Genomic DNA, 72089 nt, shown 5'->3' on the forward strand with positions numbered 1-72089 from the left:
GGTGATGAGCAGGTCACCAGCGGAAGTAGAATGGAAAATGGCAACACATTACTTCTAATGGCTCATAATATTATCACTGAGGGTGTGGTAGGAGCTGAACCAATAACTTTGATGTCATAATAACATAATAACAGCGCCGGTAAAAATCTTTCCACATTATAATTTGTCCTAATATGTACTGATTGTGAACAAGTGCAATATTATTCGTACTAAACATATTAAAAATTGGGCACATTAGAAACGTTGTATTTCGTATATGAGGTAAAAAAAAATCAGTATTAACAAATCTATATATATATATGAGAAAGAGATTGTTTGGATGTTGGTCCGAGGTAGGAAGGCAGATGCCTGGGGGGATAGCCTTATTATCCTTAGCAGGATTAGATAACTTTTTATGAGGAGTGTCATAGTGGAAGGGTTTAGGCCTCTATGACAAGGGGTCGTGTCGTAGGGACCGACAGGTGTTTTAAAATCGTGTAAACTCGATTTTTAAAACGAGTTTACAAGTTTTAAAATCGTGCTTACGTAAAGAACTGTGATATAAGGAACTTTCTCTCTCTCTCTCTCTCTCTCTCTCTCTCTCTCTCTCTCTCTCTCTCTCTCTCTCTCTCTCTCTCTCTCTCTCTCTCTCTCTCGCAAAATAAAAATCAAAATTTTTATGTTATATACTGAATCATTTGACATTATCCTTCGCACATTACATTAAGTCCACGTTTACAATTACAATCCTTCAGCATAACACTCAAAGAAATGGAATTATAAAACAAAAATATATTATGGAACGAGATGATCGTGGTTAATATTCAAGAAATTTATAGAATTAACTTTATCATGCTTTAACGTATATAAAACGAATTCAGGAGTACTGCTTAGTTCTCGAATTGTTTTAAATTAAAAAAAAAAATTATTTGATATCTTCGATAGTTCAACCATACTTTATTATGAAATCGTGTGTATGTGTATGTATATATATATATATATATATATATATATATATATATATATATATATATATATATATATATATATATATATATATATATATATATATATATATATATATATATATATATTTTCTGATGGTCTCTAGAGCAAATAATAATATTCGTATTGCAATATTTATATTAGGACTTATTATGCATGATCCCAAACCGCGCAAATATGTTAGAAATTTATGTAGTTAATCCTATACAATACAAGAATACAACGTCACCAGAACAACGATATATTTGGATGCTCCCGGCCAAGCTTTATTAGCTCGTTCATTGGTAAAACTTTCAGTTTTATTATTTTAGAGTTATATAACATTTTTCTTCAACTTACTTGACAAGATCTCTTCAAGATATTTGAATGCTGGCTCGGCAGTGAAAATAAAAAAAAATCATTATTTTCTGAAAATTTTCATATTTTTGCTTGTTTGATTTCATTGCTATTCTAGGAAATGTTCGTTAAATGTGGGTTTATTTGTTTGAGACTCGTTGACATTTTCAGTTTTGGTATATCCATCTTCCCGAAATCCGTAATTCCAAATCGCATATGTTTTCTTTGTAATTTGTTTTTCTAAGTGAATTTTGAATAACATTTCGAACCAGAATAAAAGTAAACAAATTAAATAAAAATGAATTGTAATTTTCGTTGGTAATTTTTTTTGTTTTGACTCGCTGGCAGTTTTATTTATGCTATTAATAATTTGTACTCAAAGAAATGTGGATCCCCAAAATGTATCCTAACTGCTTACGCACAGTATTTGTAATCATAGTTTTGTCGTAATTCGGGATTAATTTATCTCCAAATTCCATTTTGCTGATAAAGATATAGGCTACATCTGTCCTATAAGGTCCCAATACTATCAAAAGTATTGGGACAGTAAATACTTTGCCTAAAGTATTTACTGTAAGACAAGCATATAATTCAGATGATATTGACTCCTATAACTGATCATATTCATTAGCTTATCATCTTCCATAGCTGATCAGCTCTAGCATCATAGGTGATTAGCTGATCCCGTACCTCGTCGTCTCCTATTCCATGACTTCATATACTCGTGTGGGTCATGTTTACCCTCCCCCAGTAATCTGCTCCTGCTCGACTACGCTGTTTACCTGCTCAGAGCTTTAACTCCTTGCTTCATTTTCCTCATCAATATTACATACTCAATTTAGTTTTTTTTTGCAAAGCGGTTTCCACTTTTAAATTAAAACTTTGCTAATTTCTCGGGTCAAAATGTTTTTATCTTCTGTTTCGTACTGTACAACACGGCTTAGCCTACTGGAGTAGCTCAGCATAGCGCAGCACCGTACAGCAGCATTAGTAACAACACAGTACTGCTCAGCAGCAATAACAGGAGCAACGTAGCACAGCACAGCAGCAAAAACAGATCGCTTCACAGCAGAAGCAACAGAGCACTGCACAACAGTATTACAAGAGCAGTACGCAACAGAAACAGCGTCAGAAGATTACTACACAACAGCAGCAGCAGCAACAGGTGAAACCAAGCACTGTCACAAGAGCAGCATCAATACAGCACTCCACAGCAACTGTAACATCAGCAGCAATAGCAGGCATCGTCAGCACACAGCAGACCAATAGCTATATTCCCCCCAGGCGCTTACATGTTTTTCCTCTCAATGGCTGTCCCTGGGAGCTATTGTTGAAACTAATGGGTTTTCCTCACCCCTCCACGACAAGGCAAATATCGAAACCTTACTCACTCACACTCTTCCATTTCCCTAATAAAGCACTCCTCTCTCTCTATGTTCTCTCAAGGCACTCACATCATTCTACCAAAAAGATGTTCCTAAAGAAATGTGAAAACGGTAGAAATTACGGCTCTGTATCACTGGCGCAGACTGTTTAATAACGCCTTTTGTGATCATTCAGTGACATGTCTTTTAGACTCCTAGTGACATGTGGAGTGTCACTTAGACGGTTTTCAGATACCATGTGGGAAGCTCCAGGTACTAGTTCACACTTTATTATGGTGTGAGCATGATGAAGAAACTTTATGAACCTAATCATAGCTAAAAAATGAAGGATCATTTGAATTTTGATCATGCGTTATATATTTTTTTCACAGCCATGGATTAACAGAGCTTTCTACCCACGTGTGTGTGTGTGTGTGTGTGTGTGTGTGTGTGTGTGTGTGTGTGTGTGTGTGTGTGTGTGTGTGTGTGTACTCACCTAGTTTATGCCTGCGGGTGTCGAGCTTCGGCTCTTTGGTCCCCTCCTCTCAACCACCAATCAACTGGTGTACAGATTCCTGAGCCTTCTGGGCTCTCTCATATCTATATTTGAAGCTGTGTATAGAGTCAGCCTCCACCACATCACTACCTAATGCATTCCACCTGTTAACAACCTGACACTGAACACATTCTTTCTAATATTTCTGTGGCTCATTTTCGTACTCAATTTCCACCTGTGTTCCCTTGTGCGTGTTCCACCCATACTAAATGTTTGGCTTTGTTCATTCTGTCAGTTCCTTTGAGAATTTTGTAGGTGGTGATCATGTCTCCCCTAACACTTGTGTCTTCCAAATACGTGAGGTTTAGTTTCCGTAGTCTTTCCTCGTACTTCATACCTCTCAGTTCTAGGACTACTCTGACGGCATGCCTCTGTATCTTCTCTTTGTATTGTGCTTACGTAGGTATTGACTTTAGGTTGGAGCTGCATTCTCCAGGATTGGTCTGACATTAGTGGAATACAAGGTTCTGTATGATTTCTTACACAAGTTTCTGAATGCAGTTCTCATGTTGGTCTATCTAGAGCCCTGGTTTGGAACATCTTAGACTCGTGCAGCTTCACTCCCCAAGACGGTTGTTATTGTTGTAGATTCAGCTACTGGGACCAAAAAGTTCCAAGTAGCACGGACTATGGTACTCTTCTGTCCCATCTTTTGTAGCATTCCCTCTTCTGGTGTCCCACCTCTCTCTCTCTCTCTCTCTCTCTCTCTCTCTCTCTCTCTCTCTCTCTCTCTCTCTCTCTCTCTCTCTCTCTCTCTCTCTCTCTCTCTCTCTCTCTCTCTCTCTCTCTCTCTCTCTCTCTCTCTCTCTCTCTCTCTCTCTCTCTCTTGCTCTCGCTCTCGTTCTCTCGCTCTCGTTCTCTCTCTCTCTCTCTCTCTCTCTCTCTCTCTCTCTCTCTCTCTCTCTCTCTCTCTCTCTCTCTCTCTCTCTCTCTCTCTCTCTCTCTCTCCCCCACCATCCGTTGTACTGGATACATGAAATTGTTACTGAATTCTGTTAATACACATAACCGTATTGCAAAATAAGATATAGAAACAACGCGACCTGTGATCCCACAGAACCCGTAGTGAAGTTTAGGTAAAAATATGAAAGCTGAGTTGGGGAAAGTGAACCGAAATATTAAACAATATTCGCACAATCGGTTTATATAGTAGGGAAGGGCATCCATCAGTCGTGGAAACAAGAAAAAACAAAGGTTTGAATGAAAACATTTTATTTTATCTGAATTGGAAGCAAGTTTTGAACAACGGAACCGAACATGGTAGATAGGCTGACAAACATATAAATAAAGTGGGTAGGAAGAAAGAAGGATACACAAAAATACAATATATATATATATGTATATATATATATATATATATATATATATATATATATATATACATATATATATATATATATATATGACACCACCAGGATTCGAACCAGACTGCAGGGATCACCCCGCAAGCTACATAGAACTAATGTCGCTCCATGTAACAAACTTTTGAAAAAAATTAAATTCTTATAGTAATATGCTCCATAAATCATTAATCTTAGGAAACTTGGCAGAAATTTCCATTCCCGCCTTAACACAATTACATTCGGGCTGTGTTAGACACAGACGGAATTAAATTTAACAACTTTAAATCATTTGTAATGTTGTGGAAATCTGTAAGCTTGAATAGTTTCAGAAGATTACAGAGTTTAGCTGCTGTACTGGGGCGGGCTGGCAGTAGCATATGTGATATTGTTCTAGCAGATGTCACTTTGAGGGTATGTTTGTAAGCTTTCCAGAACCGTTTAGGTTAACGTGAGTGTTGTCTCTGACTGTTGACGACAGTTGCTAATTGCTTTCCTTCAAAGGGAGTTGGGAACCTCTGCATATTGTCTCGCCGAAGATGTGTAAGCAAATATCTCCGTTAGATTCGTTTAGGGCAGTATTTATGTTACAAACTTTATATTAACCTCTAAGAGAAATATTTGTCGATGCAGATGTGGAGTCACAATAACGTGGCTGAAAAATTTTGACCAAACCACACACTAGAAAGGGAAGAGACGTCTCCTCACTTTCTTGTGTGTGGTTTGGTCAATATTTGTCGATGCTTCTAGGCTAGTGGAGTCCTGGCTGTCAACTAGGACCGCTTCTGTTTCAACACTAGTGTGAGGGTTAACTGAACATTGTCGTACAGTCGGGGGCGCGCCCACACGTGGGTCAATGGCAAGGTTGGTCGGGGTGTAGTGGGTGTGATGGAGGCCGGGCGGTGAGGGTAAGCTAGGGGGTGATTGGGTGGGCCGGGTGATTGGGTGGGCCGGGTGATTGGGTGGGCCGGGTGATTGGGATCATCTCTGGGCGGGAGGGACGGTTGGGGCGGTGATTGTATTGGCTGGGGGAAGCAAGAGTGACAGTATAGATTGTTCCTTTTGCCAGGGTGATACTCTGTGATATGTATGAGTGTATATATATAGCGAATTTGTTACCTCTGGGATGAGTATGACACACAACAAAGTAGGCAGGGCATAGGGTGCTAGCTCTAACATCACTGTATAGCCACTGATATGTATGCACTATATATATATCGAGGGCTTAAAAGATAAACAAAACAGAAAAAGCCAGTTTGCTATTAAACATTGGGCCTAGGAGCTGGTGTTTACAACCTAAGAGTATTGTTGTGAGTGGCAATATGAAATCTAAATGGCTGCAGCCATTACCCTGCCCTGTACCGTGGTGGTATGGCGGTACTATCCCTCGACAGATGGGTTCCCTTAACTCTTCTGAGGATCACTTTCCCCTCTGACCGAGCCCTTCCCGCCGTTATAGTCGTCGTGGAAGGCTCTCTCCGGAGCACTGCTGTGGACAATTGAAACAACGGAAAAGGTTCAGAAAATACCGTTGATTGGAGCCATGAAAGGATTACTAGTGCTGGCTGGTGTCTCCCACTTATGTTTCGGGAGATCTTGGCTGAAGTTTCACTTGATTGGTTTTGCCGTATAGTAGTAACAGAGCAAGCCATGAGGGCTACTTTATGTGATCTTCAGAAATATATATATATATATACATATATATATATATATATATATATATATATATATATATATATATATATATATATATATATATATATATATATATATATATATATATGCGAACAAGCCAGAATGGTCCCCTGGACAATATGCAACTGAAAACTCACACCCCAGAAGTGACTCGAACCCATACTCCCAGAAGCAACACAACTGGTATGTACAAGACGCCTTAATCCACTTGACCATCACGACCGGACATAATGAGGTGATAGCCGAGGCTATTTGAACCACCCCACCGCCGGCACTCGGATAGTTATCTTGGGCATAGCATTTTACCAAATCACCTCATTCTTAGGGGCACACGTGAGGAACACAAATGCGAACAAGCCAGAATGGTCCCCTGGACAATATGCAACTGAAAACTCACACCCCAGAAGTGACTCGAACCCATACTCCCAGAAGCAACACAACTGGTATGTACAAGACGCCTTAATCCACTTGACCATCACGACCGGACATAATGAGGTGATAGCCGAGGCTATTTGAACCACCCCACCGCCGGCACTCGGATAGTTATCTTGGGCATAGCATTTTACCAAATCACCTCATTCTTAGGGGCACACGTGAGGAACACAAATGCGAACAAGCCAGAATGGTCCCCTGGACAATATGCAACTGAAAACTCACACCCCAGAAGTGACTCGAACCCATACTCCCAGAAGCAACACAACTGGTATGTACAAGACGCCTTAATCCACTTGACCATCACGACCGGACATAATGAGGTGATAGCCGAGGCTATTTGAACCACCCCACCGCCGGCACTCGGATAGTTATCTTGGGCATAGCATTTTACCAAATCACCTCATTCTTAGGGGCACACGTGAGGAACACAAATGCGAACAAGCCAGAATGGTCCCCTGGACAATATGCAACTGAAAACTCACACCCCAGAAGTGACTCGAACCCATACTCCCAGAAGCAACACAACTGGTATGTACAAGACGCCTTAATCCACTTGACCATCACGACCGGACATAATGAGGTGATAGCCGAGGCTATTTGAACCACCCCACCGCCGGCACTCGGATAGTTATCTTGGGCATAGCATTTTACCAAATCACCTCATTCTTAGGGGCACACGTGAGGAACACAAATGCGAACAAGCCAGAATGGTCCCCTGGACAATATGCAACTGAAAACTCACACCCCAGAAGTGACTCGAACCCATACTCCCAGAAGCAACACAACTGGTATGTACAAGACGCCTTAATCCACTTAGACGCCCAAGATAACTATCCGAGTGCCGGCGGTGGGGTGGTTCAAATAGCCTCGGCTATCACCTCATTATGTCCGGTCGTGATGGTCAAGTGGATTAAGGCGTCTTGTACATACCAGTTGTGTTGCTTCTGGGAGTATGGGTTCGAGTCACTTCTGGGGTGTGAGTTTTCAGTTGCATATTGTCCAGGGGACCATTCTGGCTTGTTCGCATTTGTGTTCCTCACGTGTGCCCCTAAGAATGAGGTGATTTGGTAAAATGCTATGCCCAAGATAACTATCCGAGTGCCGGCGGTGGGGTGGTTCAAATAGCCTCGGCTATCACCTCATTATGTCCGGTCGTGATGGTCAAGTGGATTAAGGCGTCTTGTACATACCAGTTGTGTTGCTTCTGGGAGTATGGGTTCGAGTCACTTCTGGGGTGTGAGTTTTCAGTTGCATATTGTCCAGGGGACCATTCTGGCTTGTTCGCATTTGTGTTCCTCACGTGTGCCCCTAAGAATGAGGTGATTTGGTAAAATGCTATGCCCAAGATAACTATCCGAGTGCCGGCGGTGGGGTGGTTCAAATAGCCTCGGCTATCACCTCATTATGTCCGGTCGTGATGGTCAAGTGGATTAAGGCGTCTTGTACATACCAGTTGTGTTGCTTCTGGGAGTATGGGTTCGAGTCACTTCTGGGGTGTGAGTTTTCAGTTGCATATTGTCCAGGGGACCATTCTGGCTTGTTCGCATTTGTGTTCCTCACGTGTGCCCCTAAGAATGAGGTGATTTGGTAAAATGCTATGCCCAAGATAACTATCCGAGTGCCGGCGGTGGGGTGGTTCAAATAGCCTCGGCTATCACCTCATTATGTCCGGTCGTGATGGTCAAGTGGATTAAGGCGTCTTGTACATACCAGTTGTGTTGCTTCTGGGAGTATGGGTTCGAGTCACTTCTGGGGTGTGAGTTTTCAGTTGCATATTGTCCAGGGGACCATTCTGGCTTGTTCGCATTTGTGTTCCTCACGTGTGCCCCTAAGAATGAGGTGATTTGGTAAAATGCTATGCCCAAGATAACTATCCGAGTGCCGGCGGTGGGGTGGTTCAAATAGCCTCGGCTATCACCTCATTATGTCCGGTCGTGATGGTCAAGTGGATTAAGGCGTCTTGTACATACCAGTTGTGTTGCTTCTGGGAGTATGGGTTCGAGTCACTTCTGGGGTGTGAGTTTTCAGTTATATATATATATATATATATATATAATATATATATATATATATATATATATATATATATATATATATATATATATAATATATATATATATATAATATATATATATATATATATATATATATATATATATATACATATATATATATATGTCGTACCTAGTAGCCAGAACGCACTTCTATGCCTACTATTCAAGGCCCGATTTGCCTAATAAGCCAAGTTTTCATGATTAATTATATTTTCTCTAATTTTTTTCTTTTGAGATTATAAAGCTACCCATTTCATTATGTATGAGGGTAATTTTTTTTCATTGGAGTTAAAATTAACGTAGATATATGACCAAACCTAACCAACCCTACCTAACCTAACCTAACCTATCTCTATAGGTTAGGTTAGGTTAGGTGGCCGAAAAAGTTTGGTTAGGTTAGGTTAGGTAGGTTAGGTTGTCGAAAAACAATTAATTCATGAAAACTTGCCTTATTAGGCAAATCGGGCCTTGCATAGTAGGCATAGAAGTGCGTTCTGGCTACTAGGTACGACATATATATATATATATATATATATATATATATATATATATATATATATATATATATATATATATATATATATATATATATATATATATATATATATATATATATGTCGTACCTAGTAGCCAGAACGCACTTCTCAGCCTACTATACAAGGCCCGATTTGCCTAATAAGCCAAGTTTTCATGAATTATTTGTTTTTCGACTACCTAACCTACCTAACCTTACCTAACCTAACTTTTTCGGCTACCTAACTTAACCTAACCTATAAAGATAGGTTAGGTTAGGTTAGGTAGGGTTGGTTAGGTTCGGTCATATATCTACGTTAATTTTAACTCCAATAAAAAAAATTGACCTCATATAGAATGAAATGGGTAGCTTTATCATTTCATAAGAAAAAAATTAGAGAAAATATATTACTTCAAGAAAACTTGGCTTATTAGGCAAATCGGGCCATGCATAGTAGGCTGAGAAGTGCGTTCTGGCTACTAGGTACGACATATATATATATACATATATATATATATATATATATATATATATATATATATATATATATATATATATACATATATATATATATATATATATATATATATATATATATACATATATATATATATATATATATATATATATATATATATATATATATATATATACATATATATATATATATATATATATATATATATATATATATATATATATATATATATATATATATATATATATATTACTTATCTTTTGACTTGGTTTCCGTGTTTCGTTTGTAAGGTTTCGAAAGATTGTTGTAGACAAACAGAAGCACGAATGAGCATATTATGATATAGACACGAAATAATTATTAAAATGTAGACATGAACACTCGTATTACAATTAAGACACGAAAAGGTTCATTACAGTTGTAACACAACCAAACATATACAAAAGTAATCACGAAGAAGTGAATGATGATATAGACATGAACGATCATTTCACAATGTAGTCTATATTAGAAGGTAATGCTTTTTGTATAAGTTTTGTTGAATAAGATAACCATTTGAGTATGCCAAAACAATTTAAAACATTATAATTGCCATATTCTCCTCTAATTAAAGACGTTTCACTTGAATAACTCCCTGGAATCTGCCTCAGCGCTTAGGGGGAAAGACCTCATATCGCCTGAATTCACTGTAATGAACAGCATTAGTGCAATGCCAAAATAGGACGATTTTTAATTAATGAACATAGCGATGACTGGTCTCCTTGGCAGACGGCAGATGGTTGAATTCATTGGCAGATATTTAAGGCCTTAGAAGATAGCTGGACTCCTTGGCAGATATAAGGTTTGATAACGTGCAAATAACGAGGAGAATATTAGTGAATTAAAAATGGTTTCCATACGTTAGCAAAAAAATTTAAAGATTGAAATGAAATATGTCTGGATTTTGCTCGAAATTAATTAAGCAGATTTGTCGAACTAAGAACCACAAAAGTATTCAACAAGCCATTCTTGAAGTTGTCTTGAGATGATTTCGGGACTTTAGTGTCCTCGCGGCCCGGTCCTCGACCAGGCCTCCACCCCCAGGAAGCAGCCCGTGACAGCTGACTAACACCCAGGTACCTATTTTACTGCTAGGTAACAAGGGCATAGGGTGAAAGAAACTCTGCCCATTGTTTCTCGCCGGCGCCCGGGATCGAACCCGGGACCACAGGATCACAAGTCCAGCGTGCTGTCCGCTCGGCCGACCAGCTCCCTTACATTACTGAATACGTCAGAGAAAAAATCCTAGATCTTGTTCTCATTATTGCTTGTTGCGCATTTGATGCAAGATTTTCTGGGAAGCAACTTGCAACAGCGATTATTCAACACAAAACTTCAGACTTCGTTAGTGCCGAGCGCAATGTTGAGTTTATTATCTGAAAATAAACAAAATAACGTAAATGCTCTGTTAATATTGTTTGAAGAGATTCAAAAGCGTTCATTTTTAGAGCTATGCAAGTCTTGTCTAGAGACAATGGAGGACTTACCAGCGATTTCCAAGAGCTTCTTGTGTAAACTAATTATCGTCTCCCGAAGCTCCAAGGCTCCAGCGAAGACAATACAGTGCCTCTACCTCATGAGAGTAAATTACGCTACTATGATACAATCTATTTTAAGTTTGACAACAATTTTGCCATGGACAGGAGAGTGCTTTTACCTTCAGTCAATGTCACAACTTAATGGAGGAAAACAGTACAAAAAACTTCAGCTGTTGTTGGCAGTGCTTTCAAAGAGAGAATTACAGTGATGTAAGTACACGGTATATTATAATGATGTTAATACATAATATATATAATATGGATAGTAGTGTAGAGGTATTACAAAGATGTCAGTAAAGAGCATAATGCAGTGATATTACATATTATCTTATAGTGTTGCTAGTAGATAGTATATTAAAGTGTTGCTAGTACAGAGTATAATACAATCATAATAGCATCTACAGGTAGTACACAATTTTATTGTTACAAATTCAGGAGATGGGCAGTATAATGTCCACCCACCTCCAGTACAGTTCAGTCCACTACGGGCTCACCATAGCCCGTGCTACTTGGAACGTTTTGTTTCAGGTAGCCAATCTTAAACAACATCCAGCACAGCAAATACTCACTCCTACCTCCAGAAAGGAGAGTGCTTATCTCTCACTACCTCCAGAAAGGAGAGTGCTTATCTCTCACTACCTCCAGAAAGGAGAGTGCTTATCTCTCACTACCTCCTGAAAGGAGAGTGCTTATCTCTCACTACCTCCTGAAAGGAGAGTGCTTGTCTCTCACTACCTCCAGAAAGGAGAGTGCTTATCTCTCACTACCTCCTGAAAGGAGAGTGCTTATCTCTCACTACCTCCTGAAAGGAGAGTGCTTGTCTCTCACTACCTCCAGAAAGGAGAGTGCTTGTCTCTCACTACCTCCAGAAAGGAGAGTGCTTATCTCTCACTACCTCCAGAAAGGAGAGTGCTTGTCTCTCACTACCTCCAGAAAGGAGAGTGCTTGTCTCTCACTACCTCCAGAAAGGAGAGTGCTTATCTCTCACTACCTCCTGAAAGGAGAGTGCTTGTCTCTCACTACCTCCAGAAAGGAGAGTGCTTGTCTCTCACTACCTCCAGAAAGGAGAGTGCTTGTCTCTCACTACCTCCAGAAAGGAGAGTGCTTTTCTCTCACTACCTCCAGAAAGGAGAGTGCTTGTCTCTCACTACCTCCAGAAAGGAGAGTGCTTGTCTCTCACTACCTCCAGAAAGGAGAGTGCTTATCTCTCACTACCTCCAGAAAGGAGAGTGCTTGTCTCTCACTACCTCCAAGGAGACCAACACAACATGCTATCTAACAACCAATGTTCTCCCTCTTCCAGACTATTTACAGTGTCAATATTTACCTCTCTGTGTCACCATTGCTCGTATCCACCATCGTCTAATTAAATTCTCTGTTCTTTTTTTTTCTGAAATTTTTATTTTGCATGATAAGCTTTCTGCTTTGTCTTCCTTGTACACTATTGTGCATCTTCTTGTCGTGTTTGAAACAGGTAAACAACGTCTATGTTGACTTTTTCACTTTTGGTATTATATACAACATGCATTGTTCTGGAGAATTTGCTGAAGCATGTTATGGCTCTTGATCTTTATACGTTATATGGCTACATGGTACCTCCTTCAGGACACCCAATATTAATATAAATGTTATTTATATAACTATAAATAGTTTATATAGTTTATATAACTATAAATAATATTCTATATAATGTTATTCAGAATACAATTATACAGTAAATATTTTATATTTTATCATATATATGTAATTATGAATAATTATTTATAAAATTATATAATTCTCAAAATAATGGTATAGTTATTTAAATAATTATGTTACTATATTGTGGGGAAGAGTGGGGATTGCCCAGGTCTGTATGTCGGTGTTCCATCTGTCGTCTATCTTTTCATTCATCTATCTATCCATCAATTTATTCATCCGTCTAGTTGCCCATCTATCCATTTATCTTTCCTTCTATCCATTAATTTACTCATCTATCTATGTATCTTTCCTTCCATCCATCTTTCTACCCGTCTATTTTTCCATCTATCTATTTATCCATCTATCCATTCATCCATCTATCCAACCATCCACCTATCCATTCATCCTTCTATCCAACCATCCACCTATCCATTCACTCTTCTATCCAACCATCCACCTATCCCTCCATTCATCCATCAACTGTCTGTTTCCCTCCCCCTCTTATACAAAAATATTTATCTACCACTGGTGTGTGGGAGATGGTGAGTGAGAGGAGTGTACCGGTGTAGAGTACTGAAACACTAGAATAGTTGATCTATTTACGCTTGAGATTGATGCTTGAATTGCAAGACCTTGCATCAGTGTGAGGATCATCTGTTGTATACTATTAAGGGCAACTTTTTGGTTGCAGGAAATTTCTGTTCATTTTCTCGAGGTCAGTTAATAATGGTGCATTATTGGAAAACATATTTTAAATGTTTTTTTTTTATAATATTTAGCTGTGCAGTCGGCGGGCAGTGCAAAAATTCATTGAGGGGGGGTCTGAATGTGTCTCTGGCACGCTGCTCACTTTTGAGTTCTGGTGAAACAGAGGAGCCTATGTTTATCCCGTACCCCAGACTTTTATCTATGACAACTTGAGGGAGGCTAGCCCAAGACGTCTGGCCATCAACACTGGACGAATAAGCTGTCAGTCTCTCTTATAGGTATAAATTATTATATACAATGTTATTTATATTTTAAATAATTTGATAATTATATAATATATAATTAAATAATTAATTATTTTTCATATAGATGTTAATTATAAAATTAACGATAGGCTGAACAATTTGAGAATGAGTTAAACAAAAGTTTGTAATTAGTGAGCATGTGTGTGGACCTCAATACCCTCCCACAGGTTGGAAGGTTTTAAGCCCAACATCAAACCAAATAAACATCTGATAACATCTGGAGTGTGTCACGCGAGAAGACGCTTTTGCACCAAGGGCTTAACAGATTTAACAATTCTATTCAATTCTAATAATTCTATCAAAAGGCGATTGTCGGAATCAAATAACGAATCGTCATTTCCGAATTTCCGCATGTTAGAGGTACAGTTTAATTTCAATTAAATTGATTTCAATCAATTAATTTCAATCTGTCCCAATGTCAGAAGGAGAGAGAGTTTCCTATGACCCCGAAAGCATGTTACAGCGGCCTTGGGAAGTTATTTCGCATTAGTTCATGAAGACATCCTTCAATTAGCTAATGCTATCTTGGTTGAGGAAAAATTCTGTAGTGTTACAACACAAAACGTGGACAGAGCATTGTTAAATGATGACTTAATTACGTGCTTTGCGTTATTGAAAATCGACCTCTAAATACAGGACAGAAATCTATTCCCCGGAAGCCATCTTCTTTTTTTCTTCTTGGCTAATTTCTAAATATGTGCAAAGTTGCCTCATATATATTTTATCGTACTCTCGTGATATACGTTATTTTTGGGTTTACAAAAATTGTTTTATAGGTTCGTTCGTCATTCCATCTATAGTTAGATTTAGTATTCAATTAATGAAGTCTCAAATGACACCGTCTTTCCATAGTCTTCTCTCTCTCTCTCTCTCTCTCTCTCTCTCTCTCTCTCTCTCTCTCTCTCTCTCTCTCTCTCTCTCTCTCTCTCTCTCTCTCTATCTCTCTCTCTCTCCATTTATTTACTCTCAGAGACAGAGACACAAAGTCAGAGACAGACAGAAAAAGAAACAAACAGATAGACACATTTATATATACTATTTGAGAGAGAATGTCGTCATTTTTTCTTGTCCAAAGTTGGTCACTTCCTTGTGGACAGCTTCTCCCAAACTTGTAGGGTAAATGGTCTGGGGTACGTGACGGACACAGGCTGGTCGGGATAGGCCTAATTTAAGCGGTTTAAGAAATATTAGTAAGTATTGACACAACCCACTTTCCTTCCACATCGATTTTCTTTCGTTTGAGCTGTGGTCAAATGTGAAATATTGGTTGGTATGCCCCAAGACTTTTGTGGGAAAAAATTCTGAGACCCTTACAATAGTTTCAATGTTTCCTAATAATATATTTCCTGAGAGAAGGGGAGGAAGGGCGAAGTGGAGGATTGAAGGGGGAGGTGGATAGACCTAAGTTGAATGATTTAAGAAATATTAGTAATTCTTGACATCCCTTTCCACCCAATTTTCATCCTATCAAGTGTGGACAAGTGTGAAATATGAGTTGTTATGCGCCAAGAGTTTTTAAGTATCGTGGAAAAAAATTGCTTTCATTGCTTTTAAAATGAGATTGCTTTCATTGCTTTCAAAATGAGATTGCTTTCATTGCCTTTTAATAATATTTTAAGGGAGAAGGGAAGAGGGGCAAAGTTAAGGTAGGGAGGACGAAATGAGGGACAAAGGTTTGGGAGAACGAGAGAGAGGGGGAGGGTAAAAGAGACCCATATGGTTTCAATGCTTCTTAATAATAAATTTTCTGAGAGAAGGGGGAAAGGGGGGTTCGATTCTAAGCCGAGGCAGAAAATAAGTGGGTAGAGATTCTTTCTCCTGATGCATCTGTTCAACAAGCAACTGAAGATGTGTGTGTGTGTGAGAGAGAAAGAAAGTGGAAACACTTTCAATTCGTCATCTGAAAAAATTACCTTTCATGAGGTAATCTCCCATCACAGAGGACCCGCCACATCCATTATTCATACCGAGTTCTGTTGAATGTTCCCAAAAGCCTTCACTGTATTTACATAGAGTGATTGCTAACACTGAATCTCTCCACTACCATACCTACGAAAGTATAACATGACATAGTATGGAAAATGATGTATACAGAATTGTAGGCGATGAGTCACAATAACGTGGCTAAAGTAAGTTGACCAGACCACACACTAGAAGGTGAAGGGACGACGACGTTTCGGTCCGTCCTGGACCATTGTCAAGTCGATCGACTTGAGAATGGTCCCTTCACAGTCTAATGTGTGGTCTGGTCAACATACAGAATTGTTCTATCTTTAGTATTATTATTATTATTTGATATTATTATCATTTTACATTCAGTGATCAGGTTTATATAAATCAAACAAATAATAATGGTTGTAAGTCGGGTTTTTAAGAGGCTTATGGTCCCTTTGAGCAACTGTGGCTTCATTACGACTGATGCGATTCAATATATGCTTTTCAGCATCATACAGGTTTCACTGTGCATACTTGCGCGCGCACATGTTACCAGGTTATTTGGGTCGTTCCTTTGTAGCTGTGTATTAACCTGCGGTTGCTGTATACATTTTGAGTATTCATTCAACTTAAAACCTAAAGTTCGACTTCAAAATAGGAATGTTGCAATGTATTCGATCGAATGACGCTCTCAGATACGCGATTGCTTTATTGAAATTATAACGAAATGCAAAATAAACATGGGATTTGATAATTAATTTCCAGGTGAATAATTTCACTTAATGGAAGAGATTCTGAAATTTCCTGCAGTGGCGTTGTATATAACGATTTCCACAGGGGCTGTGTATAATGATGATTTCCACAATGTGGTTGTATATAAGGATAATTCCCGACTTCTACAAAAAAATTATATTTAGGATATACATGAACATAATAGATCTGATAACTGGAAATGTGTCATAGTCAACTAGTTGTACAGGGAAGTTTTTTGACTATCGGACATGCAAACAACAGCAGACATGTTGAATCAACTCAATAATTTCTAACAGCAGAAATTTTAACAGCAGAGAGCTGAGATATTTTCATTCCAACATTATTTAATTTAAGGTGAAGTTAACTATATATGAGAAGAATGATGAGTTCAAGTATGTTTATTGAGACAAGAAAAAATACATCTCAAAGGGATAGATTAGCTTAGGCTATTTCTACCCCCCCCCCCCCTCCCTCAGGATGATGCGTTACTGGCGTTGATGGTGATGTGTCATGACAAGTGACCTCTGTGGAAGGGTCATTCTTCTTTTAGGGACATCACAATCTAAGTTATATTCATCCCAATCTACGGTACGATCATCATATTCTAATGGACGCTCACCACAGTCTCATAAATAATCATTACAATATAATGTACATTCATTACATGTATTCAATACATGTAATCATTTTGATGATACACTGAAGATAATGACCAATAATTGTGATTATTTAATTACATTTTGGATCCAAGTAACTAGGAGGAGGAGGAGGATTGTGAACTATTATGAACATTTAACCTCCTTGATTGGTTATCTTGAGTTGGTTCTCTATAACCAACCAACAATCTATCTCCTTGATTGGTTATCTATAACTCACTGGAACGTCAGGTGTGGTGAACTAAAAACCAAACAGAAAGGCAAATATTGTAAATATATATTGTATTGTAAATATTGTAAACATAAGTAAATTATACTAAGGAATATAATTTTAAAGGAGAGCACAGATAATGAGAGTTACACTGCCCTCTCATAGTCTTTATTGGGCTGAATGTTGCTGGTTGGGCTCAGGTCTTTCTTCAATAGCCAATAAAATTACTACCAAATTCTGATTCTAAATTACCAATGTGTTGATATGTACAATGCAATTATATATGTACAATGTCATTATATATATACAATATCATGATATATACAATGGCATAATAGCATCATTATCCCAGTTTAGTGTAACTTGATCACTTATGTAAAACCTTAAATTCGACGATATGATGAATTTGTTGTTGTTGTTTAAGATTCGCTACTTGGAATAAAAAGTTCCAAGTAGCACGGGCTATGGTGAGCCCGCAGTGTTTATGCTGAAGTATTTCCCAGAAACTTGTGCCTAATAGGATTGCACACAAAGTTATAACTATCGATATTAAAGGAAATGTAAATAGCATTTATGCATCTTTGCAACTTTATTTAACCTGTATTTGCAAGGAACTGTTCCTCCAGATGAATCTCCCAAGTATCTAAGGCAACAAATGCACTGTTCTATTATAAGAATAGATGAGAATCCTTCAATTAATAAATATGTTAAAGATCTAAATGCTCTAGGAAATTTGCATATCTAAATGCGCTAAGAAATTTGCATATCTAAATGCGCTAGTAAATTTGCATATCTAAATATGAAAAAAAATTGCGTGACTGTGAAGGGTCGCACAATAACTACACTTCATGGGGTGTATGAGGCTTTACGTCACACAAAATAAAGTTATTCGTGTTGTACCCACTAATGATTTGGTATCCCTTTTCAGGGTCTTGTCTGATGTTGGTAGATAAAAATACAGGATAGAATTGGAGAGTTTCCGAGATGCTAACAGTACATCTATCAGTCCCGTTCATGCATTGCCTTCAGTACTGAAGAGATTTAACTTACAAATAAAGACATAAGCTATCTTTATTGGGTAACTAATAATAATAATAATAATGCACAAGGAAATCATTTATGTGATATATAAATGAAAAAATCTATATGAACAATAAGGGGATTCGAACCTTCGACCAGGGTACTGTCAAGCCGTGCACGATACCTCTGGACCAAAACAAGGTATAAGTTATTGAACCTGTAATTCCACTGACCCCTAACCCATGGACCACTCTGACTTAGTAAAAGTCATAAGTCATACAACCGGATTTCTACAGAGATCACAGGAAGTCTTGAAGTCCGTACTGAAGTCAGTTCAAAGCTGACCTATGACGCCCCAAGCACCCAGGGGGTGTAGGTACCGTAAGTCATACACTGTACGCTCCAACATCAAATACACAAAGAAATCACACTAACGTGATATATACACACAAACGTGCACGTAAGTGTGAGTTAGTGTGTTTGCGCACGCGTGTGTGAGTGTAAGTGTGATAATGGAAACATCCGTCATGTTGAAGCAAACATTAACCATTGTAATATCGTCATATGACAACAAATAGGAATAACGTAATTTAATTCTAATACTTATCCTGTTGGTCCTTACGAGCAAGCAAGAATAACGTCTTATATTCAGCAAAGTTGATTTTTTTTTAAGATGGTGTGTGTTGAGCGTGCTTATGGTCGTGTGGGAGGTCGTGGCGACTTTGTTCTCGCTCCAGGGTGCAATTTTCTTTATACTCTACCAGGTCGTCTATTTGTTTGCGAAGATGATTAGCCCTGTCCGTGGATAGTGAGGAGGCACGTCTGAGGGCAGCGGGAAGGGTCCCTTCCCAGCTTCTTGGTAGGAGCTGTTGCCCGTACGTCGTTAAAGTGGGTGTTGTGTACGGCGAGATGGTGTATACACAAATGTTCTCATTATGCGTGGTATTTGAGTGCTTGCGCGAGAGTGCTTCTCAAACTTTCTTTATGTTTGAGTGTGTAATATACACGAATGTGAGTCTGTGTACTCACTTTTGCCTGCAGGATATGGGCTCTAACTCTCGGACCCGGCTTTTCTAGCGGGGGTTGTCTAATGTAATGATTCCTGACCTATTTCCCTACCATATATACTTTTACAGTTGTGGACTGAGATTGCTTCTATAACCTGTTTCTTTAGATCATTCCATTTACTCACTACTCTGGCGCTAAAAGAAACGTTCTAACATAACGTGACACATCTGCGTCTCAAGCTTCCATCTGTGTCTCCTTATTTTACTGATGTTCAGTGTAAGCATTTTCTATTTCCACTCTGTCGATCCCTCTAAGTATTTTTTACGTCTGTGTCATGTCCCCCTCTATCATGAGGCTCTTGAGACTCTTTAGTATGTGGGTGGTTGCGGAGGTGGCGTGGCGGGTGTCGCTCTCTGCACTCTTGAGAGCTAATTTAGTGTGTCTGGGCTCATGTTGTAAAGAGGTTAAGTGAGTGCCTGGCGGCCCGGGGATACGCCATAAAGACCACCTCACTGTGGAGAGCTGCTTGCCGTCACGCACCAGGTGCTCTCTCTACCACCACTACCACCAGGTGCTCTCTCTACCACCACTACCACCACTACCACCACTGTCACCACCACCACCATCACCACCATCATCACCACCACCATCACCACCACTACCACCACCACCACCACCACCACCACCAGGTGCTCTCTCCACCACCACCACCACCACCAGGTGCTCTCTCCACCACCACCATCACCATCACCACCACAAGGTGCCCTCTCCACCACCACCATCACCACCACCACCACTGTAATTATATATAACATTAAATTTTACGGGCCCGCATTAGGGTGGGATCAGCGCTGAAATACTGTGCTAACAATTATTAGAAAATTAATCAATTAATATTGTTGACACATTACAATTTGTAAGTTTTTAGTAAATCTTTTACTCCAAAATTCGTGGTGGAAATACCGAACAAGAAAAGGCATTTGAGAAGTTGACAGACAATCTGGTTCAGGAGACGACCGGACAGGTTAAATTAAGTTAACTTAACTGAAGTTAACTTCTCTTAGTGTTCGACCATTCCGTATCCAGAACATTACGATATACGGGATTCAAGACCAAATCCTGAAGCTCCAGGCTCGAATACCTTCGAATACAGATTCGAATACCTTTGAATACAGGTTCGAATACCTTTGAATACAGGTTCGAATACCTTTGAATACTGGTTCGAATACTTTTGAATACGGGTTCGAATACCTTTGAATACAGATTCGAATACCTTTGAATGCTGGTTCGAATACCTTTAAATACAGGTTCGAATATCTTCGAATACAGATTCGAATACCTTTGAATACTGGTTCGAATACTTTTGAATACGGGTTCGAATACCTTTGAATACAGATTCGAATACCTTTGAATGCTGGTTCGAATACCTTTAAATACAGGTTCGAATATCTTCGAATACAGATTCGAATACCTTTGAATACAGATTCAAATACCTTTGAATACAGGTTCGAATACCTTTAAATACAGGTACGAACACCTTTGAATACAAGTTCGAACACCTTTGGATACAGGTTCAAATACCTTCGAATATAGGTTCGAATACCTTTGAATACAGGTTCGAATACGAATATCGTTTGCCTGAAACGCTATGCGTGCTTTTGGCTATACAAGATTGTAAGAACTCTTGTAAATATAAAATAGAGAATACACATAATGGACTAGACACACTACACTACACGCACACGCCAGTCCACACGCACAAGCCAGACCACACGCACAAGCGAGACCACACGCACACGCCAGACCACACGCACACGCCGGACCACACGCACAAGCCAGCCCGCACGCACAAGCCAGCCCGCACGCACAAGCCAGCCCGCACGCACAAGCCAGACCGCACGCACAAGCCAGACCACACGCAAAAGCCAGATACCTTTATTCTTATGTTCTTACGTTCTACATTGAACTTGAATTAATAATAAAAGGTTAAAAACCGTTTGTTTCATTTAGAAAATACAAAAACAGCAAAGAGTCGAATTTCCATTATCCGTTGACATTAAACATCATCATGCCAACATAAACATAGGCATAAATATAATCAACTGACATAAAATGTTTATATTAACATTCATTCCTAGTTTACAAACATTCATTGATACTCAGCCATTGGCCAGCACAGCTGAAATAAATATACAAATGGTTGTAGTACGTTAATATTCTGAATAATTATCAGTACGAGTGATCGAAATGATTAATATAAATTAGGTTGTTTGACCGTTAAGTTGTCATGCATATTTATGTCATTATGCATGACTGTACTCAAATATAGGGAAATAAACATAATTACATTTATATAATCCCATTTATAAATATATATATATATATATATATATATATATATATATATATATATATATATATATATATATATATGTATATATATATATATATATATATATATATATATATATATATATATATATATATATATATATATATATATATATATATCCTAGAAGGGGTACCACCTCTGGTGCAAGTGTAGGGACCCATAGCCTCGGAGAAAAAAATAAAGAGTACTCCGAGAAGACCTTGTGGATCCTCACTGAACACTTTGGGTTTGGAATATATATATATATATATATATATATATATATATATATATATATATATATATATATATATATATATATATATATATATATATATATATATATTTATTGGAAGCAATTTGTTATGATGTAAACATTTCCCTTTCACAGTTAACAGTAAATATGTTTACATAAAAAAATTTCCATATGCATTAAAATACCAGTAATAAACTGATATTAATAACATTAAAACAATTTTCATTTCAAAGTGAAATACATTTTCTATGACATTCAAATACGGAGAACAAACATATGTACATTTTATTTCAAAATATTTTTATTTCATTTTGCAATAAGCATATCAATATCTAGCCAATGTATATAATGGAAATGACTTTACAATCCCTAATCCCAGTAAAATTATCTTTGCTTGTATGAAGCATGATTTAAAACGCTAAATTCAGTTTTTGTATCCAGATTGTATGACATTACCTATGTGTGCTGACAGGGGGGGCTGAATCTAGCTTTAGGGCTCCGTCAACGTTGGGTTGTGGTATTTAAATCTTGCTTTAAAGCTGTGTAATGAGATGGCTTTCATGGAGATTGTTAGTACCTTAATCCGTGTTTACTTCTCTACATACACAGGCTGTTCACATTAGCATCAAATTTAAAGTGGCTTTTGCCTAGTCATATGTGATAGAACTGAGGCAAGCCCACGTGTCCTTTTCTGGATTTAAATCTATTCTCGTAAATTACTGTATATCACTTACGTTTGTACGGTCCTGTCTGTGGTTATTTTCTATTCCTCTCTCCCTCGCTCCCTCCCTCCCTCCCTCTCTCTCTCCCTCTCCCTACCTCTCTCCCTCGCTCCCTCCCTCTCTCCCTCCCTCCCTCCCTTCCTTCCTCCCTCCCTCCCTCCCTCCCTGTCTCTCTCTCCCTCTCTCTCTCTCTCCCTCTCTCCCTCTCTCTCTCTCTCCCTCTTTCCCCTCTCTCCCTCTCTCCTTCACTTCCTTTCTCCCTCCCTCCCCTGTCTCTCATTCTCTCTCCCCCTTCGCAACTCTCTCCTGTTTTTCCTCCGTTCCTGTTTCCAGTTTTCTCTCCCAGTGGACAGAAGGTGCGCGAATAACAATCAAAATTATCGACGTAATTCACTGTCAATAACGGCTTTAAAATTTGCTTTAACACTGTTGACAACCAAACAACATTTCACACTGTATAGGAGTCTCCACAATTCGGAATAGTCGCCGATCATACTAAAAGAGGGGCATGAAGATCGACCCTAATCACCCAGTGGTACTCTGCATATAATCACTAATTATCCTGCATAGTTTGGTGATGATAATCCCTCGTGTCTGGCTCCGCTAACCTCGAACAGACAGAAAATCTATCATGTAGATGTATTCATTATTATTTATTATTGTTATTGGGCAGTAATGTTACGTCGATAAATACATTCGGGAAATTGGGTTGTTAAATAAAATAAGCGTGATTTATTGAGGAAATTATGTTGTGTGTATTGATATTATCCTGTGATTGATTTTATTAGCAAGGCATTCAGGCTAATCCAACACCTGCGTCAGAAATGTTGAATTGTGACATATAGTGGAGTACAAATAGATTTTATATCCCTGATCACAGGAAAAATATTTATATAACCTATTTCCATTGCTGCCTGGGAGCTCTTCCATGTGTTAAATATCTGAGGAAGGGAAAAGTATTTTCTTTCCAGAAACTCTCATCATTTGTTAGTGTTCAAACCATTGGCTGACTAATCTATCATGCATGTTGCATTAAATATGTCCATCAAACAGAAGTGTCATAGTCATAATCATTGTAAATACCCTCAATAAAAAAAAATCAACATTTTCATCGTTTCTCATGACTGACTTCAGCTGCTACAATCCAGTTGGCATACTATTAATGTGTAGTCCTGTCTATTGTTCTCTGGCCTCTGGTCTATTGTTCTCTAGCTTCTGGTCTATTGTTCTCTGGCTTCTGTTCTATTGTCCTCAGGCTTCTATTCTATTGTTCTTCATCTGGCCATTTAACTTCCATTCTCAGAAATGGTGACAAATTAATCCCAACAATATAAAATAAGATATACCAGAGAATTGTGAGAAGTGAGAGTGACTCTATGGGTCAAAACTGATAATAATTTAAAAATAACATTTTAGATTATGTTGGCTTTGTCTGCTGTCTCAAGTTCACAGCTTATTTTGCTATAGATATCTGCCACTATCACTCTAATGTTGCTTGTACATTTGATGTCACTGGCACTGTGGTATTTACTTAATAGACGGTCTTTTTGCCTTCATGTATTAATGTGTATTTTGCATCAATGAAATTGTACAGTTTGTCCACTGTATCCACCCATACATATTGTCTACAGCTTCCACTGTAACTCCTGTTTATGTCTTCCCCTTCTTCTGTATCCTTTCTCTTCCCCAATCCCCTGTACCTGTTGCCTACCTGATCCCCTGTACTTGTTGCTTACCTCATCCCCTGTACCTCATGCATGAGGGTGAATATGAGGGAACATGCAAAACTAATGAAGAAAACAAGGGAATGTTGTCATAGTGAGCAAGAACCATGGATGAAGTATGCAGTTACAAGAAATATATTTTAGTGTAGGAAGAGGAAGGTTTCCGACGTCAATAGTGACCAACGAACATTAAGCCAAACATTATCATGTTTTGTAAAATATTTTAACATTTATACATGTGAAGATATGTATCCCCTTAACCCTAAAATAAAATAATTCCATACTTCTTAAGAGGCAGAAGCACTTACAACTAAAATTTAAGGCTTTTACATTCCTTGAATTTTCCTTAAAAATCACTGGCTTTGAAACCAACGGAAACGGCAGAAGAGATATAATATGAGATTTGCTCCACTACCAGCCGAGGCTGAGTCAGATGGTAATCACAATGAGAGCCCAGTTCCAACATCTATCTGCTTGATATGGCAGCGTGGCAACCCATAATCAGATTACATCTATCTGCCTGATATGGCAGCGTGGCAACCCATAATCAGATTACATCTATCTCCCTTATATGGCAGCGTGGCAACCCATAATCAGATTACATCTATCTCCCTTATATGGCAGCATGGCAACCCATCCTCAGGCTGGGCTGACCAAGCTGAGGCCTTCTCTTAAGACGCATTTGTGAATAACGTACTGAATTTTTAATATTAGTATTTTTCATGCGTAAAATAATTTTAATACGCTTTGTAATTTTGGAAATAGTTAGGCCTAGTGTAAGTTAGGTTAGAACAGATTAGGTGTTTAAGATCTGTTAGTAATTATTTGCGGTACGTAAGTGAAGCATTGAGCATTGATTAAGGTGTTATTCGAACTTGGGAAGAAAACGAAGCATTAATCGAGAAAAATTCGAACGTCATGAGTTGAGTGAGGAGCTTATGAGGCCAGGCTGAGGTGAGGAGTCATGAGGTAACAATACGAAGTCGACTACGAGCCGTGATCGACGGGGCGAGATACATGAGGCGGGAAGCAATACGAACTGACCATGAGATCTGCTCGATGAGGCGTTGAAGAGTGATGAGGCAATAATACGAGCCCTAGCACGAACCCTGGTCGATGAAGCGTGAGGAGTCATGAGGCAGTTAAGGTTCACAGAGAGGTTGCTTTCTTCCCAGAGCATCATAAAGGAGAGAACGAACCTCAACAACGCGCCGTAAGTATTCAATAATTAATTCTTTTCCTTTATTTATCTTGCGGAGACTGGAGAAAGTGTGGCAAGGAATGTCAACAAAGGGAAGTAACGACTGTAATGTTCAGTAATCTTCCATTGGTCCCTCTGAGGGCCACAAAATATAGCCTCAGACCGATCGTTCCCGCAGCCATAATTGCTGTAGAAACGACACAGTTATTTCTTGAAAGGTTCTCATCTCGCGTCTTGGTCCTACGGGATTAAAACTGCCCGAGAATTACCGGAAGAATGGGTCTCTCGACGTTACAGATGGCCACTTCTAAACCCTAGCTGAAATTAAGAGATTAAGCTTAAAGGAGCACACACTTAAAAATAAATGACCGAGTTTGGGAGAGACGTTATCAGTAGTTCGTAGAGCTGGAAGATTCACTTTCAGCATTCACGGGTGGGGTTCTCTTTATACACGGCGCTCTGAACCTTGAGTATTATTTTTTTCGGGTAGAACCATGTCGCAAAGCCACTGCGGACAGGCGAGCTCACAAAGCCACTACGGACAGACGAGCTCACAAAGCCACTACCGGCAAACGGACTCATAAAACCACTACGGGCAAAGCTCATGGATCTCGTCCCAATTTCTCATTGATTATTTCTTCATGAAACACGAGTTCTACATAATTAGAAAATATTAGAAAGCAATACCCACGTATATAAAGGAACAGCTTGAGGCCTAATCTATCAAATCAGCTTGAAATAAAGACAGTAAAGGGGTTGAGAGGAGTAGCGCAAGGTAGGGAGCCGCCTTAAGGCATCTACACGATGGCTTTAACCCCAGTGTTCTACGTCTTGGCCATCCTAGGAGGGTAATAGCGAGCTCTTACTCTGGCTAAGTACGGCGGCATTTACTGTAAGGTTCCGCGGTAAGACTCAATTCTAGTTCTTTTTGGCAGTTCGGCTTCAGCATACAGAGAGGCTCGCAGCACAAATGGCCTGCCTTATACTCATGTTTTTTGTATGTGTTTATTTTTGGGGTGTGGCGGTGGGGTGGGAAAGATGGTGTTGACTTGGAGAAGATGGTGTGGCGGAGGTGATGGTGGAAGAAAATGAGGTGTGGATGGTGTTGGGGAGCTGTGATTGGGAGAGTGAATATGAGTGGTAGGAGTAGGAGAGTGGTGTTTGAGAGGAGAAAACGAGAGAGGTACGAGCATATGTTAAGTTATTTTTTGGCAGGTGTTTGCTCCTATCAGCTCTATATGTACTGCTGCTGTTCTCAGCAAGGATCAGAATGTATTCAAAAATCCAATATTAAAAATGCAGTATACATTAGGATAAAAACCCATACTTGTGTATATGTGAAATTTATGTAAGGAATTTACACCAAGTCTTTTGTACTCTCCTGAGTACTTTGTCAAGGTCTGAGTGTGTGATTAGGACGAGACTTACATCTCAACGTCTTATCTTATGTAAATTCCTTATATAAATGTCACATATTCACAAGTGTGGGTTTTTATCCTATGTTATTATGTCTGTGAGAAGACATTAACAATGCTAACAGTACATATTCTTGCAATAATATAGTTTTTTCCTCAATCTCCCCACCAATAAGGCGAGAGATACACATAGTAAAGGAGAGACTGTCCTCTTTATCTGACTATTAGTAGTGCTGCTGTAAACTATAAAAAAATTAATTTAGAGTGACTTTCCAATCTTGGGAAACGTTTATGGATTTCCTTCTGCAGGTGTGTAATCAGGAGCTCTAGCAAAATGATGATACAGTGATTACACCTGTAAGCCCTTAGGTAATTACACCTGCAAGCCCTTAAGCTATCGATGCACAAGCCCGAAATCCTGAATGTATATTTTATTAATCAATTTTGTTATACAAATTTCAATAAAATATTTGTAAATAATCTAGCAACAGGAAAGTTTTAATGAAAAAGTATGAAGAAATTGTAATTTAGAGAACATTTTCATTAAAAAATAATCCCTACTCGGTTTGTTTCAGACATATTAGCAATAAATATTCAATCCTGAATCTCGATCCTGGTCGTTGATCTAAATTTAATCTTCTCACTCACACGACTCATTTATGCACGAATTACGAATTAAAGTTTATCCCAGAGTCGTATATTTAGACTCCCCTAAAACCGAACCAGGAACCAACTCAGGAAAGCTATATATTACAGATTTTGCATAACAGTGGAACTGCCACAATGTTTTCTGTTACCAATTATGTCCTAGAACAGCGTTATCAAATTATAATGATATTTCAAGGTGGATGTAACTTTCAGAGCTCCCTGGTGGTGTGGTGGTGGCCAGGACAAACCTGGCTACATGACGCAGTGATTGTCTCACGAGCTAATGCGTCTGGGTTTCAACCCCATAGCACCCATATAATTATGGATGCTATTGGGGTTAGAATAGCACCCATTCTAAGAAAATTGAATGGGTGTTATTCCTTAACTATTTGCCCCTGTTCACATAGTAGTAATTGGGCACTAGGTTCAAAATCGATTTGCTAGTCATGTTCCAGGGAAAACTAGCAGATGGTAAGGTTGAAATAGTCTTCTCCTGTACTCCACGTGTGTGAGTTCTGTGTCCAAGAGCTGAAGCTCAACCACTGCCAGCTCAGTTAGGTGAGTAAACTCACAGCACTTTGCCCCTCTCAGTTTTATGTGGATACAATGAGAAGACGTGTTTCTGGCTACACTGAACTCTCAGGGACAATTGGTACGTTTACCCTCGACTCTGAACCCCAGGTGGCCAAGTTGGCCAATAACTCTTGTTTACCGTAATTTTTTGTCTGGTATAGAACACTTTGTGAGATTCTTATCGTAGCTCGAAGCCGCCACCTTACTATTTAGCCTGGGATTAACTCCGCTTGTGTTGTTATGTATGACACGCTTTCTTACCTGTGGGAACTCACCTGGTTGTGTTCCGGAATCCAGCCTTTGTAGCCTCGTTTATTCAATGTAATGAGACTTAGTTTCTTCATGTTCCCTCTCGTACTTTCCTGTCAAAAGTGCTTAGGAAATTTGCTTCCTCATTCACCCTCTCATCTATTCCATTAGTTCACGACTCTAACACTGAAAGTTGTTCATGACATCTCTCTGCTACTTGTGTGGCTCTTATCTTAATTCATGACATTTAGTGGTACCTTTGCTCATCATTTATAGCCTCTAGTGTTGCTGTTGCTCATCGTTCGTGGCGTCTAGTGCTGCTTCTCATCACTCATGGCCTCTAGTGCTGCTGCTTCTCATCATTCACGGCCTCTAGTGTTGTTGTTACTCATCATGATCATGGCCTATTTATTGACTATTAATTCTTCATTAAGCTGTTGTTTATTAGTATTCTCCTCTAGTTCTTCTTTCAGTCACATGTGGTGAGATTGTGCTCCTTCAACCATCTAATTGTTCCGGAACTGAGCTGAACTTACCACAGTTCCGGAACCATCTTTGTTCCACATCTCTGGATCGGTTCAAATTTTAGGGGGTCTTCTAGGTAGGGAATTGTATGCAAAATCTACATTCTCGAGCTGGGTGGGTCTTACATAAGCTGTATTTTGTATTCTGAAAGTCTGACTCTTTGTCTTCTGTAGGTTATTTTGACACATGCGAGTTTACTAAATAGTGTAGCTGTATTTTGCTAAATTGCTCTTCTAGAATCAGGCTCGGTGTTATGTATACTTTCAGATATTTCTCTTTTAATTTAGGAAATTGCGTCTCTTTTATCCTGTAATGCTCCTGGACATTGCCTCATAGCTTTCAACTAATTACAAAATACTCATTCTAAATAATTTCCTGTTCTGTCTACCAATTTTCCCAAGGATTTTATATTTTGCAGTCTTCACCCCTAACCCTCTTTTTTTTTAGTGAGGTGAAGTTTAGTTCCATTAGACTTTTATCAGAATTCATACGTCATAATTTTATGTCTTTTCTGATTGCATGAGTCTGGACTTCCAACTTCGCCTTGTGTTTGACAAGATAAGAACAACAAGCAGGTTCCTTACATTCCAGGATTATATACATGTGGTATGAAAGGTCCTCAGTTAGTCTTTATTCAGTTCTTATGATAGCTAACCAAGCTGTATGTAAGAAGATCAAAATTAACTATATACGTAAGTTCATACAACTATTGTATGCACGTATATGCATGTAAACATGTATTCATGCATACACATACATACATGCATACATGCATACATACATACATACATACATACATACATACATACATACATACGTACATACATACATACATACATACATACATACATACATACATACATACATACATACATACATACATATATATATGCATACAAAGAAGCATTCATTGCAAGAGCATATTATAAATTGCAATTATAATTAATGAATTGTTTGTGTTTTTCACAAAAAATTAAACATAAAACAGATTTAACGAAGCATGTATTTAATGTATTGCTGTTTTTTTTACCAATATCGGGACATTGATGCTACACTGAGTATTATACCAGTACATGTTGTATACAAGTACAGTGATGTACAGTGATGCTTCAGCTTGCTGTATACAAGTACAGTGATGCTTCAACTTATTGTATACAATTTCAGTGATACTTTGAGATTCACTGTATTTGTACACTAATACTAGAACGTGTTATGTATTAGTGCAGTGATGATATAACTTGCTATGTATTAGTATAGTGATGCAACAACATTCTGTATATCAGTACAGTAATAATACAGCATACTGTATATCAGTACAGCAATAATACAGTATGTTGTATAAAGGACATGAGGCGAGAGCGTTATAAACGGATATAATTTACCTATAATGAATGCATAGCTATTTGTACGCTGTCGAGAGCAGGTTCTAAAATATAGGTCTAGCGAGGAATTTAATCAACTCAATTTAGGGCATTCTTAGACCCAAACCAGCGGCCTCGATTAGTGAGGGGGAAGTTAAGCTCGTAAGCTTCAGTGGAGGAGAAACCACTTGACATTAGACGTTCGTCAGAGGGCGAGAACTGAAGCATTTCTTCTTGGTAGAGATTATCTTCATGTCTTCCAGGTAGAGTTTATCTTCATGTCTTCCAGGTAGAGTTTATCTTCATGTCTTCTAGGCAGAGTTTGTCTATGTCTTATTCTGTCTAAAGCTTCCTAATTCTCGTTCATGTTGGTCATTGTTTTTATCTTCTGCTCATCTGTTTGCTTGTAGTTCTTGGTTACGTGATCCTCCTCTTCTCTCTTTTTATTTGTATTCTTTTCGTCTACTTTTTGTTTTTATTCTACTTCGTCTCAACTTTTAGTCTCATCTTGTAGTTCCTTCCTTAACATACAGACACAGCGGCATATGCACACACACACACACACACACACACAGTCCGGTCGTGATGGTCAAGTGGATTAAGGCGTCTTGTACATACCAGTTGCGTTGCTTCTGGGAGTATGGGTTCGAGTCACTTCTGGGGTGTGAGTTATCAGTTGCTTATGTCCTGGGGACCATTCAGGCTTGTTCGCATTTGTGTTCCTCATGTGTGCCCCAGAGAATGAGGTGATTTGGTAAAATGCTATGCCCAAGATAACTATCCGAGTGCCGGCGGTGGGGTGGTTCATATAGCCTCGGCTATCACCTCATTATCAAAGCGTTATATGACAAAGAGTGCTGGGAAGACGGGACACCACGAGCGTAGCTCTCATCCTGTAACTACACTTAGGTAATTACACACACACACACACACACACACACATGCAACTTAGAACTTTTTCACTGCCAGAGTAAGTTTTCAAATGGAATGCATTAAGCAGTGATGTGGTGGAGGCAGACTCTATACACAGTTTCAAATGTAATTTGATAGAGCCCAATAGGTTCAAGAACCAGTACACCGATTATTTGACAGTTGAGAGCCGGGGCCAAAGAGCTCAACCCCCGCAGGCATAACAAGGTGAGGAGACACACGCGTTATGCAGAGTAAATCAGGAAGCAGCTGGCGAGCCGAGAATCAGGTCACCAGATGGTGCGGGTGTGTAAGAGAGAAGATAATCAACCACCTGATGGTATGGAAGTGGGTCAGGCAGGTGGGTGGGAGAGGGATGGTTAGCGAGGGATGGAGGACCAGGAAGGGTGGAAAGGGTAGGAGAGGAAAGGAGAGATAGAGTGAAACAAAGGCTCGATTAGCTAGTGTGTATATCTAAATATATCGCAGTGCTCCTTATCTCGACGCAATCATAATTCCCAACAAAATTCACAATAATGACGAACTTATCGACCGGGAGTAAACACTTTCTCACGTCTCAGAGAGAACCTGATACTTCCTTAACCGATAAACTTTTAATTAACATTCAGGATAAGGATCGATGCTCATTTGGATACTTTGCGTAGATGCGCAGTGCTGCAGGACTAACTTCTAATATTTGGGGATTGTTCCGTACAGCGTACAGCCTGAGATTGGCCAAGTTGCTTCATAATGCCATCCGGTCCAGCCTAACTTTGGCTTGGCTAGCCTCGTTTCTTGTACTAAATTCTCTCCGCTTGTTCTAACTTTAGCCATAGGACCAGGATGGAAAAGGGTAATGCAGAGAGAGGGAGAGGGAGAGGGAGAGGGAGAGGGAGAGAGACAGGGAGAGACAGACAGACAGACAGACAGACAGACAGAGCACATGTACAGAGACAGACAAAATCATATTGAAACAACAATAACCAAGAAGCCTTAAAGTTATTCACCAGCATGTCAACAGAATTATTAGACTTGACCAACGGACACATCTTGTGTAGTACTTAGCAGAGCTTCAGCTCCTGGGCTCTATCTTTCAAAATATTGGTCGTCTAATACAATGGCTGCCAATCCCGTCTTTCTCGTTGATTTGTTTATAAATTTGTGGATGTATCAGCCTCTAATATTTCACTATATAATTCATTACACATACTGTCATTACACCGAAGATTGTCCTCACATAACTGTGGCACAGTTGCTCGTTCCTAACTTTCTCCTCCCCGTGTCTTCTAAGTCTGTCACTGCTTCCCTTAAACAGTCTTTCAATACCAATGTCTCTGAATTTTTTTAGATTATGTGGGGAGGGAGCCGGTCGGCCGAGCGGACAGCACACTGGACTTGTGATCCTGTGGTCCCGGGGTCGATCCCGGGCGCCGGCGAAAAACGATGGGCAGAGATTTTTTCACCCTATGCCCCTGTTACCTAGCAGTAAAATAGGTACCTGGGTGTTAGTAAGCTGTCACGGGCTGCTTCCTGGGGGTGGAGGCCTGGTCAAGGACCGGGCCGCGGGGACACTAAAGCCCCGAAATCATCTCAAGATAACCTCAAGAAGATCCATTTCGACTAGTTTGTACAACGACGGCTTCGCATCTTGCAGAATATGATCATGTATTTGTATAACACCAAAATTGTGTAAGTTGCTTCAGAAAATTGTTACTTGCTCAGCTAAATGAACTTCGGGGTTCAATTCCTGAACCCATTATGGGCGTCTGTAACACATTCCACCACCGCCCACGGGGTGGGTATCGGGTGCATAGTTAATGACGAAACTAACTAAACTTGCTTTCCGTCATCATGTTCCAGTTTCCCTATCCATGTTGAGGGCACAGTCCCCATGGTGCTGTGAGGTGTGTCTGGGATTGTTGAGGTAATAGAGGTCTGATACAGCCATTGCTGTTAAACTTTGAGTCATTGATAATGAGTCACAGAGCTGATCAGAATTACATGGTGAAGATGTCTTCTGGTCATCTTAACTTCTTGGTGGAATACAGTCAATATCTCGATTTAAAGTCAAATATCATCAGTGATATTTGGCATTTCCTTCTTTCTGTCTTGTTTACCTTCAGGATCCAGTGATAAACATGTGTTTTTAGTAAAGTATTTTACGTGCAAACTTTGTTACGACTGTATTGAATGAATAAATATATATGATTTGTCTAAGTATAATTCTGATGATACTGGCAAAGCAGTTACGTCTTTAAATATATATAATATCACTGTTTGTTAAGTTGTTTGTTAAGTAAAATCTCATGTTTTTGACACCTTTAATCAATTCAGAGATATATTTACATCCTCTTCCTCTGTAAACTCTGTTGAGTGAGTGATACTGTGACCCGGACTGAAAGAAATCTATCGAATTCAGAGAGATTGAAAAGTAATATAAACTGTTCTGAGGAGCAAGAACTAAGTAATAATACTACTCAGTGGGCATAGTATCCACAAGACACGTTAATTGATCGGTGAATCAACATTGCTCGTACATATTTTCCTCACTGGGTAAGAAACTGTCCCAAAGAGTAGAGGTATAAACAGACGAGTCATATTGGCTGGGAACTGCCTCTAGTTGAGTTTCCTTAATTAGACCCAGCTCTTTAGAAGAGAGCTTAACTATCTAATACTCTTGAGAGGAGAGATCATGTTAGGTTATCAGTGGTCGCGGCTCTGATCTAATATATCGGAGGCAACTTCAGTCAACTCTTAATGATATGATTCAGGTAGTTGGCGGTGGAGGGAACGGTGCGTAGGGCATCCAAGAAATCCGAGAAGGAAGATAAGTCGTTTAGAAGGAAACTCTTTCCTCTCCCTGACACCTCACACAGTTTTCGTCTTGTATATCAATGAAATACAATGTCTCTTTCTCTGACTGTTTACCTGAGGTTGAAGACCAGAGACTTGAAGCTCGCCTCACCCAACACTACACAGCGATTGCTGTTCAACTCGTTCTCACACTTTCTTACAGTCAATATTGACTTATTAAATACGTGCATATGTGACATACTAAGCATACTAGTTTACCTTGAAAAGCGTCATAGAAAACACCGACCTTACATAACCTTCTTAGTATGTTAAGATAAGCATCTTATTGCTTCGTAATTACAATTATTACTTAACCTATTATAGGTATAGGTTAAGTAATAATTGTAATTACGAAGCAAAAAGATGCTTATCTTAACATACTAAGAAGGTTAGGTAAGGTCGGTGTTTTCTATGAAGCTTTTCAAGGTAAACTAGCATGTTTAGTATGTCACATATGCACGTATTTAATAAGTCAATATTGACTACACGAAAGTGCGAGAACGGGTTGTGCTGTTAGGTACGTTCTAAACATTGGTGGAACAGGATTGGCACCAGTGAAATGCATACCACGTGGCATGGTGCCATACCCACCCCCACGATGACTCTTCCTCTTGCATTTTAATTCGACTCGGGATTCTTTTCCTGTTATTATAAAACATAATGCACTGATCTTGCCTAAATAAAATAAAACATTCTGTTTATCATAATTACCGTTTAACACCCTGAAGAATTTTTTATGCGTTCATGTTTTTTCTTAGAAGACATTATTTTTATTCGAGACAGACAGACAGAGAAAGAGAGGGAAAGAGAGAGATGTGGAGAATTAGGCAAAGACAGACAGACAGACAGACAGACAAAGGAAAGCAGACAGAAAAAAAAGACAGTGAGATAGACTGACAGAGAACAGACACAGAAAAACAGATAAAGAGAGACAGAGATAGACAGACAGGATTTAAGAGAGAAAGATAATAAGACAGACAGTCAGATAACGTTAAACAGATGGACAAACAGGCATATACAGACAAACCGATAAACAGAAAGACAGACAGAAAGTCAAAGTAACATACTCAGACATGAATTCACAAAGACACTCAGACATATATAGACAGAGACACAAATAGAAATAGGCAAACTCGAGTAGACAAAAAAAATATATAAAAACACGGATAGAAAAAAAGTGACACACACATTCACTGTAAGTCACAGAAAAACAGTGATCTGTTGTATACATTCCTGAAAAAAGTTTGCTTTTTATTCATTCTGTCACATGTTTTAGATTAAGATTGTGTGTTTGTGTTTACCGATGTTCACCTGATGCCTGTGAACGGCCTGGCATATGCTGCACTGATTTTTACTCCCTGCCTGAACAGCTTGGTATATATATAACTTAAATGTTTTTGCCTGTTGTCTGAACAGCGTGGCACTGTCACCCGTCGCCACCTCAATAGCCTGGCAGTCACTAATGGCTTCCTACTGTTTAAACAACTTGGTAAAGTCACTGATCGCCACCTGCTGGCCGTATGGGCTCATAAACTTGCAATGAACAAACCTCGTTATCCAAACATGTGGTGGCATTAGAGTCTCTAATACTGGTGGTGGTGGGGGTTGATGGGGGTAGTGAGGGGTGGTGGTAGAGGGAATGGGGGTTGCTGTGGGGTTGGTAGTGATCTTGAGGGGTGGTGGTACTTACCTCGCCTAGCAGTACTTACCTAACAGTGTTTATTAGTGAGGTTTGGCTTTTTATGTCCAGGTCAACATCAGCTGTGGACAATTTGAAGAGAGAAGGTATTCTCTCTTCAATTTGAAGAGAGAATCGTTCAACTTGAAATAGAGCAACTCGTAGCTATGAATCAGGAATGACAGTTTAGAGCATTTTAAATACAAGTATCTTTTATAGTTTTTTAATACCAAAGAAGCTAAGCTAGAAGTATTGTTAGGAATGAGTAGAGTCCTGTTTCGTGAATGTATATTTAATTACAAATGCATGTTGATGAATTTGCAATCCATCTTCTCATCTTGCTTCTGTAAATTCCACACGTGAACCGATACCGCTTTCCAGACTAATTACTGAGGAGCCGAGAGCCTCTTTCCCTCAGGAGAGAATAATTAAGACACGACTGGTCCTTCAGGTAAAGGTACAATAAGACGACCATCACTTCTTCAGGTAGGCAGCACGTTGCCCTAAGCCCAGGGCGCCGCAGTTATTGTTTTAAGGAAGGACTGAGTTACGCTAATTATCTCTAGGGAGAGGCGTATGTCCGCAGAATATTATCAGGGGTGACGAGGTAATTAATGCGTAAGGGGTCTTTTGAAGACGGTTTAATAGGGATATAATTAGTCCATCAGGTGGGAGAGGAAGTGGATCCCCTTAACGAAGTGCGTCACAATGCACTTGAGTCTCTCGTGTGACCCGTGAGTCAATCAGCTATGTTCCTTGTTCGTTAGTCTTCTCTCACACCTTCTTCCTCACTCCCTCATAATCCTCTTACTCCTCTCCTGCATTATCTGCCACTGTGTTATCCCTTGATCAATCCTTTCATCTTATTTGTGTCCCGCCTGTGTGTCTGCGTTGTCCCCTAACTCATTGTTTATTATGTTCATCTGGTCCTCTATTATTTCCTACCTTCTAATTCCCTCCCTATCTCCCTTCTTCCTCTAATTACCACCCTATCTCCCTTCATCCTTCCAACCATCTATAACTACTTCTCTCCCTCCTTTTCCCTCCTTTTCCCTCCTTTTCCCTCCTTTTCCCTCATTCCCTCCCTCATTCTCTCCCTCATTCCCTCCCTCCTTCTCTCCCTCCTTCCCTCCCTCCTTCCCTCCCTCCTTCCCTCCCTCCTTCCCTCCCTCCTTCCCTCCCTCCCTACCTTCACCAGCAGAAACGACTGTGGCAGCTGAAACCAAAATTAGAAGCAATAGGAGTGTAAGCTGTAATGGTGATGGTGAAGAGTGATGGTGGCAGAAGCAGCAGAAGAAGCAATTGTTGAAACACTATCATTATCAGTTGCAGCAGCAGCATGTTTCCTCTGTTGTGGAAACAGAGGAAACAGAGATGCGGTGCATCTGGCACCATGTTTTCTCTGTTGTGGAAACAGAGGAAACAGAGATGCTGTGCATCTGGCAGCAGGTTTCGTCTGTTGTGGAAACAGAGGAAACAGAGATGCTGTGCATCTGGCAGCACATCTGGTTTCCTCTGTTGTGCTGTTCCTCGAGGACTCTGTTAGTCTCTTCTTGAGCCGTTGCTGTTAATTCAGTTGACTACTAACCTTCCAAGCCATGTCTGATTTTCTCGGTTGAAAATATGAAGAATTCATTTGTATTTGTGTCACATTTGTTTTCCCTGTATGTTATAACTGTCTTGTTCCGTCATCATGAATAAAAAAACGATCCATACAGCTTCCTTACATTTCAGCAGTGTGCCGCTCAGATTGAGTTAACATCAACTCTTCCGTTTCTTTACTGGATGTCCCCCTGCCCCCTTTCCCTTTCGCTAAAGAAAAGTTCTATTCCTGGCATAAAGAAAAGTTACCGAAACGAGGTTTCTATTGTGTTGTTGTCAATCTTTAATTAAAAGTTTTCTTGCCTCCTTGACCGTAGTTATCTGCTTTCTTAATCATGTCAGGTAAACCTCGCGCCGTAATTACACTGAGACTTTTTTGCAGTAGTCCTGGCTATTTCTAAACCTTTTCCTATAATCCTGGCTATTTTCGAATCTTTTTCTATAATCCTGGCTATTTCCAAACCTTTTCCTATAATCCTGGCTATTTTCGAATCTTTTCCTATAATCCTGGCTATTTCCAAACCTTTTCGAATAATTCTGGCTATTTTCGAATCCTTTTCCTATAATCCTGGCTATTTCCAAACCTTTTCATATAATCCTGGCTATTTCCAAACCTTTTCCAATAATTCTGGCTATTTCCAAACCTTTTCCTATAATCCTGGCTATTTCCAAACCTTTTCGAATAATTCTGGCTATTTTCGAATCCTTTTCCTATAATCCTGGCTATTTCCAAACCTTTTCCTATAATCCTGGCTATTTCCAAACCTTTTCCTATAATCCTGGCTATTTCCAAACCTTTTCGAATAATTCTGGCTATTTTCGAATCCTTTTCCTATAATCCTGGCTATTTCCAAACCTTTTCCTATAATCCTGGCTATTTCCAAACCTTTTCCAATAATTCTGGCTATTTTCGAATCCTTTTCCTATAATCCTGGCTATTTCCAAACCTTTTCCTTATCCTGGCTATTTCCAAACCTTTTCTTATAATGCTGGATATTTTCAAACCTTTTCCTATAATACTGGATATATTCAAATCTTTTACTATAATCCTGGCTATTTCCAAACCTTTTCCTATAATCCTGGCTATTTCCAAACCTTTTCCTATAATGCTGGATATTTTCAAACCTTTTCATATAATCCTGGATATTTCCCAAAGGTTTGCTGTAATCCAAGATCAAACAATTCCATAATGCCAGCAGCCTCATTACTGACGGATGGATGAGAATCAATTATTCAATCGGCTTTCTTCATTCTCTGTGAGAACTTCGGAAATTTTTGTCTTCATATAGATCCATCTCCGCTATAGGTAATGACTTGGCTTCCACCTCTTTATCTACTTATTCTTCTCATTCGCAAGGCTCTGTTATGCCCTTCAGTGCTCGAGCAGTTTATTGACGATCTACACATTGCAATATCGACGTTAATCTTATGTCAAAGTCTTCTTGCTAGTTGGTTATGTGGATAAAAGTGATCATTTGCATCTGTCTGCTCGAGATGAACGTTAGTTGAAGGAAACCGTGAACGAAGGGTCATTTACAACTTTATGGAAATAAATAAATTTATAAATTAAATAAATTTATAAACAGAGGTTAAGGGTGATGAAAGACGCAAGCTCAACAGTTTAAAACAAGACAATGAGAATTATACACATTATATAGTTGATTTAGAAAATGCAAAGTCAAATAGCAAATATTATGACAATGGAAATTATCAGCAACATAGAATTCAAGCCTTGGTTGGGTGAGCATTAATGAAGTGTCTGCCTTGTTGGATGACTTGGAGCAATACGGAAGCGGCACTCCATGTCACGCTTTAACCAACGCTCGCAGCAACTCTACCTCTGTTGCAGGTGACAGCACTTGAACCCTGACAGCACTTGAAGATCCCTCCTCTCCTTGTCAGCCAGAAATGTCAGCGGTCGTAGTAGGCAGGCTCCCCCACGCCCCGAGAAGTCATCAAGCACCGGAAGACGCGACATATGTCAAGTCGATGACACAGAATGAATTCTCAAGAGTGATGGTTATGTTCGCAACAATTTCCACAACTAGGGCCGTTGTTTGGGTTCACGTCGTTGTCCCAAGGATAACACCAACAGTTAGGGAAAACACCTTCCACAGCTTAATTTTGTCATAAAATCTTTTAGAAGTGCCGTCTGCTGGGATCCTTCCACACACATATACCCAAAGCTGCCGGCCCTCAAGCAACAGCTAAACTATCCAACCACCTGAAAAAGGTTAACGACTCTCCGGAACCAACAAAGCCTGGCAAAACATCTTATTGATGGCAACACATGGCTAGCCATCCCTGCAAGGAGAGGCAAAACACAAGATTCCTCAGTCATTAAAGGCATAAATGATTTTTCCAGATGACAAGCAGATACATCTTCCCCTCTCGTAGGAAAAGAACCAACCCTAGGAAAGGTAACAACGGCGTGTTCGAAACGTCTAGAGTCAGAGCAAGTTAATACAAGAGGAGGAACACAGTAGGGGTAACAAGAGTCATCACCAGCGAGGAGACAGTTGTTTACCACAGATGACGCTACAGCACATGTCCTAAGAGACAAACACCCACTTAGAGGACGTGACGACAATGTTCCAGCAGCCGTTGTCACCAGAACACAACCTCTGTGTTAATGAGTCTGTGCTCATTTAAACAACCTTTGGTTTTCCACTAGGATCAACAGACGGGTCTACTAGAGTAATCCCGACCACACTAAACAAATTCTGAACCCTGCAGTGGGTGACATAAGTACTGAGACAGCCATTTTGATCCTCTGTTCTTGTCTGTGTAGATGAAAATATGTAGTAACCCAAATGAGAGAGAGTGTTAGGAAATATAATTGCTCTTTATCCTTTCCTAAAAGCACCTGAACACTTATATATTGGACAATTGTTAATATTGTTTTTTAATTCGTGTTCGCTCTACGAATGACTGAGCAGCGCTGCCTCTGCTCCCGTGTATCCCATAAAAACAAATCATGCTTACCTGAGTTGGTTTAAAATTGTTGACCCTTTTTTCACTCCGTTTAAATATTCTCCCCCTCCATACATCAACATCCAGGCAACACACTCCTCAAATACTTTTCATTTTCAGATAAAGTGGAATGTTGCTTTTGGCTACATTGTTCAGCTTCCCTCGGACACTTTAGCAAATTTCAACTCTTTATTTTCCTGCAGAAAAAGAATTTAGATTTAGATTAGAATTTAGAAAAGAAAAATTTTGAAAAGAATTTAGATTTAGAATTTCAGCTGTGCATTATTTTCATGAGTATCACGACGGATTACAGCAGCAAGTCAGAGAATAAGATAAAGTGCTTGTTAGAAGAAAGCGCAAAGCCACTATGACTTCATAGCACTTGTAAGAGATTTCAGGATAAACTAGAAGTGGAGGTTTGAAGATGAAGACATAGAACAGTGCCTTTTCACTGTGACCATCGGGGATCGAGCTCTGACACTGCAAGTAGCAAGGTCACCGCACTACTCACCAAAGTGCATGGTGGAAGTTGCAGTTGGAAGTTACAAAATATCTTTAACGATTTCTCTTAATATTTGCATTATGTGAACCTCTGCGAATTATAAATTGGAATCAGACTACCCGTAAAATAGATGTTAATACTTAAAAGAGAATATATCATGGGAAATTAATACGCCATTATTGTTCCGAATAGAATACAGATTACTGAAAATAATAATGATTATTGAAAATTATTCTCAATGATTACTGAAATTAATCTGAAAATGTAAAGAATTTCTTTTAACGTTCTGCCACCCATTTCCAGTCACCTCGTCTGAAAAAACTGTAAACAAGGATGCGAGGTGTTTTAATCCCATTAAAATAGTTCCTTTAATATAATATTATATTCGAGACATGTTAAAGTTGGAGTTGCTTTTCTTACACTGGATTATGGAGCTCGTAACAGAAACTCTGAGTTATATGTTAAAGCCACGAGAAGTTCAAACACTTTTACTCCATCTTAATTCTGAAATTTTCTTGTAAATATCTTCTCGTATGTAACTTCTCTCGTTGTTGAAATGAAAAGGAAAAATAAATTCTGTAACTTACGTCTTTCTGTATTCATTGTAACAGTGAAGAGTGAGAAAGAGGCAGGGGGGGGGGGATTGCGGGGGAGACAGAGAAATAATGAAATAGAAAAAGATGGTGTAAAGTAAAGTAAGGAAGAGAGAAGCAAAGTGTAAATTATAGAGGCACAGAAAACCAGATTGAGTCAAAATAAGGAAAATTGAATCAAAGTGATGCAGAGTGACGGAGACTGGGGAAGAGAGTGAAGGGGAATGTGACAGAATGAAGTAGAATGAATTAGCAAGAGGAAGAGTGAGGCAACTGAAGGGAGAATGAGAAAGGGTGATTTGTCAAATAATATCAATTTACTCATGCTTTAGGTAATCGATTATCACTTGAAATATATTGGTTAAAAAACTATGACGGGGCTTATTATACTTTTCTCAACTCACTTCTTTCTTCCTACTTCATCCTTCTCACTCCTATGTCTTCCTGGTCACCTTTTACTTCTTATTTTCTGCTCTATTATTATTCTTTCAGCTTTCTGCCTCATACTGTTCCTTGCTTTCTATTTTCATCCTGACCCCCTAACTCTTGCTTCTTAGCTTTTATTCTTTCCTTTCCCTCTTACATCCTGACTCTTTCTTCCCACCTCTTACCCCATTCCTTCTTAATCCTCTCTCCCTCCTCCAGCCCTTCTGCTTCCTCTCCTGAGTATGGCTCGTTAGCTAATGGAAGTTTCCAGTACGTTTTCCAGTGTAACGTTAAGGGGGTAATTAGCTACATTTTAGAGGAAGTAAAATATATTTAAATTAACAGTTAGCATATTAACACGTCAGGAGAGAGAGAGAGAGAAAGAAAGAGAGAGAGAGAAAGAGAGAGAGAGAGAGAGAGAGAGAGAGAGAGAGAGAGAGAGAGAGAGAGAGAGAGAGAGAGTCAGACAGACAGACAGACAAATATAGACAGACAGACAGAGACAGAGACAGACAGACAGACTCAGAAACACAGACAGAGAAGCACAGGGAAAAAGACAGACAGACAGACAGACAGACAGACAGACAGAGAGGGAGTGGAGAAAGAGGTACACGGACATTGGAAAAAAGAGAAAGCGATACGACTAAAACCAAGATTATCTATTTCAAGTTTTTTAATTAAATTCTTTGGAAAATCCACAAATACACTAACGACAGGTTATTCAAATAGGACCAACACACACACACACACGCACAGGGGGCCTCGTGGTTGAGTGGATAGTGCTCGGGAGTCGTTGTCCTAATGGCCCGAGTTCGATTCCCGGCAGAGGCAGAAACAAATGTGCAGAGTTTCTTTCACAATGATGCTCCTGTTCACCTAGCAGTAAATAGGTACCTGGGAGATAGACAGCTGCTCCGAGCTGCTTCCTGTAGATGTGTGTGTGCGTGTGTTAGAGAGAAATATATGTAGTAGATATAAGAGGAAAATATATTGGTTAGAAAGGGGGGTTCCAGGGGCTAATAGTTCAGTTCTGCAGATATAAATAGTAAATACACACACACACACACACACACACACACACACACACACACACACACACACACACACACACACACACACACTTACACACTCACACACACACACACACACACACACACACACACACACACACACACACATACACACACACATGCACGCAAACACACACAGGAATATTACAACTCTCCTTTTCAAGTCTTGTTAGTGTCCCCCTCTCGATCCATTGCCTCGCCCCTCACATTCTCATTTAGATTTCCATTTAATCTCCATTTTTTTCCAAAGACGTGCAGATGGACACGGAGCACGCACTTAGCAATATACTTTGCAACAGGGAAGGGGGATTGAAGGGCAATATCAACAGTGATCACAATGTCAACTGCATCAAAACAAAACACAAACTGGGAAAGTCAGGTATATAAACGTGCCAGACGAAACAAAACCTGTTAGAAAAATCCGTCCAGCTATCATTTTTATTTTTTATTATTTAACAAACGGCACAGAGGCAGAGATGGGCTGTATGAGATATGGCAAATGTTTTATATTGCAATTTTCTGGAAAACCTTCAGCGTTTATCTGTGTAAGTTTTAAAGGCCTTCGTGTAGAGCTTCATATTTTTGCCTGATTAATGTTATCGATAAATAATAATTTTGGAGGATCTTCGTCTGTCCTGCGACCTTCTCTGGCCTGCCTTATTCTCTCTTTACATTATCACAGAACTATGGTTTGTTTGTATGATTTTCCTTTTCTAAAGCCATGTTAATGTCAGATTACAGATCTAATCATCTCTAGTTGTGTAATTATTTATTATCTAGGTGTGTAATTATTACTCTTATAAGTACTTTGCAAGGAATGCTTGTCGGTGATACTGATCAGAAGTTCCTCTTTGCTATCGTTTTTCTTGTATATTTTAACCACCTTTGCCTTCTTCTAACCTCTTGGCAATTTTCAGTTTGCAAGTAAATCATTAATGACTAATGTTGACCAGACCACACACTAGAAGGTGAAGGGACGACGACGTTTCGGTCCGTCCTGGACCATTCTTACAATCGACTTGAGAATGGTCCAAGACGGACCGAAACGTCGTCGTCCCTTCACCTTCTAGTGTGTGATCTGGTCAACATACTTCAACCACGTTATTGTGACTCATCGTCTGCATTAACGACTAATGCTTGAGGTATGGTGATGGTCTTGTCTCACTTGTTTTTAACATGGAAGGGGATGAAATGTCTTGTCCAATAGCGTAAGTTTCATCAAGTGTTGCTGTTTGTATCATTACTGCCTTTGTTGTTATGTCGATATTTGTCAGTTTCTCATGTAAGGTTACCTTCTCTTCTATATATTTCTTCCTCAGTCACGAACACTGCATGGAAACTGCCATATTATTCCTTTGCCAATTTTCTTGACATTTTCCGCATGTTCGTCTCTCTTCTTTATAATAATCTAGTCACATAGTTTTTCAATGCAATATTTTTTTCTTATGTGACTATGTAGTAGTTTCAACTTTTTATTTGTTTAAGAAACAATAAAACAATAGTTTTAACTTTTAACTTAACTTAAAACAATAGTTTTAACTTTTTTACTTAAAACAATAGTTTAAACTTTTTTACTTAAAACAATAGTTTAAACTTTTTTACTTAAAACAATAGTTTTAACTTTTTATTTATTAAAATAATAAATAAGTTAAGACTATTTGTCAATAGTTTTAACTTTTTATTTGTTAAAATAAAAAATAAGTTAAAACTATTTGTCAATAGTTTTAACTTTTTATTTGTTTAAGAAACAATAACGTTTTCGTAGTATTTTCCTTTGCTTTTCTTATTCATATGTATTCATTCCTGACTAGGATGAATCTATTATGATTTTCTTATCCTCTGACGTCTGGACATCTTCCACTCCCCTTCTCCCTTTCGTTTCAACTTCTTGACATTGTCAATTAAACGATTGGTTAATATTTTCTCCCCAACTTGTTTCATTATTGTATATCTTTATTAAGTCACATTGCATCTCTAGTTTACTTAATCTATCAGTTCTTGGACTGTCTTCATTCTAAGTTAATCCTCACATTGCACATTTTCCTGATACTCTCTTACCTTCTTGCAAGTCCCTTTTCTTGTCGACTCTCCTTTCCCTGACCCCTTGTCTTATGGTCAATACTTTAAGTTTGATCATATTATCTAATACGAGGACAAAATGTTCTTTGGTTCCAAGTTGTACCAGTAGACTCTTCATGAATACTGTTTCCAGAATTCTCAGTGCTCTCATATTTGTTGCAATTGGCATAGGCTGCAAGTGAGAGATGGAGGGACTTTTATATGTGATTAGTGGTTGTGAGGTAGGACCAGTTGGATAGTTTGGTAACAAGAGGTTAGTTAAGAGGCAGAGATGGGATGAGAGGCACTGAGAAGTTAAGATGTAGAGAGAGGTTGTAAGGAAGAGAGTGGCTGAAGGGAAGAGATTAGAGGCAGAGAGTGTGTGTGTGTGTGTGTGTGTGTGTGTGTGTGTGTGTGTGTGTGTGTGTGTGTGTGTGTGTGTGTGTGTGTGTGTGTGTGTGTGCGCGTGTCTGCCTGCGTGCCGTGAGAAATACCGTCGACATGTGCATTGAACACCGATAAAAGGTCACCACAACATCCCCCGCCACAACCGATATATTCACCAATAAAAGTACAGGGTGAGCAGCGACCCCCCCCCCCCCCTCCTCCCCCACCCCACGCAAACACGCGAACAAACACCATTGTCTATGCTGCCAAGCACACAACCACAACTTGAAAGTGCAAACAACTCTCTCACTGCAGCGACAGTCGTCACATCTCCCACGACATCAACTCCCCCAACTTGCGTCTATATACGGTCTCTAGATTTACTAGAAGACTTCTTGGCCAAATGCACAGATGCCTGTGTTACCACAGTTGATGTCCGGTGACCGTCGCCGCCCCACTGGTTTCCTCATGTCTGCCAAAACTGTACAGATATGGAGCCGTAACCTGCGGTTATATGTTATGAAGGAATTCTATCCGCAACCTTCCTGGGTCCACCTCCAGCAGCGGCTCGTACTCGAGTGAGTCTTTTAGACTGCATCCCGTCGGTGCTAATGACAGGAAAAAAGCTCTTTCTGCATCATCCTGATTGAGATAAAATATGTCTGATGTCTTGCCCAGTTAGATGGTGACACGTGCCGTCCTCTATCTGATTGGTCGAGGCAGTTACGTGAGAAGAACTCGACTGCTTACCCGAGGAATTATTACAAAATGTTGCACGTGTTATTAAAGGAACATGAACCATTACGCTTTCAAATTATTTTAAACAGAAGCACAGATGGACGCCTGAACCTAGTTGGTGAACCAATTAGGTTCAGTAACATAAACAAATGAAAGGCAGGTTGCGCTAGGTTGTGGCTAGTGAGGTCAGCTGAGACATCACTGTAGTTAGTGAGGTCAGCTGAGACATCACTGTGGTTAGTGAGGTCACCTGAGGCATCACTGAGGTTAGTGAGATCACCTGAGGCACCACTGAGGTTAGTGAGATCACCTGAGGCATCACTGTCGTTAGTGAGGTCACCTGAGGCATCACTGAGGTTAGTGAGATCACCTGAGACATCATTGTGGTTAGTGAGGTCACCTGAGGCATCACTGAGGTTAGTGAGATCACCTGAGGCATCACTGAGGTTAGTGAGATCACCTGAGGCATCACTGTGGTTAGTGAGATCACCTGAGACATCCCTGTGGTTAGTGAAACTATTCTGAGAGGAATCATTTCAAGGAGCTTCTGGCCCACTCTTAACCTCTCAGACATCCTGCCTCTTACTGACTGGTCCTCCTCCACCTTATCTTCTCCTTCCTTGCGGAAATTCATTCTCTATCATCCTCACTCTTTTTCGTCGTCTCTCTCTTACTCTTCCAACCATTTTTTCCTGCTGTCACTTTTCTTCTGCCTCCTCAATCATTCCTTCCCTTTCCTCACTTTTCCTCCCCACTTATGAGGAAACTCACTAAACCTAGTGGGCAACTGTGCTACAGCAGACGTCCATCTTTCATCATCCGCCAACTTCATCCACTTCATTTATTCTCATTCTCTCTCGCATCTTGCCTCCGCTATATCTTGCCATTTAACAGCAGCTCTCTCGCTCTATCCCTTACACGGGCTTCTTTCACACACCGACATCTCTTCCTCATCCAAAATCCGCATCCCTTAACCCACTAAAAGGCTTCTCTTATCTAGCAGCAGCAGCAGCATCCCTCTTCTTCATCCCTCTAGCCTCTTACTAGCCTCTTACTAGCCTCTTCACGTGCTTCCCTGGCTTCCTTAAGAGTCTCTTACTTATGCAGCTCTCATTTACTTTACTCCATCATTCCTTATCATCACACAGCCTCTCACTCTCTTGAGCAGCCTCTTTTTCCTATTTATCTCTCATCCTCCGTAATCCCTAATAAAAACTTTCCTGTCTCAGGCACTGAATGTGATAGGGATTTTTGCATCACTGCTTATCACATATAATGTGTATGCAAATCAAGTTGACAAACCAAAGACACTTTTGTGCAAGGGGAGATTAAAATATCTTTGGTTATTTTGCTAGTAAAGAGGCTTTGGGAGATGTTTTCAACATTTAAACATTCAGGTTACAGTGTAGAACCTACGTCACAGGGACATGTCAATCTCTAAGGACTGAACGCTTCCAGAATCTATATTATTATTATGCATGCCTTATGAGCTTAGGTACCTGAGTTTAGGGTTCCATAGGCTTCCAATATCTGCCGCTGTGTCACTAAGTCAATATTGTTCAGTGAGAGTTAATATGTCCGAAATAATTGGCCGAAACGCTGTGCGTATTAGTGGCTTTTGGCATTGTGTATACTATCTCTATCTAGAAATCCAACATTCTGTTTGTTACTCATCTTGTATGTATGTACTTTTAGTACATACATACTAAATAGTACATACTTTAGTACATACATGTTAAGAGTCTTCAGCGAGACTCTTAGCGTTTTTGGCAGGTTACTAACACAGCGTCAATCTCCATTTGTTTTAATGTAGTAGTAAAAATGAGGAGAATCTTCACTAACATTACAAGTCTCAATAGCTAATGATGCTGAGCCCGCCACTAACAGAATCTCTTTCATGTTCATTTTGAAGGCAAGATCCAGTGAAGAGAAGAGCTCATTATAGCTGTTGTAAGACGCCCTTCAGGTTGAGTTAAGCTCAGAGAGATACAGAACTTCTTGCCTAAAGTAGGCCTATGCTTAGGCACCTCGCTCATCATATCATTATGTGGAGTAGATAGAGTTAACGAGGGAACAGATAATCAACAATCGGGTAATTCTTTCCGTTGCTGTGAAGAGAAAGAAAAAAAGAGTTCCACACACCTCTCGCTTTCTTCCCTTTCGTAGTCTGGCTTCTATCGCCTCGTGTGCCCTCTCTCAGCATTATCTTGGCGTCATCCAGAGTCCCTTAACCCTCTCAAGCACTTCTTATGCCTCCATTATCCAGCCCGCGCCCTCCCTCGTCTTCCTGAACCTCTTAGTAGCAGGTATACCCCCCTGCCCATCACTCACTTGCACTCTTCTTGCTTGCTACGCCCTTTTCTATCTCTTTCCTACCCTTGTTGCTGCCTTTCTCAGGCCCCTTCATTATCTTCCTCCAAGGCCTTCACACTCCCCTTCTCCCTCTTCCTTTCTCTCACCTACACCAACCATCTGTTTGTTTACTTTAGTCTCATTAACCTTTTATCAGTCTTCTCTCACTCTTCCACACTCTCTCACTTACCCCTCAGCTTGCTTCTCTCTTCTTTTAGCTTCCCTTGCTCACCCACGCTTGTCTTAACCTTCTTCCAGCCTACCCCACACACCCCAGCCTACCCTACACTCCCCAGTTTACCCTACACACACCCCAGCCTACCCCACACACCCCCCAGCCTACCCCACACACCCCGGCCTACCTTCACCGTCTTCCAGACTCCCACACTTCCCTTGCCTCACTCTCGATTATAATTAAAATTATTATTACAAGATAGTCTATTTAACCATTCATCTCCCTAACCAATCTCCCAGATTATCATGGCAAGCTGCCCAAAATAAGCTGCCTCAAAACTGTGCTTTTTGAGGCATTTCGATCAATAGTATGATTCGCAAGGCTAACATGGAGGAACATTGGACTAGACTGTTGTGCAGTCTTTATCGAATATCGATGTTGGATGACTCGTGGGCCAAGCTTTTTGCCCGTCTGTCCAATGTATATAAGACCATAGTCCTTGTAAGGGGTCACGTACATACATCCTGCTGAAGTGGTAGACAAGTTCTTCAATCAAATGGATTTTAGTACCTTATTGTTTTTTACATTCTAAATTGGCAGTAAAGATATAAAAGCCTGAAAAAGGTTTAGCAAGCCCTTCAAAATAGGGTAACACAAGTGAGCTTTTTAAAGTCATCGTTAGCCTTAGATGTGTGAGGCAGCAGCAAATTAGATTAATCTTGACCTTCAAATGGGAGCAGCAGGGAATAATGGCTCTAAAAGAGATAACTAAAAGCAGATACATTATATTCTTCCTTAAAGAAAGTTGTTGTAGCTAATAGGCTGCTATGAGTCAAGAAAAAACAAGGAGTTTACTAATGCAAAGTGAATAAAAACGACCTTACTGCTCTTAAATTATTGTATATAAAGAACAAGAATCAGAGGCAATATATATACTGACAAAATGTGAAGAATAAATACACTGTGAGGTGTACTCTCCTATGTGTATGTGAACAAGGAATTTACTTTGACTATGGGCTATGTCCAGATCAAAAGTATACCTGCTGAATTGTCAATAAGCTATAGAGGTGGCCTTAACACCCTTCCAGAGACTGACAGGCCTTAATCCAAATAAAATAAAATTATATTTAGAAATTTTCGTTTTATAGTGTTTTACGTTAATGAGGAAGTTGGGGGTGATGGCAGACCTGAAGAGAGAAGGCCAACCTCGCCTTTTCTGATGTAACATTAACATGATATTGCCTGCGGTCGGTCCCCCGTCTCTCTGTGTGGCCTGCTTTATTGTACCCTCATCTCTCCTTTGTTGGGCTTCTTACTGAATTTTTAATCTACCTGCTTCTGCCTACATCGTCAGTCATATCAAGCTATATAACAAAGACGTTTTTCTTCTGTCTAGTAATTAAACGTACAAATACATTTTTTACTAATTTACTTGTATATTTTTACAAATGCAGCCTTTTTAACTGCACGTAAGGGGCGTACCTTACGTGCTGCACGTAAGGAGCGTACATAAGATGGAGGATCGTCCTCTTCGAACAGTTAGTTAAGGCTGGAGCATCTCTTGGACTGCAAACAAACCAGGGTTAGAATATTAATTTTTTCTGCTGTTCCCTATAAATGTTCCAATGTATATATGACCCTTGTAAGTGTACCAACATGGACATAACCCCCTGTAACTGTGTATATATATATATATATATATATATATATATATATATATATATATATATATATGAGATAAGATTCTTCTCTCCTTCCTTAGAATAAACAAATAGACACTCGAAGTTTTCATGTGTCCATTATTCAGAGCTTCACTGTCTTAACTGACCTGAGCGCTGTTGAAAATAACCCAGATTTATGTGGTGCTTCTCCTGCTCTCATGAGACCTTGGGCGAGATGATGAACACTTTCATTGTCACAGTTAAAGGGGGGGGGGGCGAGAGGGATAAATGATTGAGAAAGAGAGAGATAAGAAGGTGGAGAGAAAGTGTAGAAATATGAGAAAGTGTGAAGAGAGAGAGAGAGAGAAAGACGGGTATAGCGAAAGAAGGAGAAAGAGACGAATGAAAAAGAGCCAGAGGGATAGATTAGAGGCGGTGAAAATTAGGGAAGGAGGTAAAAGATAGGGAAAATAATGAAGGGTAGGGAAGGTGGGAAGGAAAGGGATGGTGGTGATAGATAGGAAAGGTGGTGAAGGAGAGGGAAAGTGGTGAAAGGTAAGGGAAGGAAATATTTGTTAATTTTCCCGTGATAAGTGAATAATGGTGTATATTACTATAGGAAAAATGTATTGTAACTGATAGTTTTCAGAATGTTTAGTTGTGTAACTGGCCAGCCGTGTCAAACATCGTCGTGGAAGTCCGAATGTGACCCTGGCACGTCGTTCCGTTTTTAAATTCTGGCGACTCCGAACAGCCTATGTTCATCCCGTACCCCAGACCCTTCCCTCTGCAAATTCCCTCCAACTTAAGATAGAGAAACAGACATTCTTATGGGTATATATGTGGTATGTATTAAATATAACATATTAAGTCATCCACAGAGTAGAGAACAGGTTGAAAGTGTAATAGAAAAATAGAGATGAGAAAGAGAATAAGAGATGAGGTTGTCAGTCGGAAAAACACAGCTAACTTTTTCTGTAGCCTCGTGTAATGAGTTTTCGCAACTAATTTGTAGAATGACGATTGACGCATTAAAATCTAACTCTAGATTATTCAGTTTATAATGATAATAATCGCTTATTACGCAGTTATTATGGGTACGTAATCCACTGAAGTTTTCTTTTTAACAAACTCAATTACAAATGTAAAACATATGAATAAAATGTTTGTATTTGAAATTGACCAACCAAGCAGAGAAGTGAAGGGAAGGGAACTATCAGAGGGAAAGCGCCAAGCCATTACGACTATATAGCAGTTAGAAGGGGGGTCAGGATAAGGATTTGGGATGGGACGGAGGGAATGGAATGGTGTCTGCAAACAGAAAAGGTCACTGTCTTTGTCTCCTCCACCTCACTGTCGGCTCCACCCTGCCTGTCACAGCCGGTCCATCACCCGTCCACTACACTGAACCACCAATCACGCGGAACCTCGTCACGCAAGTAGGGACTGACGCTTGAGTTGCGTTCTTCAGCAGAAATGAGCGCTCGGTTAGACAACAACGGAGTGTGTGTGTGTGTTCACTTTTGGGGGAGTTTGTTGATGGATTGTGGGGAAGCAACGTTAATTTGTGAAATACCTGAACACTGCTTGATGGACACTGAGTCCACTGTTTAATGGATAGTGTTTAATGGATACTGTTTAATGGATACTGTTTAATGGTCACTGTTTGATAGCCTCTGCTCAGATAATTTTGTACGTTCGACAGAAATTGCTTATTTCTGCTCATTTTCTGCTTCTGCTCAAAATTGCTTATTTCCTAAAATATTTCCAGCATGAATTATAACAGTTCCATCGTCAGCTGACAGTTCAAATTATCGCAGCTGACACAATAGTTTCTGATTTCTATAGCAAGTCAGCCAGCAGTTTAACGAGAACCTTTTCACATTACATCAAAGTTCATTTTCCATGACCAAAGTTTCTCTCTGTGTTATGATCTCATTAAAAGTTTCTCGGCAACCTTTGATACTAGTTATCCTAACTTTGGAGCTCTGTGTGCTGTTAGAAGAGTCTGCGTCCAGTGATACTCTTCTCCCGAGAGATGAGATACTCATCACAGAGGTGTTGAGTTCGTTGACGACTCTGTTGATGAGCCCTGTTGACGCTTTGCAACTCTTTTATGTTCTAAGATTTGCTCCGAGGGATGGAGTGGAGAGGGAAGCAGAGGGGTAGGTGGCTAGTAAAGGTATTGGATACAGAGAATATGTCAGGTAAAAAGATACTTTTGGGGGGAATTGCATTGATCTGCGCATTTAAGAATATCGTTTATTGATGTTAATAAACATCAAGATGAAGGTAAACTGTTGTGGATGTTCTGAACACCTCCTCTTTATCATCACTTTACTTCCACTAATAATGCAACACTGAGACACACTGAAGTTTAACGTCTAGAATAAACGAACCTACAAAAACAATAGAGATTCAGTGACTGAATTTGTTTTCCTCATACCTTTCAGTATTTGTAGAAAGCAGTTCCTTAATTACAAGGACTTTACCTGTTTACTGTATTTATAGCGTCCTCACTGTGGCGCTGATTCATATATATATATATATATATATATATATATATATATATATATATATATATATATATATATATATATATATATATATATATATATATATATATATATATATATATATATATATATATTAAAAGGGGACAACTAAGTAAGGCACAAAAGCTGCCGTCTTGCGGATGCAGCAAAAGCAAATGTTACCCTTAGAACTCACGATAATTCCCCAGGAAAGTACTTCATGTATAAATATTTCATTAGGTGAAAATGGTTCGTGATTGCTTATTGAGGTCAACTTCGTCTCCCGGAAGGCAAGAGCGGAGGAGTCGCCACCTGACGTGTTCACAGCCAGTGGTGAGATGGTCCTAGGTGGCTCCAGGCTCCTAGCTGCAGGCTCCTAGCTACAGGCTCCTAGCTGCAGGCTCCTAGCTACAGGCTCCTAGCTGCAGGCTCCTAGCTACAGGCTCCTAGCAGCTCTCTAGTAGCGTTACTCTTCTCACAGTCACTCAGCTTTACAACCTCCTTGAAGGAATCAAAGTTATTTACCCATCGACGTGAGTACTGAGAGGGGCTACCAGCAGCACTGTTGCAGCGGTCATCAGTCACCTGTAGCTGTTATCAACTGTCACCTGCAGTCGTTGTCACATGCCAAGCCGTGCAACTTTTGTCACCGTGGCGAGACGGACCAGCGGCCTATTACCTTGGAGCTCATTTCGTTTCCTGGGTCTATTTTTCCTCCATCAGAATCGCATCAAGAGCCTCCTGGAAGCGTTCAGTTCTTAGTTCTCCCAACTTTCCAGATTATCGGTGCCATTCAGAATTACGGTTCACGTGATGCTTTAATAATTCGCAGTGTGAGAACCGGTTGGGCTGCGGTGTGGCAGAAAGTGGATTCTTTCGGTATTTTGCTGTTCTTTATCACCTTATGGGTCACGTAACTTTGGAATTTGAAAAAAAGCGAAATGAGTGTTTGAGGGAAAGATTAGCAATTAACTTTTCAATGTGGAAATCAATTTCAGTAGCGTGGTCGACCCGTGCGTGTTCGGGGAATAGACTGTGCTGTGAAATGTTAATTGGGGTCAAGTCTTTGTCCGAAGAGTGTATTGAATCTGTTGTCGCCTCGAAAATGTTGGATCGTCGAATGATTCAAGTCTTCCCGAACGTATAGAAGGATTGGTCTGTGTCAGAGTCAGGTCGACGGTAAAGCAGTTTAGTAGCCCGTTCATCGTCCTGGTATCGTCTGCAACAGATAGTCATTATCTGACACAATATGAGTACAATGTTGCGACAGCTCAGCTGTTTTACCTCGAGTTCTCAGTATTTCTGGCACCAGCAGTAGCAGCTGGAGTATACTGGCGCTATACTTTGAGATATACTGTTACTAGTCAGCAGTATATCACCGTCACGTGACATAAACACATATTTTAATGGAAAAACGTGTGCATCATGACTGCCTGAAGCCATGAGGTGTCCTACAGGACCTATGCCCACCTACAATTATCTTGGTCTTTTTGCAGATTCGAGCGAAGTCGTTCCCTGCAAGAATTTAATTATTCAGTGCTTGGCGAGCGTAGTAAAGCATTACACCATAATTTCCGTCTCTCATCGAGGCCAATTAGAGTCATTAGAAGATGTAGAACATAGCAGAATGTTGAATTTGTTATCAAAGGCAGTCTGCTCTTCTCTATAAATAATTCACTTGTAATGAGATATTTTCATTTTTATTGTAGCATATTTTTTTTCTGCCGGGTTTTTGTATCTAGTTTTATTTAATTATTTTTTGTGTTGGAGGTAGAGTGTATGTGTGTACATGTGCATGTATGTGTGTGTTTGTGTATATGTGCATGTATGTGTGTGTTTGTGTATATGTGCATGAATATTTACTATTTGTGCTTGAAGAGTCGAGCTGTTAGCCCTTGGACTCCGCCTTTCTAGCCGTCAGTCGACTAATGAATTTATTCCCGGCCTATTTTCACTATCATATCTATTACATATAGTTCTCTCTAACACACACATACACACACACACACACACACACACACACACACACACACACACACACACACACACACACACACACACACACACACACACACACACACACACACACACACACACACACACACACACACACATACATGCATACACACACACACATACACACATCGCCAACATGGGTTCAGTGAGGATAAATCTTGCCCTACAGGCTTAATAGAGTTCTACGACCAGGTGAGAAAGATTAAGCAAGAAAGAAAAGGCTGGGCGGACTGCATTTTCTTGGACTGTCGGAAAGCCTTTGACACAGTACCCCATAAGAGGCTGATGCATAAGCTGGAGAGACAGGCAGGAGTGACTGGTAAGGTGCTCCAGCGGATAAGTGAGTACCTAAGCAATAGGAAGCAGAGAGTTACAGTGAGGGGTGAGACCTCAGATTGGCGTGAAGTCACCAGTGGAGTCCCACAGAGCTCTGTAATTGAGTGCCCAAATGAGCCACAGAGATATTAGAAAGAATATTTTAGTATCAGAATGGTTGACAAATCTAATGCATAATGAAGTGATGTGGTGGAGGCTGACTCCATACACAGTTTCAAGTGTAGATATGATAGAGCCCGATAGGCTCAGGACCCTGTACACCAGTTGATTGACATTTGAGAGGCGGGACCAAAGAGCCAAAGCTCAACCCCCGCAAGTACAACTAGGTGAATACACACACTCACATGTGTGCGCGCGTGCGTGCGACGCTCAAGCTCACCTGAAAATCAGTGAGGAAAGTCAGTGATTCTCTCGGCTTCATCAAGTTCATTTTCCGCTAACCTATTTTCCTTCCTCGATCAGAAGCCAATTATTTCTTGGATCACTCCATCGAGCAATTGCAACAGATGAGGAAACAATACGAACACCAAGAAAGTGATGTTGCACGTCTGAGAAAGTCTTGCTGCGTGTCTACGAAAGATTTGATGCGAGTCTAAGACAGCTTAGACACGCGTCTAAGAAAGCTTAAACGTGTGTCTAAGGAAGCTTAGATGCGTGTCTAAGAAAGTTAAACGTGTGTCTAAGGAAGCTTAGATGCGTGTCTAAGATGCTAACTTCCCTGTTAATGGTTAATGGTTTCCCCTGGAGCCCAATCGAACCCCCTCGGAGCCACCAGACACCAGCGAAGTCTGCACAGTCTAGCTAAGTCCTGCAGAGCCCATAATAAACTTAACGATAAAACTTCCATTTGCTACAAAATCTGTGATTTGATTCTCTCCAAGACGGAATACATAACCTTAGGCTAAATGCCTTTCCGCACGAATTCTTTCAGTCTCAAACGTCAGTGTAAAAGCACTTTATTTTCCCGGATACAACCAGCCCCAGTGAGCAATATGAGCGAGTTGCAGGAATTATTGCATGGACAACGTACATTCAGGCGCAAAACGGCCATGTCAGGGCCCACGACACCAGAGGTCATTCCTGTAAGAGCAGCGGAAGAGGCATCATTCATGTAAGTGCAACGCCTGAGGCCTCGCCTATTTAGGTGTGTTAGGAGGCATCGGTCCCAAGTGTTAGTGCAGTAGAAGAAGCAGTTTTCCTGAAAGAGAGGCACCACCAACGTACATGTAGTAGCAAGAGGCATCGCCAACGCAAGTGTAGTAATAGTAGAGACATTAAAAGTCTACCTGAAGCTGCATTAGAGGCATCACTGAAGCAGATGCAACAGCAGATATATATGACCATGTAAAGTGCTCCATCAGGGAGTCATCACACCTGGTAATGGATTGGCGAGGCAAACTTCACCAATACCATAACGATCGGCCGCATGCATCCTCAATTGCTCTCAAGTTAATTAATCCAACACGCCAATATCCCCCCCTAAATGCCAGTTTCAAAGCCCTCATAAACCAACAGTTTTCCTGAGGCCATTAGGCCCAATTTTATCTCAGTTTACTAACTTATCTCGAATGGCTCTTAAAGATGGTGCAAATTCGTTTGGCAATTAGCAACTCTAGACAAGAGTTTAAGAAGAGATAAGAGACACTTTCCTCTCACCCTCACGTGTAGAGAGAGAGAGAGAGACAGATACAGAGAGATACAAAGAGACAGACAGGCAGGCAGACAGACAGGCAGGCAGACAGACAGACAGTAAAGTAAATTCTACACGAAAGAAAATATCTTCTTGCATATCAACCCATATAAATATACCTTCAAGATACGATAAATATGAAATTACAGTATCGACGGTCCTTGCCTCAAACAAATGATTCGATTAGCAAGTTAGATTGTAAAGGGCGATAACTTGAAGAAAAATCCCCCTGATACATTAAGACGTGAGCGACCCTCATGGCCAGACAACCTCCTTCCTCTCCGTCTTTGCCAACACCTGGTCAGGTTCTGTCAAGAAGGGACAGTAGTAAATTCAGTTAGAAGGGTAAATCCAATTATCAAGACGGAATTAGTTAGTGGACCAAGTAAACAGTCCACTCCAGGCTGGTTCTGACCAGAGGGCTTCCTCACGTTCGGTAATGTTGCTGGGTAAATAGTCTCCTTCCTGGCGCTTCCTCTTCCACCTGATTCCTCATCTCCTACTCCTTCTACTCCTCTGCCTCTTCCGCTTACTTTAATATTTCCCTCAGCATCATTTCCTTACCCATCAAGCCTTCACTTCGTCGCTATCTTCATCTCAGGACTCAAGAGTTTGTTTCTCTCACGCTGAGTATTCATCTATTGATTTTCGTAACTATAATTGGTTACTATTGATAACCAATTATTACCGAGTTTTTCAGTGACATTTACGATTGCCATTGGTCGTCATTGACTATAACATCAACTAATTGCCAATGAATCCAAGGATAACGATATACCAGAACAATTACCAAGGACTAAGTATTATTACATTCAATTACCAAGATTAGTTGGTATTACGATAATTACTATTTACAACTAATATAACCAATGACTGGTGTCGTTTCCAGGAATTACCTTGAGTCTATGTAGTACGCCTTGATTATCATTGACTACCACAATTACCTCCACTACCACAGATTACCACCATTTCCAAAGATTGTATTTGATAACTATAATTCCTTTTCATGACCGAAATTTGAAATGGGAAACATTTTTGTTTATGTAATTAACTCTATTAACCATTATTACATGACTGTAGTGGATTATCACTGAGTGCCGTGATTATTTCTGGATATCTTGGTCGTCTTTAATTCCCGTTGATGATAACGGGTTCCACGACTTAAAATTAAAGACCATAATTGTCCATAATGTTTGTGCTAGTTATTGTCTCCACCAATTACGGCTGATTCTTGTTATTTAATACCAATTACCTTGATTATCACCATTTACCACAATCTTCTGTATTATCATGGATTACAGTTGAATGTCGCCACTTAATTTATCACTGTTGTTGTCTACTAACGAATATCATGGGTGCGTGGGATTACAATTGTTACTGGTGTTATCAGGGATAACAGCTATTAATAATGTTACCAAGGATTACACTTTTTACTAGCGTATCTAGAGAGTGCCGCTATTGTCAGTGTTATTAAGGATTACAGCTAGTTATATGGTTACCGGGGATTACACCTATTACTATGGTTACGTGGGATTACAGCTTTCGGTATTTTTAGTATAGCTGACAGGGATTACAGTGATTATCATTCACTGCCATTAAAAAGGTATTACCAATGAATACTTATATGAACATCCATTATTATTAGCAATATCTGTTTACAATACTGCCGTGACTTTTGTTTCAAATAAAGTCCTGAAGTGATATTATATACTTGAACACGCAAACCTCTAAGGGGGAATGGGGGAAGACGATATATGAAGGGAGGATGTAATCTGAGGGAAAACAATAGCTAAAGGGAAGACGTTATCTACGTAGAAGACTCTTAACATCATCTTGGAGTTTCAAATTTCTTTCGTCTCTTGTCTTCTGCTCCGGGAGATGCTGAGAGTTGAGGATTAATGGATTTTCAAGATGCAAATAGTTTGGTCTCTGCTTTGGTGAGTTAGGAGAGAGAGAGAGAGAGAGGGGGGGAGGGAGAGAGGGAGAGGGAGAGGTTAGGGGGCTTCGAGTGTCTCAAGAAATATATAACCTCCAGAAAAAAGCCGTCCGGCACAGCATGCATACTACCGACAGAGAGACGCCTGTATTGCCACAGTTGAGAGAAAAATCGGTCTCTCTCTCTCTCTCTCTCTCTCTCTCTCTCTCTCTCTCTCTCTCTCTCTCTCTCTCTCTCTCTGGGCCGCCTTTTCGTATATATGTCTGGTTTTGTCTCTTTATGTTGCTCCTTTTATAATATTCTGACAGTTTGCTCAAACAAACTATAGCGCTTTTCTGACTTTCAACAACATCCAGAACTAAATATTGTGTGTGAGAGTAGGAGGCGCCTCATACATTATTCTAACCGGAGGTAGGAGAGCTTCTGGTGCACGACCAGAGACACAACAGTCTCTTTCTCTCTCTTTCTTCGTCTCCTTCCCATCTCTCCCTTCCGTCTTTCCTCCATCCGTCTCCCTCCCTAACTCTGCATCCCTCCATCTCCCTGAACTCTCTTCCTGCGCAAAAATTCTGTTGTGGTGAAGAGGGTTATGAGGAGACTGTTTGGGCTGCTGAGGAGGGAGTTATGTCTGCGAGAGGAAACAAGAGAGAGATAAGAAGGATATATTAGCTACGGATATACTAAGCTGCATCAATTTTAAATCAAAGTAAAAATGACTGAAATATCACATTCGTGATCGTTTGCTGAGCAGCAAGTGCTCATTACGTTCTTAACACCACGAAAGAAAAGAAAAGAACAATTGTATTATGCTTCACTTTTCTTGGTTTCACATAATTTTGGCTCTTTTTGTCTTGGGGATTTTCTGTCGGCCGGTGATCAGCTGACTTTCCTCTTCCAGCGCATGAAGGAAATATGCACCCGTGGTTGTAGCCCCTTACTCAGTGTATACAGTGTGTATACACAGTGTATACAGTGTGTATACAGTGTGTATACCGTGTGTATACAGTGTGTATACACTGAGAGTTCACTTTAGTGTTGAACTATATTCAGGAGTAAAGAAAACTTCCGGTTGGTCGCTATATTGTGGTGGCCTTGATAACTTTCCCGTAGTGGAAAATCCTTCAGCCTAATACAGAACACCAAACCATTACTTGCTGTCTGTCAGCATCACTGAGGAATGAATAATTGACTGTTCAAGTTAATTAATACCTTTAATTAATAATAATAAGTTAATTAATAATAATAATTAATACCGTTAATTGACTGTTAAAGCTGGACAAAGTTTTCCAAGTACTCCTTTCAAGTACTGAACAACCATTCTAGCTTAATTACATTTCATTACCTTTTCTCCACTGAATGAGTTTGCATAATTTATATCAGCTTTAAAGCAAACTTTAAACTCTAATTTCGTATTTATTGTACTCAGAAAAAATTCTGATGAAAGATTTTCGAAAATGTTATTTTCTTCATTTATTTATTCGAGAACTATATAATATTTGTGTATTTGTGTCAGATTTATATTGAATACTTTAATTTGACTTCAAACACAGATTGAACTGGTAGATTTTGTGTCCGACGTCGTCATCTGTTCCCAGGACTTGTGGTCGTGACAGGGCAGGTAGTCGCCTCTATAGAGTCACCAGTAGGTTATCAAACCTTATAGAGAAGTTATCAGAAATAGATGGCATTGCTCTCCTGCTTGAGGCATCATGTATGCCAAATGCACTAACGAGACGCATGCCACAAACTTTCCCAGGAATCATACCTTTGTGAAAGAGCGTTTGGGGGGGAGATGCCTCTTTCATGTGGGTTCTGTAACTTTGTAGATCTGATGTAACTGTTAAAAACTTGTTGCTTTTGAGGGGCGTTACTTGTGAATGGAGCAAGAGTCTGTCTATCGAGAGGGACGAGTCCACCTCCAGGGCACAGAGGGTAATAGAGGCTCTTTTATCAGTTCCTCCGTTGCGAGAAACCTTCATGACTGAATGTCATGAATAGAGGTAAGGGATGAAGGGGTCTGCAGAGAAGGAATGAATGTGCAGAAGTTTGATGTTTCAAATGAAGTGTTGGGAAGAAAAAGCTAAATAGTGTTGATTCTCTGGTCTTTTATAATGATGTGTACTCAAGAGTGATACCTTCAGCTGGTACTCCCCTCCCAGGAGTGACGCCTCCCTACTGTTACTCCCAATCACAGTAGTGACGTCACCCTACTGTTACTACCTATCACAGGAGTGACGTCTCCCTACTGTTACTACCTATCACAGTAGTGACGTCTCCCTACTGTTACTACAAATCACAGTAGTGACGTCTCCCTACTGTTACTCCCTATCACAGTAGTGACGTCTCCCTACTGTTACTACCTATCACAGTAGTGACGTCTCCCTACTGTTACTACCTATCACAGGAGTGACGTCTCCCTACTGTTACTCCCTATCACAGGAGTGACGTCTCCCTACTGTTACTCCCTATCACAGGAGTGACGACTCCTGCTGCTTCACCCCCCAACGCAATTTTCTTTCATACGTTTATCTTACGATGTAAAGACAACAACTGGTCCTGGAAGCAGCTGTTAAGACTACACTAACTCTGCCTGAACAACATCTCGGCGTATGATGTTGGCTGAGCAAGTTATGCTCCCTTGGAGCTGGTCGGATTGCCCGTCTCCTGCACAGCACCGAAAGGTCAAATTGAATTACCAACGCGGAAGTGGCTGCACAAACTGTTGGTCCTCAGTGGCACTGGAGGACACGGTCCGTGTGAGAGAACCTTAATATGCAATAAGTTTTAGGGAATACAGAATACAGAATTCCAAATAAAAATTTAGGATTCATTGTAATGTAATTTTTCCTTGAGAATCTCTGAGGTAACATGATTATTCTTAGGTATTAAGCTGTTAAAGGTAACATGTTTTGTTTATTAGGTTTTATATGACTTTTACAAGTAGTTGTGAACTGATTCTTTACGGCTGGTATCGTCGTTAAGGATTTGATACCCTGATTGACCCCATTAGAACCATTGGCCACCATTAGAACCGTTGGTGTCATTAGAATATCAGGTGAACAGGATATCTTAACTTTGCTCGCAATAACCTAACTAATTACCTGCCTCGGAACTCATTTGAGCCTCCGTCTGACACTGGAGTTGTGACAATCGTTCATCCTCTTGTGTTACCTCTGCTACTGTTTAATTCATTATACATCTTCATTACTTTCAGGTCATTAGAGTTGTGCTGTTTATTGTATCGTTCATTCTACGTCATCATTTATTTTTATGTTTATTTCTCCCGTTTGTATTTTAGTAATTAATTTGGCCGTTGTTTTGTGCTTCTTAAACTGTCGTTAACTTTCTCTCTCTAATTGTCAGTAACTAAACTTAGCTGCTAATGACCAGGCTCATTAACTCAGAGCTACCAGAAGCCTCTCCCAGTGGCTGACACTGCATCAGGCGACCCACGCACGCACGCAGGCACACACACACACACACACACACACACACACACACACACACACACACACACACACACATCTCTCACATAATTGTATGTGTGGATATGCACAGCACACACACAAACACATACTCTGTGCCCTCCCCACTCACACAGACAAACACTCACTGCTCTCCCCATACACACAAAAACACACACACACTCACTGGCCTCCCCCTTCCCCACACACACACACTGTCCTCCTCCCCCCCCCCTACACACACACACACACACACAAACACACACTCACTTCCCTTCCTACACACACACACACACACACACACACACAAACACACACACACACACACACACACACACACAAACACACACTCACTTCCCTTCCTACACACACACACACACACACACACACACACACACACACACACACACACACACACACACACACACACACACACACACACACACACAAACAACACACACTCACTGACTTCCCCCCACACACACACAAACACACTATCCCGATAAAACAATAAACATATGGCTCTCAGAATACCGCCCACAATATGCAGCCCACACACACACACACACACCCTCGTCGCAAAACATCGACTTCACACAGCTGCTGTATTCCCATCTCAAACACCGCCTACACACGTGGTCAAGACGCACACAGTCCTCTCACAGAGACTAGACACAAACACACACACACACACACACACACACACACACACACACACACACACACACACACACACACACACACACACACACGCACACACACAAATACTCGCTCCAACCAACAGGAAAAAAATTCACTGCCTACGGCAAAATGATTTTTTCCTGAAAATGTAACTAATTTCCCCCCATCCCCCTTCCTTCCCCCTCTCTTTCCAATCCCTCATTATCGCATCACTTATCTTCTCGTTCCTGCTTGCCACACCCTTTATTATTAGCCACTTCATCAGCAAACTCATCCGTATCCATCACGCGCCCTCTCCAGTCTGTAATTTTTTGTTTTTCTGGTATGAATTATGGGCAATAGTTTGGTCGCCCCTCTGAGAACATTTCCTCTCATCAACAAACACGGTTTATCTAAAGGGGAATGTTCAAAAGCGCTTCTCCTCGATATTCTCCTCTTATCTGGCCTTCTCTTCTCATCTTATCATCCTTGTTTGTCAAGCTCGGTCGTTTGATCTGACACACCGTAAAAAATACAACATTTTCATCTAAACGTAGACACTCATCTAACTATTGACACTCACCTAGCTAAAGATACTCATCTAGCTAAAGATACTCACCTAGCTAAAGATACTCACGTAGCTAAAGATACTTGCCTAGCTAAAGATACTCACCTAGCTAAAGATACTCACCTAGCTAAAGATACTCACCTAGCTAAACATACTCACCTAGCTAAAGATACTCACCTAGCTAAAGATACTCACCTAGCTAAAGATACTCACCTAGCTAAACATACTCACCTAGCTAAAGATACTCACCTAGCTAAACATACTCACCTAGCTAAAGATACTCACCTAGCTAAAGATACTCCCCTAGCTAAAGATACTTCCCTAGCCAAAGATAATCACCTAAACATTGACACCTAACATAAACTCTCTTCTAACCAGACACTCACCTAACGCTTAACCAACGTGACTCCTAACCTCACATGACCTCTGACCGCACATGGCCCCTGACCCCACTTGACCCCCTGACCCCTCTTGACCTCTTACCCCACATAACCCTTGACACATCACCTGGCCTTACCTGGGTGACTCACTGGATTAATGTTCCAATCACACGAGGAAAATCTTCATGTTTAGTAGAACTGAAGAAAACAGGAACTGCAATTTATTGCCGACTACTGCTTGGATATTTCATTTAATAATATATTAGAAAATAATATATCATATAATTCCTCTATATGACAGTTTCACGTGCTGGACATCCATGGTATATGGCAGGAACCAGAATTTGTTTTTTAACAGTTATTGGACACAAAAACTTGTAATAATAGATTGGCGTGTGTCACGCTAGCCCACAATAGATCAAGCTGAAATGGCCAACTTTAAAATTCGGTTGAGTGAAATCGACTTAATCGAGGCCAGACAGTGTACGGCCAGAACGACTGGGAATTCAATTTTGATAATGTGGGTCAAGCTGAATAGACGGAGGGAGAGACTTAGTGAACGTCAGTACTGCAGCGTGCTGACTCCATCATGATACTGTAAAGTCTGTAAGCGGCCGGCTTGCTTAAGCCAGATCGGTGTGGCTTTGGAATTCCCAAAGGTTTTGAAGCAACCGCTCATGCAGCATGAGCGTATGTTAACATCTTTGGCCAAAAGGTTCGGATCAAACTGTTCTTTAAAGTGCCTTCAACATGGTCAGGAGAGATGCGGTGCTGCGTGGTCACTAATGCTTTCCGTTCTCCTTGCCCCATTCATACTTCGTGTTACAGTGGCGATGCAATGTTAGTTTTTGGCGAAATCAGCTCACTTGATGGTTCTAAGCAAGGCGATCCAAAAGCTCATTTAAATTTCTGCTTAATCTTGGAATTACAAAAGATTTCTCCAATGAGTTTTTGAGCGATGGCACTACAGCTGGTTCTATAAGTTTCCTCGTACAGGACATCAGGGACCAAGAAAACAGCCTATGTCTAACCTTAAATTCCTCCAAGTGTGAAATAGTCTACTCCAACTCAGGCATCAGAAATCGAGTGCAATCTTTCTTGAAGGGAGTTCTTATAAACAGGCCTGCAGGCAGCACTCCTCTCGGAGCTCCTCGAGCCAAACACCATTCAAAAGATTCTTAGAAACAAAATTACTGACGTGAAGACGTTGGATGGAAGCTAGATCTGGTTACATCAGTGCACACGAGGCATTTATCTTCTCACAACATGTTTATCCCTTCTAAGGTTAACCTGCTGTTTACAACAGGCCAAAGTTTAAAGGGTTAAAGGGGTATGACATCCTTCTGGAGACCAAGTAAGAAAATATTGCCGTCTTTCATCTCAATGACATGTGGAAGCAAGCAACTCTTGCAGTCGGACTTGATGCTGAGAAGCTGTGGGAGATGTTATTAAAGCGGGATGACGTCAAGACCTCCTTCTACATCCCCCCCCTCCCTCCCTTACCACCAAACCTCCTCCTCCCCCCCCCCCCCTCCACTCTTCCACCCCCTCCTCGTTAGTCAAGTGCGAACAGTTAATTACATTGAAGCAAGCATTGCAAAATATATAAATTTAAGAGTTTGGTATTTAATTCGATGTTTTGATTAATATATTACAATAGCTCATTTGATTTCATAAGATATTCATTTTTGTAAATGTTTTTTAACGATTTTGACTTGATTTGTTTTGCCTATTACTTGATTTACTTGATTTCGTTATTTTTATCGACACTTTTATTTATCCTCTCCTGTGAGACCTGGCTGGAGGCGTGTGCACGTACAGGTGCTCAGAGCGTTTCAGTGCACATTCAATCAAATGTTATTTAATCAACATATCACAGCTCGCTATGATATTACTTCTCGCCAGGCTCATAAATCTCCAGTGATTCGATGACGCGTTGGATATCATAGACTTGCTGGGAGCAGGCGAGACTTGCCTTTGAAATATTCATGTTGACCAGACCACACACTAGAAAGTGAAGGGACTTGACAATGGTCCAGGACGGACCGAAAGGTCGTCGTCCCTTCACTTTCTAGTGTGTGGTCTGGTCAACATACTTCAGCCACGTTATTGTGACTCATCGCCTGCATAGTTCAATGAACTATGAACTATTCGCTGAACTAAAGTTCATTTTTTTCAGCGAATCAAAGTACAATGAATCAAATACTTTATTTAAGAGGCGCTTGGAACCGAATATTAAAATAAATCCCGGATCGTGTGGTAAACACAAGCACAAAATTATAGAGAAATTAGGTAAATGTAAGTCTTTGACGATGTGTTAATGAACGCGAAAAAACTCGCATTTTTCTTTTCCATTTTTGACATTTTGAATATCACACGATTTGTGCATATTAGATACCAGACGATTCCTCGTTTGACTTATTTTTTTTCCTCTTCTTATTTTTAAATATTGTTCTGTCTGATGGTAGCAGACAATCACCTGACGAGTGTACATCTTCTCTCAGGGTGATTGTTATTACATCATGTATTTTGTTATGCATTGCAGATACATATATTTTTTTAATTGTATTCTGCAATTTAATTTAACGTTAGATTGCCTGTTATTGGAGTCATGTCATATCATGACATGACTCATATCATGGCATATATAAATGTCATATCATGACATGACTCTAATAAGAGGCAATCTAACGTCATGATATGACATGACTATGACAGTCATGTCATATCATGACATGACTGTCATATCTCACGGACAGCTCACTTCCCTTCACTTCCCGATCCATCCTCTGCTACTGCCCAACTCGGACATCCTCGAAGAAATCTACAGCCTCTAAGGAACAAACTGTCTTTTTTATTTTTTTTATTTTTATATTTTGTAGCCATTCCCTTTTGCAAGCGTTAACCGTATATAATAAACTATATTATATCACAAACAGCTCAAGAAAATTGGTGATATATATATATATATATATATATATATATATATATATATATATATATATATATATATATATATATGTCGTACCTAGTAGCCAGAACTCACTTCTCAGCCTACTATGCGAGGCCCGATTTGCTTAATAAGCCAAGTTTTACTGAATTAATATATTTTCTCTAATTTTTTTCTTATGAAATGATAAAGCTACCCATTTCATTATGTATGAGGTCAATTTATTTTTATTAGAGTTAAAATTAACGTAGATATATGACCGAACCTAACCAACCCTACCTAACCTAACCTAACCTATCTTTATAGGTTAGGTTAGGTTAGGTAGCCGAAAACGTTAGGTTAGGTTAGGTTAGGTAGGTTAGGTTGTCGAAAAAACATTAATTCATGAAAACTAGGCTTATTAGGCAAATCAGGCCTTGCATAGTAGGCTCAGAAGTGAGTTCTGGCTACTAGGTACGACATATATATATATGTCGTACCTAATAGCCAGAACGCACTTCTCAGCCTACTATTCAAGGCCCGATTTGCCTAATAAGCCAAGTTTTCATGAATTAATGTTTTTTCGTCTACCTAACCTACCTAATCTAACCTAACCTAGCTTTTTTTGGCTACCTAACCTAACCTTACCTATAAATATAGGTTAGGTTAGGTTAGGTAGGGTTGGTTAGGTTCGGTCATATATCTACGTTAATTTTAACTCCAATAAAAAAAAATTGACCTCATACATAGAGAAAAGGATTGCTTTATCATTTCATAAGAAAAAAATTATAGTAAATATATTAATTCAGGAAAACTTGGCTTATTAGGCAAATCGGGCCTTGAATAGTAGGCTGAGAAGTGAGTTCTGGCTACTAGGTACGACATATATATATATATATATATATATATATATATATATATATATATATATATATTTATATATATATATATATATATATATATATATATATATATATATATATATATATTTATATATATATATATATATATATATATATATATATATTATATATATATATATATATATATATATATATATATATATATATTTATATATATATATATATATATATATATATATATATATATATATATTTATATATATATATATATATATATATATATATATATATATATATATATATTTATATTCTCATAAATATATAGTAACATGAGAAGCAGAACCTTATTTACAATTAGTAACTTATCAGAGATCAGATCATATATATACTAGATTATGTATTAAAATATTGAGAGACGTCCGCCATAATGTTAGAAGCGTACCGTTGTGTAATGGGTTTACACCTAACCTCATTAAGTCGTAACGAAGCCGCACAGCTGTCATAAGGCAGCCAGGCTCAGGGTGTTGCACAGACGCCGGGACCCTCCTGGGATGTATAACCGTCTCAAATTGCTTGCCACAAACAAGCAATTCTAACGTTACTAATGAAACGAAATGAACAAATCCACAAGGGCCGTGACGAGGATTCGAACCTGCGTCCGAGAGCATCCCAGACACTGCCTTAATCGACTGCCTTAATGCTCCCGGACGCAGGTTTGAATCCTCGTCACGGGCCTTGTGGATTTGTTCATTTGATACATCACGTTAGTGTGATCCCTGTGTGTAATGAAACTAGTTGGTGCTTTAATAGCAGTTCGCTTCCGAACAGCATTCTGAAAATGATTTAATGCTATTTATATTTATATTATAACTTTATTTTTTAGCCACGTTTTTTAAGATTATTTAAAGCGAGTACCCAATGGAAAAGATACATGGGGGTATTCGGTACACCACCGGGTATCCCTATGTAGAAAATATCTCAAATAGAATGTCTGTACGTCTGTCTGTGTGTCCTAAGTGAGAGGCCAGACGAGGCTACTCAGACAACTTTTCACAATGTTTGTTGTGGGTTATTTTCCAAACATGGATTGTTGTTGACATTGTTCCGAGTACCACGTGGCACAGTCTTATAGTTAACACCTTGATGAATCTGGCACTGGCTGAAAACAACAAATTCCCAAAACAATGAAGACAAGACAATAATTTGTCATTCAGTATTTTAAAACATTATGCACTGATCTCGGGAATTTTACAACAATTTGTCATTATACTTTGCTTTTAACAGAGCAAAACAAATTTTGATTACGTGAATTTTTTGGTTACTTGTTCGCACACTTGTGTGGGTCCTACTACCCCATTTGCATCTATGTGTCTGTCTCTGTCTTTATGCCTCACTGGCAATGCATCTGTCCTACTGTCTTGTATCGGTCTCTCTGTCTCACTCTCTGTCACTGTGTATATTTGTCTCTTTTATTTTCTCATTCTCTGCCTTTCTGTCTCTCAGGGAGAGCCTGGACATATTTGGGAGTCGTTGGAGGATTTTTACCACTCTGTGTCTGTCTCTCTCTGTCTCCGTCCCATCTGTTTCTTACGATATTGTAAGACAAAATAATTGTTTTGAAATTATAGTGTTAGGAGGGTCTAGCCGTAGTTAAATCATGTCCCGAAGCAATGATGTCGATTCTGACCTGCCCATGATGGGCACCATACCCACAGCCATCACTATGCAAAATTGTGTAGTGTATAGTCCCAAGCCTCTGGACTTCAACCTCAGACAAACAAACTCTATTTTATAGACCCTGGAACCAGTCGTTTTTACTGACATTTATTTAAAATGACCTAAAGAGTTTTTCGCTTGAAAATGGAAAAATTACACTTTTCATGCACATTTTACACGTATAAAAGGATAGCTTCGCAACTTTTGAAGTTAAAGGAAAGTAACTACAAAATGACAGAACAGCAATATGTAGTTCATGCAGGTCAGCTGAGAGGGGAGGTTTGGCTACCCCCAAACGACAGGACAAGATAATCTGGAAATGCATTTTAATTGATCAGGTTTGGCATAAATTGGCAGTTATCCCTTCGTCGTTAATGGATGATACCAGATATGAGGTGGCTGTTGATAATTGGATGAGTGTTTGATACAAAAGGGTTTTACTGTATCCAATCTCTTGTGCTGTCGCTGTATTATCCGATTATTTCAGCGTTGCTGATCAGTCTCTGACGATGGTCTGGCTGAGTGATGTGGTCTTTAAAAGAACTCTGCTGTTTATTCAGTGTCACCCGCCTAGGAAGAGATGACATCTTGCTAAGTTATTGAAAGTGTGGTGTTAACAATGAACACTAACATTAAAGATCATTTCCGAACACAACCAGCAATAATAGAATAAATGACAGATATATCGGGACAGAAGAAGAAACCTGGAAGGGAGGCAGGATAGAAAGACAGGATAGGGAAGCAAGGACGAGATTAGGGGACGTTGGAGGTGATGGGAGGAAAGGTAGGATGGCAGAAGAGGAAGGAAGCAGGAACAGAGGCAGGAACTTATTCACGGAAGGAGAAAATGTAGCAAAGCAGCAGAGCGAAGCAGGAATATGTAGGCAGAAATAGGAGTAAGGAAAGGGAGGAAAGACTAGGGGACATAAGTTCCTGGTCAGAACAAACATCTCGTAGCAACAGGGAGAAAAGTAAAACTTATTACAAATAAAGATATTACATGATTAAAATTATGAATAATTACAGAACTGCAAATCATATAAATAGTTACATTAAAAACAGCATAAAAAATAGTTGCATTATAAAACAGCATCAAGTGACATGTTGATCGAATCTTGATCATTCGAGTTCCTTGGTGATATTAATGCACTTGGACTCAAAGTTGATGTGCTCGTAAAAAGTGCTGTGATTCGTTGCATCTGTCGATGGTAACTATACTAAATAAAGAGTTACAAATTTTTCCCAGGTGTTCAGGTCTCAAAAAGTAAACGTCCGGATTACTTTCGCTTGCAAAATGCAGAGAATGTGAGCTACTCCGTCCCAAGACTAATTACGTTTTGCCTTAAGCCTTGTGTGAAGAGTTTTACCGCGCGAGTTGAACGCCAAGGTTATTAAGCTAGTCTGCTCCCACCTCATATTTCTCACTCTCTCTCTCTCTCTCTCTCTCTCTCTCTCTCTCTCTCTCTCTCTCTCTCTCTCTCTCTCTCTCTCTCTCTCTCTCTCTCTCTCTCTCTCTCTATATATATATATATATATATATATATATATATATATATATATATATATATATATATATATGACAATGTCAGACCACGGAGGAAAAATGAAACAGGAAATTTCCTTAAGTACTTTCGTATATTAAATACATCTTCAGAAGGTCTCAATTTCCTGTTTCATTTTTCCTCCGTGGTCTGACATTGTCACATTCTTAATCACGTGTTTATTTTCGTGATATACACACATATATATATATATATATATATATATATATATATATATATATATATATAATACCGGGGTACCGGGTCTACCTTCTTATCCCGGGGCACCATGAAGATACCACCAAAACCCAACATTACCTACCCAGTGAATGCTGTGGGGTAGGTACCCAAAATGGGGGTTTTTGAGGGTCGCCACTATTAAAATTAGTATAATGTTGCACACTCTCACACAAAGCCTCCCCTTGACGATTCTGGCACTGACTTCCAGTTTATGTTTCTTACAATATCTTAAAAACAATATGCACTATTCTAGAGACAAATAAAAAGAATCTACTCATCATTCTTTGTCCTTAGCAAAGGAAATATATTTTTGGTGATCTCAGTTTCGCCTCTCTCCCTCTCAGCAGAAGTAGTCCACGCGTTGACCTGCACACAACCTCCCTCTTGCACCTCTGTAGCTGTGCACCACCTCACTGAGAGACAGAGACGTGTACACAGACGAAACACAGACAGAAAAACACGAAGACAAAGAGACAAAAAGGCTGAAGCAGAGACAGAGTCAATCAGGCACTGCCGGGAACCCTGTTTAATACATATTAAGAAAGATTCACAGAAACGTGACTCAAAAATATAGTAAACCAAGCC

The sequence above is a fragment of the Procambarus clarkii genome, chromosome 52 (genome assembly GCF_040958095.1).
Source record: "Procambarus clarkii isolate CNS0578487 chromosome 52, FALCON_Pclarkii_2.0, whole genome shotgun sequence".
Taxonomy (NCBI): Eukaryota; Metazoa; Arthropoda; class Malacostraca; order Decapoda; family Cambaridae; genus Procambarus; species Procambarus clarkii.